The sequence below is a fragment of the Heteronotia binoei genome, chromosome 12 (genome assembly GCF_032191835.1).
Source record: "Heteronotia binoei isolate CCM8104 ecotype False Entrance Well chromosome 12, APGP_CSIRO_Hbin_v1, whole genome shotgun sequence".
In the NCBI taxonomy this organism is placed as follows: Eukaryota; Metazoa; Chordata; class Lepidosauria; order Squamata; family Gekkonidae; genus Heteronotia; species Heteronotia binoei.
Genome location: NC_083234.1, coordinates 24987184 through 25059272, shown reverse-complemented (window position 1 = coordinate 25059272; position 72089 = coordinate 24987184).

Below are 72089 nucleotides of genomic sequence, written 5' to 3'. Positions count from 1 at the left end.
CGCCGTTGACGCAGCAGGAATCCACCCCACGGAAGAAAAGACCCGAGCCATAGTGCAAGCCCCGGCTCCCACTTGTAAAGCGGAGCTCCAAAGCTTCTTGGGGGTGCTCAACTTTTACCACTCCTTCCTCCCCCACAAGGCAGCCCTGGCGGAGCCCCTCCACCGGCTGCTGGACAAAAAAGCCCCTTGGGTTTGGGGCAAACGACAGGCCGCGGCGTTTCAGGCGGTCAAGGACGTCCTGGTGTCCAATGCGGTGCTCCACCATTTTGACGAGGCCCTCCCCGTCATCCTGGCCTGCGATGCGTCGCCGTATGGGGTGGGAGCAGTCCTGGGGCACCAGCTTCCGGACGGGAGGGAGGTACCGGTCGCATATTACTCCCGCACGCTCACTTCAGCCGAGCGCAACTACGCGCAGATAGATAAAGAGGCCCTGGCAATCGTGGCAGGGGTCCGAAAGTTCCATGAGTATCTATATGGGAGAAGGTTCACCATTGCCACGGACCACAAGCCCCTCTTAGGTCTACTGGCCCCAGACCGACAAACCCCCCAAATACTCTCACAGCGCGTGTTGAGGTGGAACCAATTCCTCAACTCATACACGTACACACTGGTTCATAGGGCCGGCAAGGCTATGGGACACGCGGATGCGCTTAGCCGTTTGCCGCTTCCGGAGACGGGTCCGGACCCCGCACCCGCACACCAGGTCATGATGATAGAGAGCCTCCCAGAGCCGCCCCTCCACGCAACGGAGGTGGCCAAGGCCACCCAGAAACACAAGACACTGGCACGGGTGCTCGACTGGGTGGTGAGGGGGTGGCCAGAGGGAAACATGGGGGAAGAATTCAAGCCTTACAAGGCGAGGAGGGAGGAATTAGCCGCACACAAGGGCTGCATACTTTGGGGCAGTAGGGTAGTGATTCCACCCCCGCTCCAAAGGCGTGTTCTAGAATCCCTACACGAGACTCATCCCGGCATAGTGCGAATGAAGGCTCTGGCCAGGAGCTACGTCTGGTGGCCGGGAATGGACGGGGAGATCGAGGGCTGGGTCCGCGGGTGCCAGACCTGCCAGGAATCACGGCCCGAGCCGCCCAGCGCCCCCGTCACTAGGTGGGAGTCCACCCGGAAACCATGGTCGAGACTCCATATCGACTTTGCGGGCCCATTCCAGGGGCAAACCTTCATCATAATGGTGGACTCCTACACCAAATGGCTGGAGGTCATCCCCGTAGGGTCCACCTCGTCCACAGCCGCGATCAGAGCTCTGCGCAGGGTCCTATGCACACATGGCATCCCGGACACCATAGTCTCTGATAACGGGGCCGCCTTCACCTCAGCCGACTTCCAGGCGTTCCTGCAAAGATATCTGATCAGGCACATAAGGTCGGCTCCCTTCCATCCGGCCACCAACGGCCAGGCGGAGCGGATGGTCCGCACAACAAAGGAGGCCCTCGGCCGAATTGTACAGGGGGACTGGGACCACAGGCTGGCCGCGTTCCTCTTCGATAATCGGATCACCCCTAACCCGGTCACAGGAGTCAGCCCGGCTGAGCTCCTCATGGGACGCAAACTCATAACCCGGCTGGACCGGCTGCATCCCGACCGAGCTTCAGACACCCGCGGGAGCCCCAAAGTCCGAGACGCCGCCCGGGGCTTCTTCGCGGGCGACCCAGTTTTCGCCCGAAACTATGCAAGGGGCCCCGATTGGGTGGCGGGGCGGGTACTGAGGGTAACCGGGTCCCGCCACTACGACATATCAACGGAGGGGGGCCAGGTACTACGGCGGCACATTGACCAGTTGAGGCGCCGCACCCTTCCGGAGGCCCCCACAGACACGGACGAGGCTATATCCAGCGAGGAGCCTAACGGAGACCGCCTAGAGGACGCGATCCCAACATCCGTAATGCGGGCGCCGGAGGTACCGGAACTGACCGAGCCCGAGGGATCCGCTGAACCGGACGGGCCGCCCCCGTCCACTCCAGGACCTACCGAGGCACCATCCTCGGCGGCCGCGCCGCCGCCACCGGGACCCCCCAGACGGTCCACTCGGGAGCGCCGGCCCCCCGCATACTTACAGGACTTTGTACATTAACCAGGGGGGGAGGGGTGTAGTGTATCAAGAAATGTCATGCGACCCGACGGGGGGGGCAACTGGGCAGTCCCAGGAGCCCCAGCGCCGGGAGCCAGTCCCCGCCTATCTCCAGCTGTGGCGGGAAGTTCAACGGGGCTGGATTGGCCCGACCAACCCAGTAGGCTGTACCCGGGATTGTACATAAGCGGGACCCGGCCCGCGTGTTCGCTCTCTTGCAACGTGCTCCTAATAAACCATGTTGCCCTACTCTCGTCTCCGCTTCGAGTACGTTACAATTTCCATATAAAACAGCTCCATGTCATTGACATATGATTACTAAATAATGGCTTCAATGAACAGAGATTTCTTCAAACTGCTTAGTCCATTTTTGTTAGCAAATAAAGGTGGGAGAGAATTAGGCACAAAAGCCAACCTCTTCCTTTCTGTAAATATATATATATATATAAACTGCTGCAATAATGAAGGAAATTATATTGTAGATCTAATTCCACACTTAGTCCCAGAATGCGGAAGAAAAAATCCACGCAATGATCAAAACTTTGGATCTGGAAGCTCTTTCCCTGGGGAACCTCCAGGTCTGCAGAAAAATCAGAAACTTTATGAAAAATAGGCTGAAATCCTTCAAAACAATACTCAGACAACTATATATTTTGAATGTTTATTTAATTTGTTGTTGTAGTGCTGTTGTAACCACAGGATATATTATAATATCTCTGCAGCCATTTTGGGGGTTGCTAGGTAACCACAAACAACACTGCTGAGGATTCTATGGCTCGAGAAATATCAGCTACTGAGGAGCAGAAGAGAGACTGGGAGGGGAAAGGGAAGTGGGGAATGAGGTAAGAAGTAATGGGAGGAAACAGTAAAGATGAGGAGAGGGGAAAAGGGAAGCAGGGAGACAAGGAACCAGGGAAAAGAGATGTATGGGGACTGCCAAGGGGAGGGAGGAAGAGATGAGAGAGAGTGGGGAGGAGAAGCAGTAGGATGGAATGTGATCTTCTCCCGCCAGAAGTCCTCACCAGTCCCCCATTTGGTGGGTCTAATGGCTTGAATTTACAATTCCCATTGCTACCATTTACCTATTTAGAATTCCCATTGCTACCATATCATCTTAGAATTGTGCAGAAGCTATTATAAGTAAAGATCAAGCTGGATGTTTTCATTTGACATTTGGGGTCCAACTGCATATTGCAAAGTGTATGTAAACTTTAGAACATAAAGGCCAGGATGATCCACTTAAAGAAGTTTCAGCTGTTACAGTCATATGAGAAATGTCGCCAACCATTAGCTTCAAAGAAAGCGCTTCACTTATCACCCCAGTAAGGAATTGCTCTGGTTTCTTGGGATAGGAAGGGCTGTTGGGAGCTATTGAGAAATTCGGGCAGGGGAGTGAAGGGGGATTTGGGTTGCTGCCTTAGAGGCATCACAGGCCGGTACACCACTGTGACTCTGTGCCAGGACAGTTTACTGACAACTGTGGAGTTTCCATCCAGGGAAATCAAACAGAAGTCCTAGTTGTGATGACAGAGCCTCACAGAGGTCTAAGAGGCCCAAACCATTTCCCCCACAGCAATAATAACAATAAAAATGATGAGACATGAAAACAAAGTAAGGCATCAAAATCCCTATCGATGAGCAAAAAAAATAGGATTTTTTTGTTTTGTTTTATCAAACCTCATATTTTATTTGTTGAAATTTGCAGCTCTAAGCAGAGAGAGTAGGCCACTAGACTAGCCAGGTCTCCCACTTTGGCAGGAGACCTCTGGCTCCACATCCACTGTTCCTTGCCAGTGCATGGTAGGGAGGGAGAATGGTGAGTAATTGGTGTGGATGTGATGCAGTGAGATCACTTCCAGTGACAGGAAGTGACATTATCACCTTAGATGACACTCTAGGATCCCACTTAAACTAAAGCATAGATTTTCAGTGAAATACTTGAGCATTGCCCACCAGAAATGATGTCAGGGTGTCTTGAAGCCATGCCAATTTATATGCCCCATAGCGCAGAGTGGTAAAGCTGCAGTACTGCAGTCGGAGCCCTCTGCCCATGACCTAAGTTCAATCCCAGTGGAAGCTGGTTGACGTAGCCAGATCCAGGTTGGCTCAGCCTTCCATCCTTCCGAGGTTGGTAAAATGAGTACCCAGCTTGCTGGGGGGGAAAATGTAGATGACTGGGGAAGGCAATGGCAAACCACCCTGTAAAAAGTCTGCTGTGAAAACATTGTAAAAATGCTTGCACAGGGGACTACCTTTACCTTTACCCCCTCCAAAAGCCTCTATGGGTGCCAGCACTGGGCAGGCAAACCAGTGTGTCACATTTTGATCTGACTTGGCCTCAGATAAAAAAAAAAAAATTTGCAAAACTTATCAAATTACAAAACAATTTGGTGTTTAAATCTGAGCCCCCCCCATGAGCTTGAGGTCCAGGCCAAATGGTCTTCCTGCCTAGGGTTGCCACGTCCCCCACCCCACCCCACCCTTAGTTGGAAAACTCCTGGAGATTTGGGAATGAGGCCTGAGGAGGCCTGAGACCTCAATGGGGTGCAATACTGTAAAGCTCACTATCCAAAGAAGAAGAAGACCATAGATTTATACCCCACCCTTCTCTCTGAATCAGAGTCTCAGAGTGGTTTACAATCTCCTTTATCTTCTTCCCCCACCACAGACACCCTGGGTGGTGGGTGGGGCTGAAAGAGCTCTCATAGAAGCAGCCCTTTCAAGGATAGCTCTGCAAGAGCTCTGGCTGACCCATTCCAGCAACTGCAAGTGAAGGAGTGGGGAATCAAACCTGGTTCTCCCAGATAAGAGTGCATGCACTTAACCACTACACCAAACTGGCTCTCCAAGGATCCATTTTCTCCAGGCAAACTGATCTCTGTAATCTGGAGATGAGCTGTAATTTCAGGGGGATCCTCAGGTCCCACCTGGAGGATGACATCTCTAATCCTGCCCTGCCAGCCCTGCAATTTTTTTTTTCATTTTCTTTAATTTACTTTCTTGATGAATGTCATGTGCTAAAATCCCCTTAAACATCTTAAGATGCCATATGTTCTCTCTTCTCTCCCCTTCTCTTTCTGCTGCTTTCTGCCTTGGTTAATTCTCAGTTTCTCCAGCAATCTGGTGAGGCTTGACTCTGACAGCACAAATGGAAATGGCAAACTGTGGAGTGATTCAGATTAATCGACCTGTCTTGGATGCAGCTCACCCTTGGAATCGGTGATCTTATTTGGGGGCTTAGCAGTTCCCTTCCTCTGTGGACAGAGATGCTGTCAACGTGGACAGCTATTGGTTGCCCCAAATGTCATTCGTGCTGGAGAGGACCCTTTCTTGGGACTTATAGCTGTTTTCTAATTCTGAAAAAAAGAATGTATGGTGAGGAAAAACAAGTAAAATGCTGTAGGGGGGAAGATTGCTGGAGGAACCATTTTGGAAATATTAACAGAAACTATAAATTAATAGAGCCAGTGTGGTAAAGTGGTTAAGAGCGGCTGACTCTAATCAGGAGAACAGAGTTCGATTCCCCATTCCTCCTCCACATGAAGCCTGCTGGGTGACCTTGGGCCAGTCATGATTGTCCCAGAACTCTCTCAGCAGCACCTGCCTCACAAGGTGCCTTTTTGTGGGGAGGGGAGGGGAAGGCAATTGTAACCTGCTTTGTAAGCTTATTAGGTGGAATCCAAAGTAAAACTGGGGACACATACCACAGAGAGAAACCCAGGTCAAATGCAGCCATTTGGGGTTATGTTTGTGTATGTGTGTGAAAGGAAGAGAGAGAGAGAGAGAGAGAGAGAGAGTGCTGAGTCAAATCTCCTTAAGGTAGAGAAAAGTGAGATATAAAAACCTACTCTTCTTTTACCAGTTGGTGCTGATAATAACACCCATCACTCCCATTAGTAAGGGGCCACTGAACTTGTCTGGAGTACCTCATACTTGACAAACCTTCACTGTTTGTGATATCTGTATACATGAAGGAAAGGAAAGGTCCCCTGTGCAAGCACCAGTCGTTTCCGACTCTGGGGTGACGTTGCTTTCACAACATTGTCATGGCAGACTTTTTACGGGGTGGTTTGCCATTGCCTTCCCCAGTCGTCCACACTTTCCCCCCCAGCAAGCTGGATACTCATTTTACCGACCTGGGAAGGATGGAAGGCTGAGTCAACTACCTGAACCAGCTTTCGCTAGGATAGAACTCAGGTCGTGAGCAGAAAGTTCAGATCACAGTACTGCCGTACTACTGCTTTACCACTCTGCACCACGTGGCCATTTCCATCACTCTGTGATGAAAGAGGGCATCAAATCTGAATTATTCTATTACAAAGATGGATTTAGATGTAGAAAGTCCACATTAAATGAACTCATAGGATTGATGTAAAGCAAAAATAGCTCTTGGAAGGTCTTAAAAACAGTTTCAACTAAGATGGCCTTTATGCTTATTTTTAATCTTAGTGCTTAGCAAGAGTTGATGGCAAGGAAGCTGGGGAGGCCCAGATCCCCTTTCTGAAATTTATCAACCCTCCTTTTGCTTCCCTTCATGTGTTTCTCTCTCTCTCTCTCTCTTTTTTTTTTACCCATTCAGAAACCTCCAGTTTTGATCTGAAATATTGCTTCAGGCAGACTATGGTGCCAACTTTGCCCAGTACTAGACGGATATCTGGATGTGTGAAAAGTTCAGAACCGTTCCTCACAACTGTAACCAACACAGCATGAGGGCTGCCAACTGTAGGCCTGCACATAGCATCAAATCCACTCCAGGGCACTCCCAGTAGATCATTCCAGAGCATTTTTTGCCAAGTGCCCATGACCCACCCCGCATAGTATAAGAATTTCATCACACCCAAATGTTCATATCATCTTTGCCTTCCTAGTCCATGCATTTAATTTCCTAAATGTTCAGAAGGGATCTCAGAAAAGCCATACTTGAATTTCCCTGTCAATAACTCCCCTTGGGTTACTCTTTCCTGTTGATTCAGGCAGGAGTCTGCTGCTTGCATCCGTGGTGGTGCTTTGCAGTGAGCTGGCCATCTCTCACAGCAATCCCAGACAATTACACTGAAGCCCAAGGGAGCCCCCTGCAGGCTTGATCACTGCTTTGCAGTCTGGGGGGACCATTTCTTTCTGTGTGCCTCACAGAGTGATGGAAACTCCTGTCTCCCTGTCACCGCTAGAGACCCCGTTCCCTTCTCATTTGCTGTCTCCCTGTGTAGCTCCCTGTGGTGGAATTAGAAAACTGCTTGATTGCAAAACAAATCCTCCTCAACATCTGCCTTGTTTTCAGTGGAGCAGATAGATCTTAGGGGTTTCAAAAGTTACAAGCTTATTAGGTGGAATCCAAAGTAAAACTGAGGACACATACCGCAGAGAGAAACCCAGGTCAAATGCAGCCATTTGGGGTTATGTTTGTGTATGTGTGTGAAAGGAAGAGAGAGAGAGAGAGAGTGCTGAGTCAAATCTTCTTTCAGCCATGAAGCCCCCTGTATCACCGTGGGCCATTCACCCTCCCCCTCAGCCTGACCAGCCTCACAGAAATGTTGTGAAGATAAAATGGGGGTGGGGGTGCAAAGGAGAATCAAGTATACTTTCCTGAGTTCCTTGAATGAAGGGCAGAATCAAAACTCTCTCTCTCTCTGCAGTCACACACACAAAATAATCAACTTTCATTCCACTTTACAACTGGATTTTACTGTGTGAATTAGCAAAATCCAGTTGGAAAGTGCATGAAATTGATTATTTAGTATGTGTTATTACAGTCTCTCTCTGTCTCCTCTTTTTATACCAGTGTAGCCCAGCCCCTGCTGAAGCACCTCTATTCTCCATCAGCGCTCAAATAAGTAGCAGGAAAAAATTAGGGAAAGGATATTGTTGACTTGCCAATGTCCTTTCAGACTAAAACCAAGAAATGACATTGCTGACCTTCTAGGATTTTACAGACTTCTCTGTTTTTTATTATCAAGATTGGGGAAATCCTGACTTCTGGGGTTGGAAAATGCCGAACTGAATTGCTTCTCAGAAGGGGAGCAGGCTGGGGCTTCTGTTTGGGGTAATGGAGGGCAATTTAATGCCTACTGCCTACTTTTCTCAGTCAGAGATCAGTGCAAGATATGCACAGGAAACTCTGAAGAGATTTACCTTGACTAAAAGGGAGTCCCGGGGGGGGGGGGCTCCTTTGAGGGGTCTCTGGAGACGAGTTGCATATTCATCATCTGCAGCAGTTTCCAAAGTCATTTATTTGACATAAGCTTGACAGGATTCTAACTTTCTTTGAGACTGCTAAACATCTAAAGCTATACAAGACTGGTGTTGGATCTGGATAACTGCAGAAAAATGTACTGATGACTATCTTCATTCCGGGACTATTTAAAGTTAAACAAAATAAAATCAGAAGGTGGGAAATAGAGATTCAGAAAGCTTGGAAGAAGAAGGGGAGAAGGGGCAAAATTTGAACTTTGTAAATTTAAAGGACGGTGCTAAAAAGTGGAAAGGAATTTATTGTTTTGTCTACTTGCGGTTTTGGTGAAAAAGTCCGATCATCACAGATTTGCAGCTCTCACAGTCAACATAGGAAATATGTCAAACATCGCGAGATCTTTTTACCAGTGAAAACAGGATTTGGTGGCAAGAAAAGCAAGAAGTGTCAGATGAAAAAGAGAAATCATTGAAGCAGCTAGCCTACTCTAGGACTATAATATCATAGAAAAACATTGGCGGCCATTGCTAGGAGGTCAAAATTTAAACAAAGTTTTTAAAGTGTTTGGAACATTAAAAATTGGTGAAGCTGACAGAGGTGACAGTTATAAGGTAAATACTATTGTACATTATCGCTGATAATTATTTTAGAAGCCTTTTGAAGGCAATTTTTTTTCAAAGGGAAGCAGAAAGTTGCGGCCGCCATTTTGGAACAAATAAAAAAATTAAAAATTAATATCTGAGCCCAGGAGGCTCTGAGGATGGCGAAATTAGGCTTATTGAAAAGGGCAAGTCTTACTCTATCAAACCTGATAGTTTAAATTTATTTTGGAGAGGTCAAAATTTTTGGTGTTTTTTTAAATGTCAGAGCATAAGTTAACCCGTGCAAGGACTGCCTCAATGGAGAAAATGCAAGAGCAATTAGAAGCAATGGAAGCCAGGATGATGAAAGAAGTGAGAAATATAATAACTGCTTCTAAAAAAGAAATTAGAAAAGACATTGAAGAGCTAAGGAAAGACATAGAAGATCTCAGAAATGAGACTGTGGTAACATCAAAGAAAGTGCAAGAGGTGGACGAGAGAGTGAAAGTACATGATTCCACCATACTAAAAATGCAAGAAAAGGTGGCAATTCATGACTGCAAATTGATGGAAACCCAGATACATCTGAGAGGAGTACCTGAGGATGAAGAGACTGATTTAAAAGGATATATAATAAGAATAATTGCAGAATTTTTGGAGGAAGAACCTGAAGGAACTAGAAGCATGTATGACTATATGTATATGTATATGAACTCACTATATGCCAAGAAAAATAATCTACCAAGAGATGTGGTTATAAGATATATGACAAAAGAAATGGTGGGAAAAATCTTGAATAAAAATTTTGAAAAGACATTAATAGTGGGAGGCAGCAGAGTAAGAATCATGAAAGAATTACCAAGACAAGTGATAAATGACAGAAAAGCATATAAAAAATTGACAGAAAAACTACGTGACAATGAAATGAGGTATAGATGGATAATACCTGAAGGTCTGAGCTTTGAGCTGCAAGGAAAAAGGATTACAATTACAAGCACACAGGAATTGCGTAGGTTTTATGAAGAATATAAAGAATTTGCACCACGATGGATTACAAATTATTATCTTGTAATGTGAATGGACTAAATTTACCACAAAAAAGAAAGGCAATGTTTCATTGGATTAAAAAGCAAAATTGTAATATAGTTTGTTTACAAGAAGTGCATATCAAACAAAAGGATTACAAATTTTTATGGAATAAACAACTGGGACTAGAATTTTATTCATTGGCTGAACAGAAGAAAAGGGGAGTGATTTCTATATTAAACAAGAATTGGAGCCGAAATTAATGTTTAAAGATAAAGATGGAAGATTTGTAGCGGTAGAAATAATATTAAATGCAAAAAACCCGTTTTTATTGGGATTGTATGCACCAAATGGTGCAAAGGATGCTTTTTAAAAAGACATTATACACCAATTTGATTAACTGACTTACGACCAAGTTTTGATAATGGGGGACTTTAATGGAACAATTAAGAACACACTGGATAGGTCTGGGAGTAAAAAAAAATAATAAGGAAGGAAAATTGCCTAAGTCTTTTTTTGAATTGGTCAAACAAGAAAATTTAGAGGATATATGGAGGAAATTTAATCCTGAAGTGCGGGACTATACCTTTTTTTCAGCAAGACATAAAACTTTTTCCAGAATTGACATGTTGTGGGGCTGACCATAACCCAAGAAAATAGAGATTTTACCTAAAATTGGGGCTGACCATAACCCAATAATGTGGATTACAAAATTGTCTAAGAAGTTGAGAAGATGGAGATTGAATGAAGATTTACTACAGAATAAAGAAATATTGACATCTCTAGAAAATGATACTAAAGCTTTCTTCCAAATAAACGATAAAGAGGATATAGAATTTCAGATGATCTGGGATGCTTATAAAGCAGTGTTGAAAGAAATATTGATTACATTGAATAATAAAGATAAGAGGGCAAAAGAGAAATAGATGTTGGACATTCAAAATGAAAAAAAGAAGGGGAACTGAGAAAAAGGCCAGGGAAAAAGAAAATTATAAGGGAGATTACAATATTACAAATGCAAATGAGACATTTGTTAAATAAAGAACTGGAATGGAATCTGAAAAGATTGCAGCAGAAATCTTTCAAGGGAGCAAACAAACCCGGAAAATATTTGGCCTGGCAACTGAAGAAAAAGAGAGGAAGTAAAATTATTAATAAAATTGTGGTGGAGGGAAGAGAGGTGATAGATCAAGAAGGAATAAAAAGAGAATTCTTTAAGTATTGTGCCAAGTTATTTAAAGGTGTTAAAATAAGGAAAGAAAAGATGGATGAGTACTTACAAAAGATAAAAATAGCACCCTTAGCAGAAAATATGCAAAAAGTTTTGAACGATCCAATTGAAAAAATAGAAATTGAAGCAGCAATTAATGCAATGAAAAATGGAAAAGCACCTGGGCCAGATGGATATACAGCTAAATTTTTTTAAACCCTCAAAGAGGAGTTAATCCTGAAACTTCAGCAATTGACGAATATGATAAGAACAAAAGGGAAAATACCAAATACGTGGAAGGAAGCTGTTATTTCGTTGATTCCAAAGGAAGTGGCAAAATAGAATTGAAAACTGCTAAAGAGCTGAATAATAAATATGATTGGTTTCAAAGGCAACAAATAAACAGCTTGGTGGAGAATGACATTAAAACTGAAGGAATAAGAAAAGAGCAAGCAGAAATGGAAAAAGTTCTGCTTGGAGACAATGAAAAATTAATATCAAAATTATATAAATTACTTTTAAGGTGAAGTAGTGAAATCTCAAATGATTAAGTGGGCAATTAATGTAAATAAAGAAATACAGATGGAAACTTGGGAATATTTGTGGAAGAACTCTATGAAGCTTTCGATGTGTCATAGTATTAAAGAGAACTGTTTTAAAATGATGTATAGATGGTATATGACTCCTAAGAAATTGGCAAAGATGAATAATAAGATGCCAGACAGATGTTGGAAATGTAAAAAACATGAAGGTTCTTTCTACCATATGCGGTGGACTTGTGAAAGAGCAAAAAAGTATTGGCAGATGATTCAACAAGAAATTTCTAGGATCTTGGGATATGAATTTAAGAAAGTTGCAGAGACTTTTCTGTTGGGATTACAAATGGAAAACATTCCAAAAGAAGATAGAACTATAATTTGGTACTTGCTTTCAGCTGCTAGGACATTCTATGCGCAGTTGTGGAAGCAAGAAAAAATACCAGAGAAATGGGATTGGATTGTAAAAGTTATGACATGGAGTGAAATGGACAAATTAACAAGAATTTTAAGAGACTATGATTTAGAAGTTTTTAAGATGGAGTGGAAAAAGTTCAGAAGATATGTAGAAAAAGAGTGGAAAATAAAAGGACATTGGACAATTTTTGATAATAATTAAGTCTTAGAAAAAAAAAAGAATATTAATTTTTGTTTTTATTAGTTAAGGGTACCTTTAAACATTAGTACTTTAAGTAAATAACACCGGAGGGGGTCAAGTAACGGGGGGAGGGGTGGGTAGAAAGTAATATATGGGATAGATAAAAGAAGTTATTAATGATGCAAGAAATATAATTTGTTACCATATGTTACCAAATAAAATTGTTTTAATCACAAGATTGGGGAAATCCTAGAGGGTCAGCAGTATCATTTCTGGGTTTTAGCTGGAAGTGCCATTGACACATTAATGATGTCTTTTCCCCAATGACCCACCTTTGAAGTGTCCCCAGAGGTTCCAGGTCATGTGCTGCCAACTTCAGTGTACACTTATACTTCATATGCATTCTTTGAGAAATCTTTACAAAGGACCCTGTACAGCAGGCTGGTATTATCACTGTATCTCCTAGGAATGTGGTTGGTTTGGATCAAGTATGAAAGCAGAGAATCTGAACTACTCACAGACAAGGTAGGGGTTACTATTTCCTAGGTAAGTAGAACAATATGATTCTGAAAGTTGATCGTAAGGAAAAAGGAAAAGGCAAATCATTTAAAAATGCTTTAAAGCTGGCCTGATGAGGACTCAATATGTCCTAGAAAGGATGGTATGCTGAGAGCGGATGAAATTTAAAGGAGAAAAAAAGAGGGCATGAGGGAGGAGAAATCACCCTGTTCAAGCCCTGGAGAGCTTAGGTTTTCAGTGACAGGGTGGGATTTCTGAATTTCCCTTCTCACCATTCCTTACAATCCCCCAGTTTTGTTATCTCTGTCCTGCAGCTGGGAAACTATGGCTAGGAGCTGCATCAGTTGCCTATGGAGTTTGGGGCTGAGGAGAGATTTGAGTTAGGGAATTTCTGGCACACAGTTTTTGCTTTTTTTTTTCTTGACACTAACACGATGCCAGCTCTCAGCTTTTATCTCAGCTTGAAAACATGTAAACACAAACAATGCATCATGTGACGCAGATTCTCCGAATTCAGATTCAGAAGTTAACCTCATGGTACCAGTGAAGTGCATCCAGAAGGGTTCAATTATTTTAAAACATTTTACACACATGAAGCTGCCTAATAATGAATCTAATCCATGGTCTATCAAGGGCAGTATTGTTTACTCAGACTAGGCTTGCCAATCCCCAGATCCCAGCAGGGGTTCTTCTGCTTTCCCAGTCTCCTTCCCGCCCCCAGTCAGCTGGCTGGTGGGGGGAAGCTCCGCCCCCAAAGCCACCATGTGATTTTTTTCCCCTCCGGAGGCTCCAGTCTCCGATTGGAAAGGCTTCCTCTTGAGATGGGGTGTCTGTGTTACTTGGAAGAAGTTGGCTGGAACTTGTGAGTAGAGAGGCCAAGCCCTCACTTCAGAGTCGCCAGAAAGCAGGGGGAGGGGGGGAACGTCTGCTGAGCACTTCATTATTCCCTATGTGGAGATCGATTCTCATAGGATATAATGGAAAATTGATCTGGAGGTTTAGGCGGCTCTGGGGGAGCTGTTTTTTGAGGTAGAGGCACCAAATTTTCAGTATAGTATCTAGTGCCTCTCCGCAAAGTACCCCCCAAGTTTCAAAACGATTGGACCAGGGGGTCCAATTCTATGAGCCCCAGAATAAGGTGCCCCTATCCTTTATTACTTCCTATGGAACGAAGACATTTAAAAAGGTGTGCTGTCCCTTTAAATGTGATGGACAGAACTCCCTTGGAGTTCAATTATGCTTATTCCTGGCTTCACCCTTGTTCCTGGCTTCACCCCCAATGTCTCCTGGCTCCACCCCCAAAGTCCCCAGATATTTCTTGAATTGGACTTGGCAACCCTAACTCATACTGACAGTGGCTCTCCAGGAAGCAGAGCTCTTTCATATCACATACTGCCTGGTCCTGTTGGTTGGAGATGCTGGAGATTGAACCTGGGACCTTCTGAATACCAAGCAGATGCTCTACCCCACAGCCACAGCTCCTCCCTGTTGTAGATTGCATTATATGTACAGTGATCAGCTTAAAATTCCCTGCCACTTTTCTTTGTACCCCACAAAGTTTTGAAGAAGAAATCGTCAGTCTTTGGTGTATTGGAGCTCTTGTTTTCCTAAACTGAATTAACTCTGGGATACTTTTCTTTTACAGTTCCTTTCAAAAGGAGTGATGGGAGCTGGAAGTGTGACATTTTGATCCTGAATTTACCCTCCCCTCATGCAGGTCCAGAAGATTGTCATTGTGCAGGGAAAGATGTCCGTTTGAAAATGTGCCAAAGTTATTTGGAATGAACAAGGAGACAAAGGAAGTGATTACAAGACAGAAGACAAAAAAACACACACCACAGAATGAGGAAATGGTAAAAGGAATAAATAGAAACACAATGTCCTACAGGCCAGGTTCTCTGAAACCTTGAAATTCTGAAATGAAATGAGAGCCAACGTGCTGTAGGCATTAAACTAGTACTGGGAGAGTGGCACAGAGTGGTTAGCTGCAGTAGTGCAGTCCAAGCTCTGCTCACAACCTGAGTTCGATCCTGGTGGAAGCTGGGTTCAGGCAGCCAGCTCCAGGTTGACCCATCCTTCCATCCTTCTGAGGTCAGTAAAATGAATACCCAGCTTGCTGGGGGCAATGTGTCAGTGACTGGGGAAGGCAATGACAAATCACCCCGTAAAAAGTCTGCCAAAAAAAGTCCTGATGTGATGTCACCCCATGGGGTGCTTGCACAGGGGACTACCTTTACCTTTTTTAGTACTGGGAAGGCTTGGGTTCAAAATCCTTGTGACCTGGAACTATCTCTGGGTGACCTTTGACTAGTTATACTCCCTCAGCCTAACATTCCTTACAAGGTTGTTGTGAGGATAAAATGGAGGAGAGGAGAGGCTGCTTTGGGTCCCTGTTGGGGAGAAAGGTGGGGTACAAATGAGGTGTGTGTGTATATATATATATACACAAACGAGACCTTTCAGCTGTAATCTTAATGGGCTACATTTGAATGCCCTTTGGGGCAGCTGGCTCTAATACCTTTGGGGCAGCTGGCTCTAATAGCCTAGAGCAGGGCTGGCCAAACTTGCTTAATGTAAGAGTCACATAGAATAAACACAGAGGTTTGAGAGCCACAAGACAGGAAGGAAGGAAGGAAGGAAGGAAGGAAGGAAGGAAGGAAGGAAGGAAGGAAGGAAGGAAGGAAGAAAGGAAGATGGGGAGGGAGAAGTGGAAAGAAAGCAGCTTTAATTTTTAAATGCATTTTCCAAGCTGCTGGGTGACTTGGCTTGCAGAAGTGAATTTAAGAAACAAATGCCTTTTCTAAGCCAGCCAATGAGGAGGTGGGGGCTTCGAGAGCCACACAAAAGAGCCACACATGGTTCCTGAGTCACAGTTTGGCCACCCTGCCCTAGAGTCTCAGTTTGATCTTGAACCTAGTTACAACTTCCACAAGGCTTTATCTGTCCTGGTCAGCATCCACCCATAGATGTCTATTCTGCACCCAACCTCTGCCTCATTTCCCCAGCAAAAAGGAGCGGGTCTGTCATTTAGTAGTGGCTCTTCTGGATAATTTCACCTTCAGTCCTTAGCATCTCCACTTCAAATGATCAGGCCAAAGATGATGTGAAAAACCTCTTCCTAAGACATGGAGAGCCACTGCCAATCTGAATAGATAAGACTGACCCTGAGAGACCAAGAATCTGACATTGTATAAGGCAACTTCACACCAGTCTCAAAACAATCTTTGGCTCCGGGCAGCATTCATTCAGTGCTCTCTCTCCCTTGCTGGTCATAACACACTCAGGAGTGCCATTTCAACCCAAGTTTCTATAAGCGTGTGTTTGTTTGTCAGAGACAGAATCGACTTCTGCGAGGGTATAATATTCATAAAAGGATTCAAAGCCCTGCTCTTGGAGACGTTTCAGATGAAATTGCCTTAAAGCAATGCATTTTAAGAGCACGTTGTATGGTTACTTTTTTATGTTCTTAGAGATGCATCTCAGGAATTTATTATTTCTTCTTTTGTAAAGTGGATGCCCTGTGTGAAGGCACTTTATGTCCAAACAAGGGAAGGGATAAGGTTGGAGGGAATCCCCGCACAGTCACTTTATACAATGATTCTTCAAAGGACACTTATTCGGCAAAGTCAACACAAAAGATCAGATGAGCAGAAAAAGCTAGATTGACTCATGGCGTGAGTCCTTTTCATTCCAATCAGCTTTTCAAATCTCCTTTTCCTGGATCAGAAGCATAGAGGACGAGAGCGGGAGGCTGGATGGAATGAAAAGGGCTCCAACCACGTGCTATGTCCTGTTTTTCTGCCCTCTCTAAACGATGCTCGAACCTGCTGCGTTTCCTTGGACAGGTCTAAGAACCACCTACTGTTCCTTCCCGTAGTCTGCCACGTTAAAGATACTTTCAACCTTTTATGAACAGCAGCCTTCAAGCAATATTGGTCTTGAGGCCGCCCAGGAAAGCGGGAAGACTCCGTCAAGTCAGGGGAAAGGTTGGTGGGTTGAAGCAAACATATTTCAATGATGACATGCCACCCAGTCACAGTAGCTGTAAGAAGATGCCAGTCACAGAGTTATTCTCTTGTACGATCTGGTGCAAAAACACCCCCTACAGCCATTTAGCAATTTATATGTCAAGCTAACGAACTGAGATCTTTCAGAAAGGTTAGGAGCACAGGTGTTTTTAAACTCAAATTGTCACCATGTTCCTTAATCATGCTCACTGCAATATACCTTTCAGATGATTCTGTCTGCAAGTGAAATCAGACAACACGCATGTGGTACTCCATAAGCACTTCTAATGGTCAGAATTCCATGGAGCCAATCGGTGCTGCAGACGTCATTGGCCTGATAGTTTGATCAGGCTCACCGTAACCGCCAGCTTATTCTTGCAGCATATTGTATGAGGGGTCTAGTCAGAAAAGGAACTGCTTGCACTGAATTCCCATCTCTCTTCGACCACCAAGGTCATGAGTCCTAAACACATACTCCAATTCTCACTTATTTCCAACATTTCCCATATATATTTCCTATTGTGGCATCCCACCAATTTTTGTTTCAAGGCGCAATAGGAGGGCTCTAATTTTGTTTCAAGATACCTATGCAAAGTAAGTTAGATGGACTTGCCAAAGTCCATCCCGTAAACACTGCAGTGAAGAAAGGCGGTAGACCAGGCTCTCCCCTACTAACTCTCCCAAACTGGCTTATATTTAGGGGCAGACTTAATGAATGGGCAACTGTGGCAACTCCCTGGGCCTCTCGCTGTGGGGACAACTGCCCATGGACCCATTGCTGATGGGAGGAGGCAGATGGCTTGGTGGCAGTGGCCACTTATACCCAGGTCTTTTTTTTTGTAGCAGAAACTCCTTTGCATCTTAGGCCACACACCCCTGATGTAGCCAATCCTTAAAGCGCTTACAGGGATCTTAGTACAAGGCCTACTGTATGCTCCAGGAGGATTGGCTACTTCAGGGGTGTGTGGCCTAATATGCAAAGGAGTTCCTGCTACAAAAAAAGCCCCATCTTGGATTGTTGCCCAGTGTTCTACTAAAATCACCCCTGTTTAGACTTAGCACTTTACCTTAGCCCTCGAGCACACAAACATAAATGCTGATAGCCCCCACCCAGGCACCAGATTTTTCACCACCTCACCTTTTCATGGGCAATAGTCTCCAGCTCTCTACTGAGGAAAGTGTGGCCAACTTTTAAACTGGTTCCTTTAGCTGTCCCTTCAATATTCGTTTGATAGGCAGCAGTTACCAGGTTAATTTATTTAGCTCCATTCTATGAAAAGTGTCAGCTGTCCATTTCAGCATATTAACAGGACAGGGCTTTTTTTACCTGGCCAGCTGGATAGCTTTTTCATAGAATAATAAAGTTGGAAGGGCCCTCTAGGATCATCTAGTCCAACCCCCTGCACAATGCAGGAAACTCACACCTCCCCCTAAATTCACAGGATCTTCATTGCTGTCAGATGGCCATCTAGCCTCTGTTTAAAAACCTCCAAGGAAGTAGAGCTCACCACCTCCTGAGGAAGCCTGTTCCACTGAGGAATAGCTCTAACGGTCAGGATGTTCTTCCTAATGTTGAGCGTGAAACTCTTTTGATTTAATTTCAACCCATTGGTTCTGGTCCTACCTTCCGGGGCCACAGAAAACAATTCCACACCATCCTCTAGATGACAGCCCTTCAAGTACTTGAAGATGGTGATTATATCACCTCTCAGCCGCCGCTTCTCCAGCTTTTTGGTTGATCTATACAGGGGCTCTCAAGTCTTTACAATTGTCAGGTGAGGCCAAGCCTTGATGAGGATGACCCAGATTAGGTCAAACTTGACAGACTTCAGAAGCTAAGCAGAGTTGGCTTTGGTTGCTACTAGCAGCCACTGAGGGATGTTCAAGGAGTGCATACCCACACTAAGAGAGGGAAGTGTTAATAACAATTGTGCAGATCCTCTATCAATAAAACTAGCTTTGTCCATATTTGATTATCTTGTTTCTTTATTCTGGAGGCACTAGAACAAAACCTGTTCGAACTCATAGGCTGCATCCACACATAGCTAGAAGTTTTTGGACTGTTTTTTTGGTCAATGTGTGACATAGAATGTTGGACTGGATAGGTCATTGGCCTGATCCAACACGGCTTCTCTTATGTTTTTATGTTGTACTGTAGCAATCATTCATAGCTCTGTTGTCATGGAGGAAGGGAAGCTTCTTTCTAGTGTCAAAAAAGGTGGAGCATAACTTCTCTCCCCCCATGAAGACTTTCTCTTTTCTCTTCCCACTCCCTTCATTTGCTAAAAAGAAACTCGTTTGCTAACATTGGCACAACGTTGTAGACCTTTAATTATGCAAATATGTCAAGACAGCCATGTCATAATAATCTTTTAAATGGAAATAACACACGAGGCCCTGCAGCCAAAAAAGCTATCTGCTTCTCTGCATCTCTGTCTTGCAGCCGGGTTTGGGATCAAGCGTGATGAACCCAAACCGAGGATGAAAGGACACGGCACTGAGAAATTAGCAGATGGAACCAAAACATCACAGGCACCGAGGCACGCGGGAGAAATGCAAAGGGGCAACATCAAACAAAGCAGCTAAAAATAAATAAATAAAAGAAATGCAGCCACCATCTCAGTATGCTCAAGCTTATCTTATTTATTTAGCGGGGAAGAGGGGAGTTGTGTCCTGCCTTTTTGCAAAGGCAGAGATCAGACAAGAAAAGCCAACTTTGTGAAAATAAAGGGAGAATGGTGACTTCTCAAAGAGAAGCAAAGCTCAATAGAGCATCCAATACTTGCCTTGCTAGATCAGACTAGTTTTGCCAGCTCTGGGTTGGGAAATATCTGGAGATTTTTGGGAGGATGAAGCTTGGGGATGGCAGGGTTTGGGAAGGGGAGGGATCTCAGCAGAGTATAATGCCATAAGAGTCCGCCCTCCAAAGCAGCCATTTTCTCCAGGGGAACTGAACTTGGTCATCAATTGTAATACGGGAAATCTCTGGGTCCTACCTGGAAGCTGGCAACTCTACCAACCTCCATCAAGTCCAACATTCTGTGTCCAGCATCAGACCCTCTTGATCTCTTTGTACCGATAGCAAGAGTGGGGCCCTGATCTAGATGGCCGAGGCTGGCCAATCTTATGAGATCTCAGAAGCTAAGCAGGGTGGGCCTTGGTTAGTACTTGGATGGGAGACCTCCAAGGAACGACATAGAGGCAGGCACTGACACACTGACGGAGTTTATATCTCTCTGTGAGGTGGTGGGCCTGTGTGGGAAGCAATTGCCTATGCTTTGCTGAAGATCAGCCCGGAAGTAAACACCCCAAGGGTAGAAGTGCCATGATGCCCTTATCACCACTGATAGACATAAAGAATTCACAGGGAGAGCAAAGATTGGAGAGCAGAAGCCTTGCTCTGCCTACCTTACTGAGACGTATCTCTTTGCTCACCGTGTAGAGAGTACATCTTCAGTTCAACCACCAGGACTTAAAAGTCCCAGAGAGATAAGAAAAGTGGAATGGTAAGAGGAGCTCTGAGAAGGGCAAAATAAGCAGTCTTGATCCTGCCTGAACATGAGTCAGCAGAAATGTGGATTTGTTTGTTTGCTTTCCTCTTCTCAAAAGGCATTTGCATTTCAGAGCGCCGGTGCTCTCCTCTCAGACTGGCTAGTGCCTGGCTTTTACTACAATTGGGACTCTAGTTCTAGATTGCGGAGAAGAAAAGCTTTTTTCCTCTTTCCTTTCATGTTTTCATTTGGTATTCTCGTGTGCTATCAGTGGGATCGCGCACTTCAGAAACCAGTACTTGCATGAAAAAGGTTAAAAAGAGAACAGACTTGCAAAGAAATGATATCAACCACCCACGACTTGAACGTGTGAGCTGATGGCAAAATGCAGCCTTTCTCGTTATATGCATATATATAATGGAGTCCCCTTCTTAACTTCCTTCGGAGACCCTCTGACCTCATGTCAACCATCTGTTGGGTGGGTGTATGGAGATACTTTTAAGCATAGCAGTTTGCATTTTAAAGGCTGCAGGGAGAATTGATGGAACAGAGCAAATGGATTTAAATTATTATAATAGCAGATATGCTCTGGTTTGAACACACAGCCTCTGCAATCTCACTATGATGAATATATGTAGCCAGGATGCTTGGGTTGAACCAGTTTACAATATACCGTATGTGTTTAGTGTACACACACACTGAAGAAGTGTAGGTTACAGACGGAGACGCTGTCTTTTGTCGTCACCCAGGACAAGGGGATTTGAAACCAAAGTTACCTTTTAAAAATTCCTGTTTTATTTATTTATTTATTAAAATGTATATCAATTTTCAGTTTTCAAAAGTAGACTTCATTTCATTCAAATCCTATTTAGGAAGAATCAGCCCAGAAAATAAATAAATACAAACTGAGTTGTAACTTTTTACATTTCAGTCATCATAAATAATATTTGTTTTCTGTACTCACATCAAAGGCTGCTTTTAACTGGTAGGGCTATGAAAGAGAGTAACAAAGGATGATACAGTTAAGAAAGATTTAATGGTTGGAAAAGAAATCATCTGCCTCCTGGCTATGACTGGGAAGAAGCTAGGTTGGTGTCGTTAAGACAATTGCAGGAGCTGTTGCAGTAACTGTATTAGAGTTCCCTCTTTTTGTTGTTCAGTCGCACAGTCGAGTCTGACTCTGCTACCCCATGGACCAAGACACGCCAGACTCCAAAGTCCACTCAAATTCATGTTAGTTACATCAGTAACACTGTCCAGCCATCTCATCTTTTGCCATCCCCTTCTTCTTTTGCCTTCTGTCTTTCCCAGCATCAGGATCTTCTCTGGGGAGTGCTCCCTTCTCATTTGGTGGCCAAAGTATTTCAGCTTCACCTTCAGCATCTGACCTTCCAGGGAACAGTCTGGGTTGATTTCCCTTAGGACTGACTGATTTGATCTTCTTGCAGTCCAAGGGACTCTCAAGAGTCTTCTCCAGCACCACATCTCAAAAGCATCTATCCTTCTGCACTTGGTCTTCCTTATGGTCCAACTCTCACAGCTTTACATTACTACTGATAACACCATCGCTTTGACTATACGGACTTTTGTTGGCAGGGTGATGTCTCTACTTTTTATTATACTGCGTAGGTTTGCCATAACTGTCCTCCCAAGGAGCAAATGTCTTTTCTCAGCAAATGCTGGGCAATTTTGGGGGTGATGCCTGTAGAGGATGTGATGTAACTTCCAGGTGACTCTCTAGGCTGTCCAGAACACTATGTCAAGGCCATTTCTGCCCCGCCCCCCCTTTCCTTGGTGGTGGGAAATTGGTGTGTGGTAATATTCCCGAACCATGGTGAGCAAATGGAAGAGATTGTATATATGTAAATAAAATCTGCTGAGGTCCTTCAAAAACAGCTTGATCCATTATTTTGGAATTTGGAGCATCTTTCTGAGGTCCCATTTTTAAAAAAGACCAATAGCTATTAAGACAATGTGACTTTTATTCTTGAATAGCCTATCTGCAAGCCAAATCCAAACATCAATGGTATATAAACAGGTGATCCCAATAGCTACACACTCTTGGATATCCTTGCTCTAGAATATGTCTGAGTCCAAGCTGGAATACCATTCAGATGGTGGTGGCAAAAAAAAAAAAAGATGCTATCAAATGACAGCCAATTCATGGTGATTTTGTAGGGTTTTCTGAGTAGACAATACTGACTTTGATGGACCAAAGGTCTGATTCAGTATAAGACAGCTTCATATGTTCAATTTTGTTCACTTCCCACACTTTTTAGGATTAAGTTGGTATGGTGTAACTTTAACTCATCCCAAGCCCATGGGAAGACTCAAGACAGAAACACAGCTGCATTAAATAATTAAGTTCATGTACTGTATCAAAGATAGGTAGATCTGCTCATTTTGCCAGCTCCACTTTTCTCTGCCAAACACCCCCATTTTTCCAGTTCTTTCATTATTCATGTTTTTATTCCTAAATCAGTTCATTAATTAGCAGTTCCATCTTTGTCTAAAAGTGATTAGTAAACTTCTCTGTTTTCCATGTGAACCTGCCTGGATCTCAATTGTTTCAGTGATCAACCATTCCATTGTAGACCTCCCCCTCCAGGGCCACATGCCCTACAGAGAATCTGTTCATTCATTCATTTGGATGTATGTATAAAATCTCATCAAATTGTAGCTGATTTATGGTGACTTCAATAAGGGGTTTTGAAGACAACTGAGAAGCAGATGTAGTCTGCCATCACCGTCCTCTGCAGAGTCTTCCTTGGTGGTCTCCCTTCCAGGTACTAAGATCTGAACTTCTGAGATCTGAATTACCTTCTCTTCCATATTCATTCAATGTGGGTTACCACTTTTTAGATGACATGTCCCTTTTTTTTGGTATCCATCCTCTTTTAGGCTCTTTAAAAAAAACTGATGAAAATGTCCTCTTTTGGGATTGGAAGGCTAGGGATATTCCTAGTGAGTAGCAATTATCACAGCTTAAATAGTGGGGGGTATTTAAAATGAGATTTGTCATAGTAATCACTTGTTTGAAGTGGTCAGTTGGGAACTATGGGTTCTTTTTTATTTTGTTAACCCTAATCATATTCAAGATTGGATAAAAAATAGCCACAAGATTTACAACCATCAAGAAGAAGATGAAGATATTGGATTTATATCCCGCCCTCCACTCCAAAGAGTCTCAGAGCGGCTCACAATCTCCTTTACCTTCCTCCCCCACAACAGACACCCTGTGAGGTGGGTGGGGCTGGAGAGGGCTCTCACAGCAGTTGCCCTTTCAAGGACAACCTCTGCCAGAGCTATGGCTGACCCAAGCCCATTCCAGCAGGTGCAAGTGGAGGAGTGGGGAATCAAACCTGGTTCTTCCAGATAAGAGTCTGCACAGTTAACCACTACACCAAACTGGCACAAAGTTGAAGCAAGAAGGCAAGACATTACGGTTTTTCATCATCTTTCTGATCTTGATTAGACAGCCTCAGGACTTTTTTTTTAGCAAGACTGCACAGGAACGCAGTTCCAGCTGGCTTGGCATAGGGGGTGTGGCCTGATAAACAAATGAGTTCCTGTTGAGCTTTTTCTACAAAAAAGCCATGTGTGAAACAATGATGATGTCAGGGTGTGTGGCTGTATTTATTTATTTAATTTATATCCCACCCTCCCCACCAAAGGCAGGCTCAGGGCGGCTCACAGGTCACACCATCACATTAGCGTGACCAACAGGATAAAACAACAATTAAAAACATAAAACAAAAACGATTACTAAAACATCTACATGTGCTAATATCATGATTTCAGACAGCGCTTGAATTCTAATTGTGGTAAGTAGCTAAATTAGCTGTTCTAAGAGGTCCCAGGATCACCATAGCATGGTGAGGTAGAACCATTGGTAGTGTTTTATGGGCCAATCCCGTTGCTGCAGGTGTTGCCATCATGAAAATGCAAATAAGTTCCTGCTGGGCTTTTTCTACAAAAAAAGCCCTGGACAGCCCCATACTTGCTTCTTATTTGTCATTAAGATTTTTGTGGGCATCTTATGACAAAGTTTCATTCTCCCCTTAAATGTTTTGATTTATAGTTCTTGTGGCAAGGCTTCTCTGAATTCGTCATCTTTCATGAAGACATGGCGTTGCCCAAGTTCAGCTCCGCAATAGGAACATTCTCTCTGCCATTAGGATGTAATCACTTCGTGGCTGTTATTATTTCCCATTTGAGAGATACACAAGGGACATTGAGTGACATTTTTCAACCTCCTACATCCCTCCAAGCCTCTCTCCCAATCTACCCCTCTGAACAGAAAAATGGGGTTACCTGGGAGGGGTCCAATTTTCCTTTGCTTTTAGGGCCAAAATGGTTTTTCTTGTAAACATTTTAAACATAGTAAAAGTTCATGCAAATCATAGGTCCTGATGAAGTGACACCAGAATCTTGACCGCAAAGCTTTCAGTGGTGCTCTTTGGAGGGCTCTTACGCAGTCCAAATGGCTTGGAAATAATAACGTCGGTTTTGTTGATGGTTCAATTATTTTACACATGGCAAAAGTCGCAGTCCTCGCTGGGATAAAGTGGTGTAAATTTCTGCCACAGAAGTTCACACTGCTAGACAGCAGGCCCCCAAACAATGTCAGGGGATTTTAATCACGGGTGACCCACTGGACTTATTCTGCCAAGAATTGTCCTTCAATCTCCATGCATTTGTTCAAGGACAGACTTTTGGGGGTGATTTGTGCCCTTGGTGTTTGACATTTAGGAATGAACCAGACTACTCTATGGTTTCAAGAATGTTTTCAGCAGTAAGAAAACAAAATACCTTTTTTATTGTTTTGTGAAGTCGTAAAAAAGTTTTCTGTCTTGCTTTTTCTCTTTTTTGACTTGATTTGGTCTCAACACAGTCATCACATAGTTAAATCTGATTGGCTAGCTAGCACAGTGACGTCATCCCGTTGATCCACGTTTGGTGATCGTCTATGCAATTAAGACCAGAAGCATTGCTCACAGCTGAACCGATTGTTTCCTCAGGGATGTGAGCAAATAGCAATAGCAGATTGACCACATAATCTCATGTACTATGTTAATCCTGATTGGCTGGGATCACTTAACCAATTAATACAGAAAGCAGAGTCAGCAACCAAAGATGGAATGATGTCAAGGCAGGTTCAGGTTGAAGAAACAGAGGTAATGGTGGTTTATTAACACAACCAAGTATTTTTCACAAGACATTTCCCCATCATACCATAGTGATTGCTACTTTGGGCTCAAACATATTCTAAGACTCCAATAAACATTTCATTAATTATTTTAGACTGCAGCTGGAATATCTATTTTAGTGTTGAAGGAAGTCTGATGAAGGTATTTTTGTCAGCACTCATCCCACTATTCCCTTTAGTAAATGGATCCTGCAGAATATTGGAGTGTTTGAGGTGGGGGGAACAACGTGATCTGACCAGAGATGACAGTGCACAGCAAGAAAGTAAATGCCTCAACCATGCAACCTTTTCCTCTTTTAAAAATGATTCTTGAAACCAGCCTTTATTAGTTATAGAAACATGAGCATTGCAGAAATCTGCAGATACTTTGAAAAGAGCTTTGTTTGTTAGAATGCCATGATCATATCATTATTTTTCCCTGTGCCTAGAAAACTTCTAAAGAATTCTTAGGCATAGTACCAGATTGATGAGGCCCGTTCTAGTTTCTCAAGACCTTTTCTGAAACCTGGAAGGCCAATGAAGCAGTATTTCACAGATGTCCATTTAGAACAGGAATATAAAAAAACTTGAACTTTGAAGAGTTACTGAGACTGAATTCACTTCCTTCCAAGATCACTGAGACAGTAAGACTCTGCTGTATATGGACCCTGGATTCTTGGAGATCAATACACTAATCGCATCTGCAATTATGAATATGGAATGTAGGTAATGGAAGAAACACACAGCCAGCCTCTGCATGTTTGCACTAGGTTATATCTTGCAGAGTTCAATGGGACTGATAGTTAAGTAAGACCTCATTTCCACAAACAGCTAATGAGGGTTGCCTGCTATTCTAGTTCTACTAGATCTTTAAGGGAAGGACTCCTCTGCTTTGAACAGTGTAATGGAGAGAAAATTCAGCTGTTGAAACTTTCTTCTGCTACGGAGATAACAGAGATATGAAAGGCTTCACCTGCTGAATTCTTGCCATGCCATGGATTTGTTGATATTATTTAAAATGTTTATCCCATCTTCCAATTCAAAGTTTCTAAGGTGTCTAAAAAATACTAATTGCAAGTAGCAACATATTCATAACATCCAAATGGTAATGAAACCAACTCAATAAACAGCAGCAAAAGAAGAGAAGCAATATGGTTGCCAGGTCTGGGTGGGGAAACACCTGGAGATTTTAGGGGGGGGCTAGAAATAGTGGGGTTTGGGGAGGGGGAGCTTCAGCAGGGTATAACGTCATACAGCCCATCCTCCAAAGCAACCATTTCTCAAGGGAAACTGCTTTTGGTTGCCTGGAGGTCACTTATAATAGCAGGTGAACTCCTGGTGTTACCTGGAGGTTAGCAATTCCATGAAGTTATATGAAATGGAAAGAGGAAGTAGACAAATTGACCATTAGATGCTCAAAAGAATAAAAAAAATCTTTTCACCTTGTGTGGAAATGGAAAGATCAATAAAATAAGCACCAGGTCAGTCTCTTTGGAGAAGGCATTCCAAAATCCATATGCCTTTCTCCAGCTGTACCTATTATGGAACACTTGGAAGGCAGGGATTTTAGGAATATGTCCTCAAACTATAGAACATCAAGGCTGAGCTAATAATTCATTTCCTATTACAGGTATTATATGCAAATAATGGACATGGCTGGAAGCTCATCCCTAAGAGCCGCTGCCAAAGGGAGCTCTTGTTCATTGGTTCTTAGCCGATGGCTTAGAGCTTGCAGCTTTAAGCAAACTGGCCCATTGGGTTCCTTGACCAGCCCTGGAGTTGGGCAGGGTTCTCTTTTATCACTGTTTGTATGGATAAATATATTTACACTATACTATACTATACTATACTATACTATACTATACTATACTATACTATACTATACTATACTATACTATACTATACTATACTATACTATACTAATCTTCAGGTGACAAGTTCAGTGGAAAGCAGCTTACAGTATATATATAACATATTCTATTCTATTCTATTCTATTCTATTCTATTCTATTCTATTCTATTCTATTCTATTCTATTCTATTCTATTCTATTCTATTCTATTCTATTCTATTCTATTCTATTCTATTCTTTTCTTTTCTATTCTATTCTATTCTATTCTATTCTATTCTATTCTATTCTATTCTATTCTATTCTATTCTATTCTATTCTATTCTATTCTTCTAGCCCAGAGGTGGCCAACGGTAGCTCTCCAGATGTTTTTGCCTGCAACTCCCATCAGCCCCAGCCATTGGCCATGCTGGCTGGGGCTGATGGGAGTTGTAGGCAAAAACATCTGGAGAGCTACCATTGGCCACCCCGTATCTATTCTATTCTATTCTATTCTATTCTATTCTATTCTATTCTATTCTATCCCACCCTCCCATACAACGATTTAAAACAGTCAAAACAGTTAAAACAAATTTGAAATACTCATAAAACCATTTCTGTACATGACATAAACAACATGCTCCCAGTTTAGGACTATGCCACAGTAGCTAATTCAATCCCCAGACTGAGGAAGTGGGAGGGGGGAGGCCAAATGAAAACAGCCGTTGCCTCCTCTACTATGTATATAGTAAGCTGCTTCCAACCTGAAGATCTGAAATTATGGTCAGGCTCATATAGGAGAAGGTAGTCTTTCAAGTCAATGCTCGAAAGCACTACCACCAGTAAAAGCTGGCAGTCATACCCTAGAAAGCAATCAGGCACGTATTGACTGTCTCTTCCTTATATTCTCTGCTCAATATAAATTTACGGACAGATTTGAACTGTGTCAGATGTAAGATGAAAAAACCTGCTCAAACCTTCCCCCCATGAGTTACCACATAGCTGGCAGGAGGGGATCTTGACTTGGTAGTCTGTGAGGCTGCCAGCTCAAATCTTACTTCAGCTATCAAATTCTCTTTCTGCTTTCTCCTAGGGCCCTCACTACAGCTATGCGTTGAGTTTTTATCACTTTTTAAAGAGATGGTGCAACACCCCACTGCCTTGCCTTTCCCAATCTTTCCATGTTTGCCTTCTCTGTCTTAGGGAGGCTCCTCTGGCATTGATCAGAGCCTGAGCCTTTCCCATCACGGCTCTGTGGAATGGGCTTTCTGAAGAGGTGAGAGAGGACTCCTTCTTATAGATCTTCAGGCAGCACTGTAAAGTCTGTTCACTATGGCTTTGGAGGGGATTTGAGTAGCAGGTCACTTTTATGGGGGCAGGTCTCTTTTATCTGGGACCTGTTATTTCATCTTTGGTTTTGGTGGGGAGATATTAACTATTATTAGAAAAGAGACAAGAATCCAGTAGCATCTTAAAGACTGGCAAGAATTGCGGCAGAATAGCTCATCCCCTGCCACAAATGTTTGCCTTTAATAGCATTCCCCAGGATTTTTTTGTAGAAAAGGCCCAGCAGGAACTCATTTGCCTATTAGGCCACCCACCCTGACACCAAGCCAGCCAGAACTGTGTTCCTGTGTGTTCCTGCTCAAAAAAAGCCCTGGGGTTCCCAAGTTCCTTCCAGGGGCAGTGGTTCACCTGATTTCTGAGCCTCCAACCTGCTGCCCCATAGTGGGCCGGCAGGAGCCCTGCTCCCAAAAAGCTCTGGCATATCACAACATGCTTGGTGTGATGACATCACCTAGAAGTGACAATATCATGCCAGGCATGTTGCATGTGCAACACTCTAGAATTTGGGTAAATAACTCTATGGTGCCCATGGGGCTCTTTTCTCCCCCCTTCCCCTCCTGTCCTCACCCTTTGAAGCTCTGAGACTGCTGAAGTTCTAGCTCCTTCTTTGTCTTTGCAAGCTGAAGCTGGAAGCAATTCTGAGCTTGTAAGGCTGCAAAGAAAATGTGGAATGTATTTTCCATTAAGGTCTCTGGGAGTAGTCTATCTGGGCACAGAGACCTTAATGGAAAATCCATTCCATGTTTCCCTTTCAGCTTTGTCTTCCTGCAATGTATTTTAATGGAGCAGACCTCAGTTTCACTTTCCAGCATTTATATGGCCAGTTAGAAACTGTTCCTTGCTAGAGTTGTGTGACTGTGCAAATAATGGGTTGATGCTTTGAGCCAGCATTTCTCTGCTGAATGGACCTTAGAACTGGTGCCTAGTGAGTACTCTAACCTGAAAATCCACAGCCAAAGAGGGAGATTTCATTGAAGAGCCATTGCCAATCTGAGTAGACCTGGGGGCAGGGGGAGAAGTTTTCAATGCCCATCTGTTCCATGTTTTCCTAAGCCCAGAACATTTTATATTTTTTGTTCATATTTTTAGTTTCTGCTGTGATCCTTGTGCTTTTTCATGATGTTTTATATTTAAAGTTGCATTGCCAAATCCCACTATTCCCCCACCTTTCCATTTTAAACAAAACATTGCAAGAGTTTTAAGCATGTTTGTATTTTAAGTAAAAAATGATATTGTTGTGTTTCTCTGTAACCTTTATAAGTTGATATCTCTAATACCTGGTATTACATTTTATGACATGCATGGCTTGGCCCCACAAAGTCCCATTTATGTCAGACCTGGGCCTTCTAACAAATTAGTTAATTTGTAGATGGTCCATTGAGGGAAGTGCCCCACTTTCAGAAGGTCTGGGATATCCCTCAGATTATTATGTCTAACCCCCCCGGAAAAAAAAAAAAACACACCTCTCTATAAAATGCTCATAAAGGAAACTCTTGCAAAGTTTCATGAAGCTGCTCAGAAGCAGATCTTGAAGTATATTCCCCTACTAAGCTTCCTGATTGCCATTGCCTGGTGGCAAATAGTTTGGCCCCAGCCTCAAACCCCCACCCCCTCAATAAATTGCAGAGTGGGAGAAAAAAAATGTCCCCCACACTGACACTTTGGGAGTTTCCCCAAAACTCTATGGCACCATCCCCCACTGGGAGTCAGGTAAGGCCTGGAACACCTAAGTTAGAATTGGCAACCCTACTTCTATTTCTCCCTTTCCCGTAAGAAAGATTTTTTATATATATTCTGATTTGTTTCTGAGTTTGGTAAATTGAAACTCAAGCTGTTCTCTCCCCACCAACATTTCTTTTCACAGGGCCTTTTAATTTATGGTATTTTGGAAAATGAAAAGTGCTCTTTAAAAGTAAAATAAAATAAATCTTTTACAAGTTTACTGAGTCACTTTAGGGTCTTTGGTTAAAGAGTGGAGTAATAAATACAACAGGCAAATAAGTAAATGGAGAAGAAGGTTATGGAGTGGGGGGGAGATGGCAGAGTACATGGCCTGGAGCAGAGCTGCACAGGGTAGATTCTGTGAGAACGGCCTCCATCCCCCACCTTCTGAAGGAAATCTGAAAGAATGAGGCCTGCATCCATTTGCATCACATCGATGGCGAGGCACTGTGAGCTGGTGGGTTGGCAGTTTGCCTCCTGCCCATTTAAGGCACACAAAAGGCAGAAAACTGTATATCTCTTGGCAACTGTCAGTTCCTCCTTGGTAAGCCTACCTCATACATGAGAAACCTATTGAACTTGAGTACTGCAGCAAAAGATAACCCTCCCCCAACCAAATTTTGTTTGTTTGATTTTCCCCTGCAATGGGATACGTAAATAACTGCCTGGTGTGATCCATCATTTTAATTGCTGTGGTAGAAACAGAGGCCTGCTCACCACAACCAACACACAGCTGAAATGGTAAAGGGCAGTGTGCCACTCGGCTCTGTCCCACTCACCTCTTAAGCCCCCTCAAGCCACTTCACTACTCCAGAGATTTATCAGCCCCAAAGTGTCTGCTGCTTGAGGAACTGATGTCACTTTGAGGGCCAAACTAGATGTGATGGCACTAGAGCTGCCATGCCCCTGGTCCGGGAAGGGATTCCCCCACCCGGGAGGTTCCCAATCCGCCGGCCAACATTGGGCCAGCAGGGGGAACCTCCCCCTATGCCACCAGCATGATGATGTCACCCAGAAGTGACATCATCATGATGACGCGCAGCGGCCACTCTAGTCATTTTTGGGAAAACCCTATGGTTTTCCCAGATGCTCTAGCCATTTGGGAGGGGAAACTCTATGGTATAACAGGGATATAGGGGACTTGGCAACCCTAGATGGCACCCGTGTGGCCAACACAAGGTTGTCACCGCCATTTTAAAGTGATTTAAAAATGCTGCAAGGGCCAAATCCTGATTGGGCCTGCAGTGTTGTGTACTTGTGTTCTCCTCCCATATCAAGCGAAATCACTTTAAAATGGCAGCTGTGTCCTTGCTAGCATTGCCAATCCCCAGTTGGGGGTGGGGGATCACCTAGTTTGGAGTCCCTCCCATGCTTCAGAACTATCAGAAAACAGGAGGAAATGGCCATGGGGCAATCCTCTCCACAGCAGGAATTCCCCTAACAAGCAAGAAGCAGGTAGGGCTGGGGTGGGGAATCCCCCACCCTGGAGGGCCCCAACCCGCTGGCAGTGAGCAGGCTGCTGGGGAATCCCCCGCGAAGATCCCCATTGGTGCACGCTGTCCCCACAAATGACATCGTTGTGCCAGGGATGTCATGTTGGGGATGCTCTAGGACTTGCACTAAAAACTCCATGGTATCATAGAGTTTTACCATGAATCCTAGAGCATTTCCAATGTGCGTTTCTGGCAGCAGTGGAAGGACATGACAACCCTAGAAGCAGGAAATAAACATGATGTGCCTACATAACCAGGAAGTGACATCAGGGGTGACATTCTGGTTTTGGGGCAAAACTATGGTAGAATTAGCTTCAAACCATAGAGTTTCCCCCAAAACCAGAGCATACCCAGCACATCACTGATGTAAGTGGTGACATAAACATGTAGCATTTATTTCCTGCTTCTCCCTCTTTCCTCCCAGTAAGATAAGCCCCATCCCCTGCCCACTGATCCAACTGACCTGGAAACCCTAGTCCTCACCACAAGGATTCTGTCATGTTTAAAATTTTGCCCTCAGATCCAGATGGATGAACTCCTCTGTGGAGCAGCTGAGACAGGCATGGGTAGAATCATTGAGCGGATTTTGCACTCCCACAACTGAGTGCTGTCAAAGAGGGAATGGGATGTGGTACCCTGGAGGATACCAAGACGGGGCGATTGTGATGGTGTGGCTTCAGCACAGTACCCACAGATGTTATGGCTGCAGCACAGTATGGAAGGTGGTGGGCTCTCCATTCATGGCTAGATGGCCGTCTGACAGCAATGTGTATTTAGTGGGAGGTATTTGTAAATTTCCTGCGTTGTGTAGGGGGTTGAACTGGGTGGCCCTTGGGGTCCTTTCCAACTCTATGATTCTACCCTGCAGAACTTCTGAATCAATAGCAGAACCCAGTGTGGTGCTGGTGATGCTGCCTCTGTGGAGGATCCATTTCAAGATGCGACCCAAAGCAGAAATATCTTTGTTCGCCTCCTTAGTATCTTTTTATAGTAGCATTTGGTGAGAGAAGTGAACCCAAAATTAAAGTAACTCATTGTTTCTTTGCCCTTTATGTAGATATGAAAATAGACCCAAAATTGCTAATGTGATATGTTTACGAATCAGCACAAAAAAAGAAAAGAAAAGAAAATCTTGCAAATGCAGCGGCAACATGTTGCTATTATCTCTAAAGTAAGAAAGGATCAGGAGAAATAGGATACGAAAAGATTTGTTAATGTAAGTGGCATTTCCCCAAAAAGAAAAAAAAAATTAAAATCATTTTTTCTGTTGTAATTGTCAAGTCCTGTCCCACCAGTTAAATATTTCCAGATGGATGCAAGGAATCTCTGAGAAATTTTCCCAGTTTAATTGAACTTTCATTCTTTTACCTCAGCATTCTAGAATTTTTTCTGGGGCATTCTTGTAGAAATGTCACTTCTTGTGAAATCTGGTGGCAACAGTACGTACCTTATCTTTTGCATTTCTATACCCTGATCTGCAAAGCGGGGGCACTGCCTATTATTGGGGTGGGTGGGTGCTCCCATTCCTAGGGTTGCCAACTCCAGGTTAAGAACATAAAGGAAGCCGTGTTAGATCAGGCCAGTGGCTCATACAGTTCAACACACTGTCATACAGTGGCCAAAGAAAACCCAGGTGCCATCAAGAGGTCCACCAGTGGGACCAGGACACAAGAACCCCTCCCACTGTTCCACCCCAGTTACCAAGAATACAGAGCATCACTTCCCCCAGACAGAGAGTATCATCTATACCTTGTGGCTAATAGCCACTGATGGACCTCTGCTCCATATATTTATCCAATCCCCTTTTGAAGCCATCTATGCTTGTAGCTGTCACCACCTCCTGGTTGTGAAATTCCTGGATTTTTTTTTTTTGGGGGGGGGCAAAATCTGGGAAGAGAGGGGTTTAGGACAGGGAGGGACATCATTGGAGCATAATGCCATGTAGACCACCTTCTGAAATAGCCATTTTCTCCAGGAGAAATGGTCTCTGTTGTCTGGAGTTCAGATGTAATTCAGACTCCACCTGTTGATTAGCATTCCTCTCTCCTGAACAGTTTGCTGCTTAGTACAAAGCTTTGTCTATGTCCTCATCCAGAATGTATAGGCATGTTGTCTTTTTTGGTGGGAGGATAAGACCCTTGTCTTCATTGCCATTGGGATGAATGATTATGGTATTATGCTAGGTCCAGAGAAACCTGAGTTCAGATATTCCTAGGCCATGAAGATCACTGGGTGACTTGTGGCCAGTTGTACTCCCAGGCTAATCTAGTGTTGCCAACCTCCAGATGAGGCCTGGAGATCTGAAATTGCACCTCATCTCCAGGAACAGAGACTAGTTCCTCCGGAGGGTGACCTTTATGGAGTAAAAGGACAGGTCTTCTTGTGGATCAAAAACTGGCTTAGTAATAGGAAGCAGAGAGTCAGTATAAATGGGCAGTCTTCGCAGTGGAGGACGGTAAGCAGTGGAGGACGGTAAGCAGTGGGGTGCCGCAGGGCTCGGTACTGGGTCCCATGCTCTTTAACTTGTTCATAAATGATTTAGAGTTGGGAGTGAGCAGTGAAGTGGCCAAGTTTGCGGATGACACTAAATTGTTCAGGGTGGTGAGAACCAGAGAGGATTGTGAGGAACTGCAAAGGGATCTGTTGAGGCTGGGTGAGTGGGCGTCAACGTGGCAGATGCGGTTCAATGTGGCCAAGTGCAAAGTAATGCACATTGGGGCCAAGAATCCCAGCTACAAATACAAGTTGATGGGGTGTGAACTGGCAGAGAGTGACCAAGAGAGAGATCTTGGGGTCGTGGTAGATAAGTCACTGAAAATGTCAAGACAGTGTGCGTTTGCAATAAAAAAGGCCAACGCCATGCTGGGAATTATTAGGAAGGGAATTGAAAACAAATCAGCCAGTATCATAATGCCCCTGTATAAATCGATGGTGCGGTCTCATTTGGAGTACTGTGTGCAGTTCTGGTCGCCGCACCTCAAAAAGGATATTATAGCATTGGAGAAAGTCCAGAGAAGGGCAACTAGAATGATTAAAGGGCTGGAGCACTTTCCCTATGAAGAAAGGTTGAAACGCTTGGGACTCTTTAGCTTGGAGAAACGTCGACTGCGGGGTGACATGATAGAGGTTTACAAGATAATGCATGGGATGGAGAAAGTAGAGAAAGAAGTACTTTTCTCCCTTTCTCACAATACAAGAACTCGTGGGCATTCGATGAAATTGCTGAGCAGAAAGGTTAAAACGGATAAAAGGAAGTACTTCTTCACCCAAAGGGTGATTAACATGTGGAATTCACTGCCACAGGAGGTGGTGGCGGCCACAAGTATAGCCACCTTCAAGAGGGGTTTAGATAAAAATATGGAGCACAGGTCCATTAGTGGCTATTAGCCACAGTGTATGTGTGTATATAAAATTTTTTGCCACTGTGTGACACAGAGTGTTGGACTTGATGGGCCGTTGGCCTGATCCAACATGGCTTCTCTTATGTTCTTATACCCTGCTGAGATCCCTCTCCAAACTCCATCTTTCTCAGGTAGGGATATCAGCCTCTAGGTGGGACCTGGGGACACTTAGGCTGAATCCAGATGGCCAATTTGAACCAACATAGGCAACCCCCCCACCATGTCCAGATTAAAAAGGTGGATTCAAAATGTGCACATCTGGGTCCTGCCTCACTTCCGTCCTTACCTCATCCTCTGCCATTTTTCTCCCACTTTAAAAAGCCACCAGTCTGTAACTAGTGGCAAATTACTGAAGTGCTTCCGGGGCACCTTTCCCAGCTGTGTGAACAGCCAGGAAGCACCAAGGAAATCCCTCCCATCTGCTTGAGCACTGTGATCACTCCTCTGGGGCATGTGCAGTCCGTCCCTGTTCTGGCAGTGGGCCACATACTATCTTACTACCCCGGGGCACTTTCCACTATGCCAGCTTTCTTCTGAGATGGTAGGCTGCTGCCCCAAGCTGCCTGTCTGTACCCAGCCCTAGAATTACAGCTCATCTCCAGACTACACCTGGTGTAAATGGATGCTTTGGAGGTTGACTCTATGGCATTGTGCCCCACTGAGGTCCCTGTCCTCCCTAAGCTCTAACCCCAAACTTACAGGAGTTTCTCAACCCTACCTTCCCATCCCCCTGCTGGTGGCCACCCTATTCTCAGGCTCCACCTCCAAATCTTTAGGAATTTCTCAACCCCGAGTGGAAACTTTAGCCTAACCTACTTCACAAGGGTGTTGTGCAGATCCAGTGGAGAACCATATATACTGCCCAGAGCTACTTGGATAGATAGATCCTCCCTTGAATCTGAATCTCTCTCGGTTCAAGATGGCGTTTCACCATATCAGTGCTTTGGGTGGCTTTGTGTTTTTGTGCTCCCTGCTGTTATAAAGCAGGCTTCATCTTTTAAGGAAAAGAGAACTGAAAATTCTAACACTCAGGCTTAGCTACTAATCAAGACCCCCTTAAACCATGTGTATAAACCAATTTCAGCTTTCTAGGTGCTGTAGAAGTACTTCAATAATTTTGACACTCCTGTTAATAAGTGACTGAAACTCAAGCTTTTGAACGTATATCATTATGTTCTCTTCGTTTTAAGCAACCCAGATTGTGCCAATAACTTGGGGGGAAGATGCAAATGGAAACGAAGCCGTACGGCTTTTCTAGCAGGGGGATTTTAACCCAGAGGATATAATGATAGATGAAAAATAAAATTGGAACTTGATTAGACCACTTCCAGAAGAACTATGATTTGTGCTGAAATCCTTCAAACTTTGAGAGCTGTGAGACTTTTTTCGTGATACAGTTGCCGGGTGTACACATATTCCTCAACAACAAATAATATGACCTTAAGATTAAGATCCTGAACTTGCTGTGTTTGTTCATGGAGCCTACCTTTCTAGTTTCAGGCAACCAGGCCTAGTCGTGCCGGTGTTATTTCATTTCCTTCTCTGTCACCAGAGTTCATGCTGGATATTTTTTAATAAGTAGGTTTTGTTTCAAGGAATGTCTGTAACTTGTCACTGGCCTTTCTCACTTCAAAGTGGAATAGAAAGGCAAGGCAACAGCACAAAGCAATAGAGAAATTAGTCTTTTCCTACGAATTGTAGCAAATTTGGTATGCCTCAATCCAGCAATATTACAGCGTATTAGCTTAATGGAAAATTGTATGCACAAATGGATGCTGTGTGTGCAGTTCCCCAGCTAAGGTTGCCAACTTCAGGTTAGGAAATAGCTTTAGATTTTTGGGATGGAGCCTGAAGTGGGTGGAACTTATGGAGGGGATAGGCTTGGCAGTCTCCAGGTCCCAATGGGGGATCCTCTGGTTTTGCAGGTTCCTCCCTACCACCAGCCAGGTGGCTGGAGGGGGGAAGCCCCACCCCAACATGTTCCTTTAAATCTGTGCAGTCTTAAAAGAAGCCTGCAAACTGCCTGTGTTTTGGACTGTGTGTGTGTCTTTAAAACTGAGCAAGAGGAAAGCTGAATGGGTGGGAGAGTAGGCAGAGCCAAGTGGATCTTCCCAGTGAGTTTGTGAAGCATGTGAGAAAGGGAGAAGTGAGCAGAGTCCCTCTGTCGTTTGGAGGAAAACTCCACCCCCTATTGCTGCTCTGCTTTCAATTTTCTGTTAGTCTGAAAAAGTTGGTTGAAATACAGCAACTCCCATGAGTAAATCACCCCAGTGAGATCACAACAGTGTGTGCATGCTGTGTTTATTTTGGTTGCTTTGTGAGTGTGTGTGTATGCGTGTTCACTTTCATTTACTGGAACTGCAGCTGCTGGGGGACAAGGAAATGAAGACTGTATTCAGAGGAACTGCTCTGCTGTTTTTGTATTTATTTGTTTTAGGGAATGGGAAAGTCTCCTGGCTCCACCCCCCAAGTCCTAGATTTCTGAGTTGGGCCTGACAACCCTAGGAGGGAAGGGGTTTCAATAGATACAATGCCACAGAGTCCACCTTCCAAAGCAGCCATTTTCTCCAAGTGACTTGATCTCTGTTGTCCAGAGATGAGCTGTAATCTCAGGCAACCCTATCCCCAGCCTAATCTATCAGCTGAGGTTCTATGTATGTAACATGAGTTGTTCAGGATGGAGAAAGACAGGGGCTAGAATTCAGAGCACCATTCTCCAGCTGTGGTACAGCTAGCAACCAGAAGTGGTTGGCTTGTGCTGGAAGTGATGTCATCATACCACAGGAAATGCATGAACTTTAGATCAAGGCATCAATTTAAAGGAGCATTTGGGGCCAGGGATAGATTAGCCATTTAAATTTCAGGGATATTTCCAGTGGGCTGCTCCCTTGGAAGGTCACTAGTGGCCAAGTGTGAAGAGAGTCAGACCTAGAAGATAAGGACATAAGAGAAGCCATGTTCAATCACACCAATGGCCCATCCAGTCCAACACTCCATCACACAGTGGCCAAAAACCAGGTGCCATCAGGAGCTCCATCGGTGGGGCCAGGACACTAGAAGCCTTCCCACTGTTGCCCTCCTCCAAGCACCAAGAATACAGAACATCACTTGCCCCAGACAGAGTTCCATCTATACCTTGTGGCTAATAGACACTTGGACCTTCTGCTTACCTTCTGTTCCATATATTTATCCAATCCCCCCTTGAAGCTGTTTATGCTTGCAGCCACCACAACCTCCTGTAGCAGTGAATTCCACGTGTTAGTCACTCTTTTGGGTGAAGAAGTGCTGCCTTTTATCTGTTCTAACCCGACTGCTCAGCAATTTCAATGAGTGCTCACTACCTAGGGATGCCAAGTCAGTCAGAAATGCAGGTAGGAGGATGTAGTGGGGCCATTCCAGGAGCCAGAAGCATTGTCATGTGATGTGCTGATGTTACCCAGAAGTGACATAGGCATGCTGGTGAAGTCAGGGGTGACGCTCTGGTTTTTGGGCAAATCAGCCTCAAATGATGGGGTTTTGTCCAAAAACAAGAGCATTGCTCCTTGACATCACCAACATGCCTATGTCATTGCCAGGTAATGTAGACACATTGTATTTATTTCCGGCAATATCACCCTTGGGGGAATTACCTCCCGCTGGCTAGCTGACCGGCAGCAGGCAGGAGCCTGCAAAAGTGGGGGATCCCCGCTCCCAACTGTGGAATGGCAACCCTAGTAGACCCTGTTAGCTCAACCAGTGCCACAGGATCCACTTGCCTTGACCCTTTGGGGAGCAGTATTTATCAATGTCAGCTCCTCAGTTGCCTCCTCCTACACTGCTGCCAGTCTGTTGGATGAAGCAATGGGTGAAACAATGCTCAGCTTTGGTGCAGCAGGAGTCGAATGTCTTGGTTTGCTCCTGAGCAATTTTAATTACCCCTTTTGCTCCTGTTTGGGGCAGTCAAGCTGATGGTGAATCAGGGATCATGCTGGATGCAGGACAGGGCTGTCAGCCTCCAAGTGGAACATGGGGATCCTCCGCAATAACAGCTTATCTCCAGACTACAGAGATCAACCCCCCTGGAAGAAATGGATGGTTTGAAAGCTGGACTCCAAGGCACTGTGCCCCACTGAGATCCCTGTCCTCCCCAGGCTCCATCTCCAAATCTCTAGGAGTTTCCCAACCCTACCCCCCCATCCCTACTAGTGGCCAGGGGGGAGCTGGCAACCCTCCAGCAGGGGAGAGGGGAAGTATAACTTCCTGTTGCCAGCCCTTCCAGGACTCATGGACTTAGCACTGTACTGGTCTACAATGGGAGGGGAAATTGTAAGAAATCATCCCCCACCCCAAATATAACCTCAGCGCCCTTCTTGGGACTGTGGTCGGCTATGGACAATGATGCTATCAAATGATCTCAGGATGGTCTTGGGGGAGGGGGGGGCAGGAAGCAAGCATGGCTTTTTCCTAGTTCCTAGTGAGAACCTGTGTCAAAAATGGGGATCTTTCAGCACTCATCAAAGTGCTTGCAAAATTGAACATATGAAGCTGCCTTATACTGAATCAGACCCTCGATCCATCAAAGTCAGTATTGTCTTCTCAGACTGCCAGTGGCTTTCCAGGGTCTCAAGCTAAGGTTTTTCATGCCTGTTTGCCTGGACCCTTTTTAGTCGGAGATGTCGGAGATTGAACCTGGGACCTTCTGCTTACCAAGCAGATTCTCTACCACTGAGCCACTGTGCCTCCCCTAATACGTTCCAGTAATATGCTTTCTTAGCCTGCTTGTCTTCCTCCCAGTGTAAACCTTTAATTGCAGAACAATGGCTTCATGATAGTTCTGCTCAATTCTGGCTGGAGGAACTGTATGGTGTCTTTGCCAAACTGGGTGGTAGATCTGAAGTTCTGGGGAAAAAGATAACAGGAAAGAGAGACCCAAAAACATTGGCATTAAACGCCTAATAGCTGAGTCGTAGTAATAATAATAATACATTATGTCAACAGCAGTGACAAAGGAAACAACACTCTGGGTATTTATAGAGCTTGGTGAAACGACAGATCCAGGTGCCACATTTTGACTCCACACCACCTTCTCGGTTGGGTTTTTCTTCTGCCTGAGGATTATTTTGGAAAGAGCTATTATTATCCATGATTTATCACTCTGCACTAGGGGGAACTCTTACTTTCCACCGAGACAATTACAGAATCCGTGCTGAGAGCCACTTAAAGGAGCAGCGGCCTATTTTCAGACTCCGATTGGAGGGAGGCAATTTAACTTCTCTTGTTTGTCTCTGACTGTAAGTTTCCGTACGCTTTCCTTCAAAGGCCAGCCTGGAAAATAAAAAACACCCCAAAGGAAACGTTGTGCTCCTCTCCCTTTAACAGAGCTTTGCTATGCAGATATATGCAAAAATGTTTCATAGCCTGGTGCTAAACTTATTGATTGCCTGCTAAGACAGCTACGGCGTCTGGTTCAACAGTTGGCCAGCCTATCATCAGGCATGCTGCTTAAATCCTAATTATTAAATGTGTTGTCTTTATTTATGTTTTCAAATATCCTTTGCCTTCCCACACTGTACCTCTGGAGTGCTGTTTGTACATATTCTTGTGCGTTATCAGAGCAAGGTCTTTATAATCTGGTCGTCCCAGCTGGGTTAGGATGAAAAGACACTGCTGCTTTAGACATTGCAGGCTTTTTAACACTTCCCTTCCTTCCAGGTATTTCCTGAGTTGAACCTGGCAATCCTAAGTGAAACAGTCTGAGGACTGTGTTATCTCCCCAAATATATCTGCTCTAAGCTTACTCTCCTCCAAAGACTAGAAGAGACCGGGCAACCAGAAAGGCAGTAAAACAGGGGCCGACAACAGACCGCCGGCTTGGGGCACCATGAAGCCACCCAAAGAGAGCTGGCTAGAAATGGAGCAATTAGGAGCCTCCAGATGGCATGCGGCCCATCCCCAGAACAGAAACAGGCTGCATATGCACCGGAAGAGCTTCCAGAGCACTCATGCATCTCCCAGCCACTCCTCAGGTGCTTCCTGGCTGTCCAGTTAGCCAGGAAGAGCCTCAAAGCCACCTTGGAATTTAGTCACCACTTTGTAAGTGGTGCCTTTCTGAGGCAGCTTCGATCCGGCCCTGGGCAGGCTGCGGGCGGGATGGGGATGGGAGGCAGATGTGTACGTGTGGATGTGCTTTTTTGGTCCTCCTGCCTCCTGTCCCCAGGGCAGCTTAAACTGCCTGTCTGTTATCACCCCAGGTCTCACATCTAACAATAGACTGTCAAAGGCAGGCAATATGGAGTAACAGACCCAGGAGAAAATGAACCAAAGGGAGTACTGAGAGCAAGTATGTACCCAGGATCCCATGACTGATACAATCCACAGTGACAGCCATTCTTGTCTCCCTACTAATCCCATCTCCTCTAACTCTGGCACAGCTGCATTTTCTCCTTTGAAGCAACTTTGAGGGTCTAGTGCCTTTCCCCCCCCAACATTGAGCCACTGACGCATAGAAACACAAACATTGGCAAACTTTCCAGATCTCAGAAGCTTAAACCAAACATTCTACACATAGCCAGTTTTAATCTGGCTATTTATTACACCTTTGGCCAGCCTGACCCTGGATCCCAAAAAACATATGTAAATTGGCACTCTGCACCCTAGTTTTGTACATCTCTTGGCCCCCCTTAAGAGTGTACCCTCAGACTCTGTCTGAGCCTTTGACATGAACTGCTGGCCATCTGTGTCTCCCCCGTCCTCTTCTCCATGTGGATTCTGGACTTCAGGATCAGGTGAATATCACCCTAACCTTAAACCAACCCCTTTTATATCACTATCGGTCAACTCTGTTTCTTAGCTCTGTGTGTGTTGATCTGTGATTATTATTCGGCATGAGTGAGTAGTGTGAATATTTGCATTTATTTACAATAAAATGCCACTCATGCAATCAACTGTCTCTTTCTTCCACTGGTATCTCTCACAATTTCCCTTGCATACACAGAGTATTAAAGAACCCTTGTACACATGTACTGCCCTGGATGTCTATAATCAGACCCAGACAATCCATGTAACAATTGTGCCAGGCCTGGAGGCAGCTGGAAGAGAGGCTGGGGACCATGCTGGGCCCAGTGTTGGCAAAGAAACAGCTTGGATCGGTGGTTGCAGAGCTCAGGAGCCCCACTGGGCCTGGCAGCCACAGCACAACCCACTGGCGGCAGTGCAGACACTGAGTTGCACTAGGTCCAACAAGAAAGTGAGAAGATTCCTTCACCTGCAAGTATCAGGATCCCACACTTGTTATCATTTGCATGCCAGAGCAGAACAACAACAAAAGGTTGTTTGAAAAGGTTGATTATACCATCAGGGCTTTTTTTTTTGAGCAGGAGCGCATAGAAATGCAGTTCCAGCTGGCTTGGCCAGGGCTCTAGATAAAAAAAAAAGGTCTCCAGAAGAAGGAGGGCACTAGGCAGCCACGTGCTCCCAGACCACATGCAATGTCCTATCTGCCACCTCCAGGCTCCGGTGAACTTGCAAAAAGAGTGAGAGATGTGGAGCTGCCCATGAGTGTCTCCTCCTGGGAGAAGCTGGGCCTGCTGCTGCCTGCTCCACCCCACATGCTTTCTCTCTCTGGCCATGTTTGGGGAGGGGGTCTGTCATTGGCTTGTGTGAGAACACACATCCATGAAATTAAGCTGATGGCACTGCATTGTTCTGTGTCAATATGTGGAAAGTAACCCACTGAATGTGTGATGTCACTTCTGGTGACATCAGGGCGTGTGACCTAATATGCAAATAAGTTCCTGCTGGCCTTTTTCTACCAAAAAAACAAGCCCTAGACACCATTGATTGAAAAAGCTTGATAATACCATTGCTCAATTATCAGAGTCTTCTTGAGAACTTCCCAGTGAGGTTGCCATCTCTGGGCTGAGAAATTTCTACAGATTTGGGGGTGGAACTGGGCAAGGAGAGGGACTTCAGAAGGTTATAATGCCATGGAGTCCACCCTCTGAAGCAGCCAATTCCTTCCAGGGGAATTGATCTCCATAGTCTGAAGATTAATTGCAATTCCAGGAAATCTGATCGGTTGCAACCTTCCTTCCCAGTAAGTATGTGAAACCAGAATTTGAGCTGTGTGGTCCACAGTTTTCTATCTGTTATCTTCCTCTAGGTTTGTCTTTTAGTCCTGACGGGCATCTTCTTGCTTACCTTTGAGATTCCAGCCATGCTCATTTTACTTTCAAATCCTGCCTCCAGACTGTCCTACTGTTCAGGGCTTGTTGTCTCTGCTCCTTTCTTGAGTGCAGAGTGAACAGATGAGATGGCTTTTTGACTAAGCTCATCTCCCCTTTTCTCATAATCTCCTTACTTGTAATAAATTCGGATTCTTGTTGGAAGAACTCAAGTCACAGCCAACTTATGGCCAACTCATCAAGGGTAGGGTTACCAGATGTCCTGATTTTAGAGGACACATCCTCTTTTTAAAGGTGTCTCTGTCCTCGTTTTGGCCCTTAAAACTGATGAAAATGTCTTCTTTGGGGGTTGGAAGGTTAGGAATATTCCTACTTAGAAGCAGGTATTTAAAATGAGATTTGTCATACTGACCACATGTTTGAAGTAGTCAGTTGGGAAATACGTCCTCTTTTTTTTTCTTTTCAAAATATGGCAACCCCAGCAAGAGGCTTTCAAGACAAGTGAGAAGCAGAGGTGTTGGCCACTGCATTCCTCTGTAGAGTCTTTCTTAGAGGTCTCCCTTCTATGTACTGACCCTGCTTAGCTTCTGAGATCTGAGAGGACTGGGCTATACCAGACTGTCTTCCCTCCAGAATAATCCTTTAAAAGGTAAAGGTAGTCCCCTGTGCAAGCACTGAGTTGTTACTGATCCATGGGGTGGTGTCACATCACGACATTTTCTTGGCAGACTTTTTGTTATGGGGTAATTTGCCATTGCCTTCCTCAGTCATCTACACTTTCCCCCCAGCAAGCTAGGTACTCATTTTACTGACCTCGGAAGTATGGAAGGCTGAGTCAACCTTGAGATGGCTACCTGAACCCAGCATCTGCCAGGATTAAACTCAGGTCATGAGCAGAGCTTGGACTGCAGTATTGCAGTTTACCACTCTGCACCACGGGACTCCTAGAATAATCCTTAAATCATCCTTAAAACAAATAACTGTTGAGTGAACAATGAGATGAGAATAGGTTTATCATTTGCCCAAAATTCCACCTCCATCTTCAATTCTCCATGCTTGATGGATGGAGCAAGAATAATGGGTGGATGGCAGTTTGCAAATGCCAAGATGTAGGGTTGCCAGTCGCACGGGGCCTGGAGATCTCCTGGTATTACAACTGATCTCCAAGAAACAGAAATCAGTTGTCCTGGCGAAAATGTCTGCTTTGGATGGTGGACTCTATGGTACATTATACCCTATTGTGATCCTTCCCCTCTCCAAACACCAACCTTCTTTAGGCTCCACCCAAAACCTTCAGGAATATCCCAGTCTGGAGTTAGCAACCCTATAAAGACTGGGGGGAAATTCCAAAGTAACACTGTGATGTCACTTCTGGGTGATCACCTAGGAGTGATGTCATTACATCTACAATGTTTTCCCCTCCTCATGATCCACACACACATACAGGGTTCTGGGTTTAGCAACCTGAGGGGTACATGAGAAACAAGATATCTGAGATTAGATTTCCCAAGAATTTTAGTCTACCTTCATAACAGGAGCAAGTTGGATCTAGATTGTGGTGGTGAGGGTGTTCTTCCTTCACCAAAGCCAGACTCCAGCTAAACAGGGACCACATTGCAAAAATTATGATATCACTAAGGGCTTGTAGAACCAATCAGGGCAGTGTTTTCTGACAAAATTGCATTCATTTCACAGCAGTCCCTGAAAACTCACCAAGGGTGCTTTGGGTAGATCTTGCAATGGTGACTAATAACATTCAGGAAAATCAGTATTCTTTCACCATAGCCCTATATTATATGCATATGCATATTTAAAAATGGCTCCCACCTCACACCTGAATCTGAAGCATTTCCAAATAAAAATGCATTAGAGGAATGGTGAGTCAACAGATCTATTAAAGCTGCTAGCCAATTCTGCCCAAAGCAAAGATAATTTTTAATATATTGTGTAACATTTCTCAAGGGTCTTTGCACATCTCTCCTTCCACTTAGGTGCAAGAAGAATTGCTTTCAATTTTGCCTAAAGTAAAATCTGAGGCAGAATTGGAAGGTTCAGCTGAGGCAACCCATCCAAACGGTTTCAGGGAAAATCAAAGAAATTTCGATAAGATTCAGGAATTTTCTTAAGGCTTCCCCCCCCCCCCCCCCTGCACATCACCAACTTTTATCTCCATCCATTGTTGTGACACAGGGTTCCAGGACAGAGATGACTGGGCTGTGAGGAAAGTGGAGGGTAAAATTAGATGAAAACCTGTAAAATCTGGGATGAGATATTCTCAGCATTTTTAAAATGTAAAAGGCAACTGTGCTCCTGCATTTAGATTGTGTCCTTAATGAGGGGAAAGAAGATGTTGAACCCCCTTCCGCCATGTGCAACCCACATCCAGGACTAATAATTGTGGAAGGGCACAGTTTCCATTAGTAAAATCATGTGGAATGGAGACGGCTAATAGTGCAATCCTAAACAGAGTCACTCCAGTCAAAACCCACAGTAATTGGTGGGCTTGGACTGGAATAAGTCTGCTGGTAGGATTGCACTGTCAGTCCTGTTCTTCTTTCACTTTGGTATGAATCCAAAGATGTCCCTCCCCTCCCCCAGCTCTTCTCCATTGCAATTTCCATTAAAAAAAGACACTGGGAAGATGCTTTTGCAGATTTCCTGGTATCACATTTAACTTGGCTGAAAGTTAAAACAGCGGACACATCAGAGACACTTTTGCTCCCAGAAAACTTTTCACCAAGTATGGACTCCTGGAATCTCTGTAGGGTTTGAATTAAGACCAACAAAGAATGCACCGAAAGCGCGGACTTGCCGAAACAGTATTAGTTCCAGACCCATAACAAAAAATAATATAGCTGCTCCCCTGCCTCTGGAACAAAGATGGCCAGACTTGTTTAATGCAATGTAAGGGCCACAAAGGATAAATGTCAGATGCTTGAGAGCCGCAATGCATGAACAAATACATGCACATTTTTATTAAAACTCTTAATATTGCACTCAGTGGCACAGCTGGCAGCTTCTTCCCCAATGTGCTTGTTTTTCTCCTAGGGCTCTTATGCTGTCTTTTGCCACTCACTGCGTCTGGGTGACCTCTGTGGTGGAGGAGAAGAGCTTGCAAGCCTGCCTATTTCCCTCTCCTTCCCTGCTTCACACATGGTAGAAATAGTTGCCTGCCTATGGGTCAGTGCTCAGAGGCTGACTGAGGTCCCGATGCTATGTGCAGCTACTCATGAGTAAGCCTCAACCTCCAGGAGCTGCACAATATGTGTGAAAGAGCCACATGTGGCTCCCGAGCCACGGTTTGGCCACCCCTGCTCTGAAAGTTCCCAGCGTAACTTCCCTTTGAGTTAAATCAAGATGGGTAGCTGTGTTTGTCTGTCTGTAGTAGCAGAAAAGAGCAAGAGTCCAGGAGCACCTGAAAGACTAACACGATTTGTGGCAAGGGAGGAGCTTTCGTGAGTTGCTGCTCACTTCTTCAGATACCTGATGGAAGAAGAGAGCAGTGACTCATGAAAGCTCCTCCTCTGCCGCAAATTTTGTTAGTCTTTCAGGTGCAACTGGACTCTCGCTCTTTTCTTCTTTGAACGGAGAACAACAGTGACAGGTATTGAGCAGAAGGTAACTTTTTGAGTGGAAGTTATGCTGGAGGTCTTGGGGGCATGGTGAGAGAGGGAGCTATCTAAAATCAGGGTAGGAAGCAAAGCTTTGGGCTTCATGAGAGAGCTGGTTTGGTGCAGGGCTAGTATCTAAGGACTAAAGAATTGATTCAGCTCTGTGCCCTGTTATGACGCTTGGGGGGTAATTTTGAGTCAGACTCATTTTCAGCCTCACCTACAAAGAGAGATGCTCCAGGAGTGCAGTTCAAAAGGTAGCAGCTATATCCCTAAGCACTGTGCTGCCTAAGTTAGGAAAGAAGGCTCCTGTCTCCTTCTGGCTCAAGGCCAGAGTGTGATAAACCTAGGCTGACTTCCATTCCAACATCATGCAGGGCTTTTTTTTGTAGCAAAAACTCCTTTGCATATTAGGCTACCCACCCCTGATGTAGCCAATCCTCCAAGAACTTCCAGGGCTCTTCTTACAGGGCCTACTGTAAGCTCTTGGAGGATTGGCTACATCAGGGATGGATGGCCTAATATGCAAAGGAGTTCCTGCTACAAAAAAAGCCCTGAACATGCCAACATTTGCAGGTTGCCTTTGCTTTTGGAGAACTCTGCTCTCAACTTCTTGGAGGAAAGGTGGAATGAGAGGGAGATCAAAATGTGCTAGAGTATAACTGGCTACAACCAGTCCATTCACTACATGTAAAGTTCTCCTTTCTTCCATCCTGGGACTCAAGGGGTGAGGTCAGACATTCAGAAAATCCCGCTACGGGCATGAGTGGAGTCCGGAAGCATGTCGAATTTTAAGCAGTTGTCCAAACATCAGCATCTGCGAATGGTGGTTAGCTCGTTCGAGTCCCACGTTGAGACGACTGGGGCGCGGACTAATTTGATACTGCTTTAAATCCGGAACAAAATTCTTCTGATGGTTCCTGAGTGGAATTTCTCTGTTTGAACGCTCCATCGTTGGCGACTCGTCGGAAGCGCACCACCGCTTCCCGCCCAAAGCCCCCTGCAAGTGATATCACTGCGCCAGTGAATGAGCGAGCAAATGTTGGCTCAATAAATCGTTTACCTGCCCCTATGTTCGGAAACAAAACTCACTTTTGAAACTAGATGTGAACTAGATGTGAACTGATTTGAATTCCTGGTTTTTTTTCTGCACGCGTAGTGCTCGTGCTGGAAAAGTAGTGCCAACGGACTAGCAAAACTGTTAGTGATCCAACCCATTTAAAAGCGACGTGCATCCCCGCCCTCAAGAACGAGGTCATGGTGGGTGTGCGAGGTCTCTCGTGGAGAAGGGAGGAGATGCTGGATCTGCTCGATGGTGCAGATAGCAGGCATCACTGTGCCTGTGCTAATGCAGATTGATGTTTCAGGAAATGAGGTCCAGTAGAGCACTCTGATCGACCAGTGACGGGACCCACATGGGATAGAACGGGATCCTGGCTGTTGTCTGATCGGGAAATTGGTTTTGCGGATTATAATAGAGGCGTGTTGCAGATGGATTTAATGGTGAGTGTGACCGCACCCATGGATGTATATGTAAATTTCCCAGATGGGGTGGTCTTAGTGATTCTGAAATCTTGGCCAAAACTTGAGTATGGGCCCCCAGAATCACAGCAGAAGACCTCACCCACTAGAGTGCAGGTGATCGCTTCCAGGGTGCCAACATGACTCCAGCGTAGGGTTGTCAACTCTGAGTTGGGAATTTCCTGGAGATCTGGGAATGGACCCTGGAGAGGGTGGAGTTTGTGGAGGGGAGGGAGCACTAAAGGGATGTGATGCCATACAATCTACCCTCCAAATCAGCCATTTTCTCCAGGGCAACTCATCTCAGTAGACAGGAAGTCAGCTATAATTCCAAGAGCTCTCCAGGCCCTACCAGGTGGTTGGCAACCCAACTCCAGGGTTGGTCCCTACACCATCTGAGACTGAGGCAGCTCAGGGGATCAGTGGTAGGGTGGTCACTCCCTGAAAGGAGGAAGAAAGAGGCAGCCAGGTTGCCTGTACAGATAGCACACGTGGCCTGAATGGGCTGAGTGCCCTCCTCTCCATGGGGCCAGGCAGGTGCCCACCTTCATGGCCATGCTGAATGGGTGTCTACTTTTCTAGGGCCTCATAGGGCTGCTGGGGCTCCTAGGGCACTTCCCTACTGCCCTTCAGCTGATCATCTTGGGCAGACCAGTCAAGCCAGCTGAGTGAAGCTGTTGACACTGCCATGAAGAACCTGGGATGGGATGTCAATGGATCACCCTAGAATAGAACCTAGGGCAGCTGCCCTGGATTCCATATGGTTAAATAAAGCCATCTCTGGTTGTTTATTTACTTCTTTCCATCCAGGCACTCACCAGATGCCGATCTTCTTAGCTTTCCTGTCCTACACCGAACACTGTTTGGTTTGCTAGACCATGCTCAACTGCAGTGGAAAGAGAAGTAGGACAAACACCACCAAGGCTGACTTCAAAACTTGCAGAGGTCTAAATTAATTGTCTCCTCCCTCCATTCTCAAGGGGAAGCCAAGTGTCTCCGTCTCATCATACAGCACCTACTTAACCTCTCAGGGGGAAAGAGTCACCCTCTCCTGGACCTTTGTCGAGAAGTGGTACAGTTATCCAATTTCCTTCTAATTGCACTAACAAGGATGAATTAGGACTTTCATCAACGGGCGCGAGTGATCAGTTTGGAGTCAGCCATGGGCGACGGAGCTGCAGATTAAACAAAACTACCATGTTAACGTCTAATAATACAACAGCGAGTGGAAATTAACTGCAAGACAAATATGCCGTGCCAGCGACATTGGAGAGTTTGTTCTTTAAACACCAAGCTCCTTTTAAAAGCCTAGGCTATTATTAGGGCCATATAACTTAATTTCAAAGACATAATAGAAAAGTAAATGTGCTCCAGTTGTGCTTGAAAAAAAAAATGGCAAAGAGGGCTACGTGTTTTTTAAAATAACCATCCTTGCTGAATAATTATTTGATATACGCTAATTACCCCCCAAATGGAACAAAAGCAATGCATTCAAAGCCCAAAGTGCAGAATTCTTCTTAGCAAGGAAACGTATAAATTTTGTGCGATGGAATTTAAGTCAGCCAGTGTTCATATTTTGCCCTTGACCTAATGGAAGAAATGGGTTTCCTTTTCAAACTCAGCAGTTTGCAGAATTCAATGGGATATAGTTGCTGCCTATTAAAGGACACCTCTAGAGCATCTATGGGCATATTTTCAGTAAAACTTAATTCCCCTAAGAATATATGAAGACCCATTCCAGATCAGACCAATGGTCCATCTAATCCAGCAGTTGCCCTGGAGGCCCAACAAATGGGGCAGAGAGGCCAAGACCTTCCTCTTGATGTTGCCTACTAACACTGGGTAGCAGAGGTTTACTGCCTCTGCCTGAATATGGTGATCCCCATACGAGATACTAGAACCTGGGGGCGCCCCATGAAATTGATGGAAAATAGGTATAGGACAGAGAACAGGAAACACTTTTTTACTTATTGAAAAGTTAAATGATGGAACTCTTGTCATTGGACATAGTGATAGCTATGAGAATATAAAACTTTAAAGTGGTTAGACAGATTCATGGAGGACAGATCCACCATCATGTAGCTCCAGGTTGAGAAATCCCTGGAAAATTGGGGGTGGAGTCTGAAGCGGGTAGTGGGAGGGGCCTCAACAGTGTATAATGCCATAGACTCCATCCTCCAAAACAGCCATTTTCTCCAGGAGAACTGATCTCTGTTGTCTGGAGATCAGTTGTAATTTTGGGAGATATCCAGATCCGACCTGCAGGTTGGCAACTCCAATCATCAGTGACCAGCTACAGTGAGTAAATGGAACTCCCGCATCGAGAGGTATCGAACCTCTGCCTATCAGAACTAGAAGGCAGCATCAAGGGAAGGCTTTGGCTTCTGTGACCAGTGTTCCCTCTAAGCCGATTTAGCGTGAACTAGCTCACAGATTTTTAGCCTCCAGTTCACACATTTTTGTCTTAGCTCAGGAAGGATGACCCCAGAGCACACTAATTAATGCAGTAACTCACAACTTTAATGCCAGTAGCTCACAACTTTAATACCAGTAGCTCACAAAGTAGAATTTTTGTTCACAAGACTCTGCAGCTTAGAGGAAACATTGTCTGTGATCTGTTGGTTGATACTCCAGGGCAGCTTTTGACTGAAGAAGAAGAACAATTGTAGATTTATATCCCACTTTTCTTCCTGAATCAGAGACTCAGAGCGGCTTACAATCCCCTATGTCTTCTTCCCCCACAACAGACACCCTATGAGGTGGGTGGGGCTGAGAAGGTTCTCACAGCAGCTGCCCTTTCAAGGACAACTTCTGCCAAAGCTATGGCTGACCCAAGGCCATTCCAGCAGGCGCAAGTGGAGGAGTGGGGAATCAAACCTGGTTCTCCCAGATAAGAGTCCGCACACTTAACCACTACACCAAACTGGCTCTCAGTTTGCTGTGTGGAACAGGATGCTGGACTAGATGCACCACTGGACCGATCCAACAGGGCTCTTCTCATTTTCTTATTTACTTCAAATTGTCGGTAGAGGTGGCTGCAAGAACAGGCAGTATACTGCTGGGCAAGGGCTTTTCCCTCCTGTTTCCATACAAAGCTTGGAACAAAGTCTCACATTCCATTTGGCGGAAAGGAGAGCTGCCCAGAGAAGAATCTTGACTTCCCTTTGTTGGGGCATTCCTCAGAGCCAAGGCAATGGCACAGCTGACTCCTGCTGGCAATTTAAAAGAGAACAAGATAACATAGTCCCTTCTGCTTTAAAACGCTTCATAAAGAGGTACCCTTCTGCACAGCCAGATCATTATAACAGGCCATCTAGCCCACTATTGTCTGCCTTGCTTGAGAGCATCTCTCCAGGTGTTTTGGCAGAGGCCTTTCCCAGCTCTGCTACCTGAGAGCTTTTCACTAGAGATGCCAGGGATTAAACCTGGGACCTTTGACTAAATGCATAGTGAGTGTTTTGCCATTGAGCTGAGACTCCTCCACAGCGTGCTGAACTCCGATGCTCTTCAAATGATTCAATTGCATTTGAAGCTCCAGAGTGTTTCCAAAGCTATTTTTTCTGCTTTTTCCTCATCTATAACTGTAGGTTGCAAATTGTTCTTTTCTGCCTTTAGCAATTGCAAGGTAGACTTCATAATATAAGCCAAGCATATGACTCGGGTTTTTGGCTGATATGATTCAGAAGACATTAAATGGTGTTGATATGGATGCCTGCATTTAGGCACTGCTTGGGTATTTACGTTTTCCTAAATGAAGCACAGAAGAGGGCAACCAAGTGGGTTGGAGCACCTTCCCTATGAGGAAAGGCTGAAAAGTCTGGGATTTTTTCAGGTTAGAAAAGAGTCGCCTAAGGGAGGAGAAGTCAGGTTTATAAAAATGATGTGTGGGGTGGGGAAAGCTGACAAAGAGAGCTTTTTCTCCCTCTCCCAAATACTAGAACTTGAGGGCATCCAATGAAGCTGATGAGCAGTAGTTTCAGGACAGACACAAGGAAATACTTCTCTACACAGAGAGTGATTAAAATGTGCCATTTGCTGCCAGAGGGTGTAGTGATGGCCACTGGCATAGACAGCTTTAAAAGCGAATTAGATTCATGGAAGAGAGTCTGTCAGTGGCTGGTAGCCATGGTAATTGAGGGGAAGCTCCATGTTCATTGGCAACATCAGGGGAAGGTCCTGTCATTGGCCCTCCAGAAGAAGTGGTTGGCAACTGTGATGGATCAGATGGACCACTGATCTGATCCAGTAGGGCTGCTCTTATGTTCTTATGATTGAACACAGGATGCTGGATTCTGCTGAGTTAGGGAAAAGAGGAGGGGAACAAAAAGCTTAACCCAAAAAGACTGAATTAAGAATCAGAAAGGTTAAATGGATACAAATTATGGGGCCCCATGTTGGCATCAATAAATATACAAATCAGGTATATTATGGCACTATAAGCTATTTCATTACACTTGCTCTATATTGCTTTTGGAGTTGAATCTCCTAGACCAAAACTGGAGCATATACAATTGAAATACCATTTTGGTTATATGTACCTGATTTGGACACAAGGTGATGTCATATGAGGCCTATGTAGTACATCTTTGACTTGAGTTACTGATATTTATCAGAACATAATTTTCACTTGGTCCTGTATTGATTAATGTTAGTATTGCAGTCATTGAGCCTATGTGCAGCATTTATGCATGACCACTGAAGAAGGCCAGTAGGCTGAAATGCTTAAGAGCCTAACTGTGCATATTGTAGAATTTGAATTTATTTATTTATTTTTATAGCCTGTCCTTTCCCAAATGGGCTATATTTGGGCCTATAACATTTTTAAAACTAATTTGTAATAAATATAATTTGTAATGTTTACATTGCATATTTATTGATTCTAACATTGGGCCCCCTAATTTGTATTCATTATGCTGAATTGGACCACTGGTCTATGAAGGTCAGTTGTACTGTACAGTTGCCAAGTCTAACTCAGATAATATCTGGGAACTTTGGGGGTGGGTCCAGGAGACTTTGGGGGTGGAGCCAGGAGACTTTCCCAAAAATAAATAAATAAAAACACAGCAGTGCAGTTCCTCTGAATACAGTCTTCATTTCTTCACCCAAGCAGCTGCAAATCATATCTCCCTCCCTCTCTCCCTCCCTCTCTCTCTCTCTCTCTCTCACACACACACACAGAAGCAAAAATAAAACAGTTTGCAATCTCACACTCGTGTGGTCTCACTGGGGCAATTTACTCACAAGTTGCTGAACTTTCCAATAACACAGGGAAACGGCTTTTGAAAAGCTTGTACAACAAACAGAGGGTCTAGGCTGCTTTCACAGCTACTGGGAGCAGCCACGTTGTTCTGCCTGCTCACCCCACCCCCATTCAGCCTTAAAGGCACAATCATCCAAAAAGGAAGCCTTTGCAAGCTTTCTCCTAGTATTCTGAAGGGGAAAGGCATGTGGTAGCTGTGGGGGCGGAGCTTCCCCCCTTGCTGGCCAGCTGACTGGGGGTGGGAAGGAGCCTGGGAAAGCAGGAGAACCCCTGCTGGGGCCTGGGGATTGGCAGTAGTCAGTTGTCTACTCAGACTGGCAGTGGTTTTCCAGGGTCTCAGGACAATGTCTTTCACATCACCTGCTTTTAGCCAGATATGCTGGGCACTGAGTCTGAGACCTTCTGAATGCAGAGCAGATGCTCTTCCTCTGAGTCATAGCTACTCTCCAACATGTGGTTGTCAAAGTGAATCTGTAGAGGAAGGCTAGGGGAGGCTGCTGTAGTCAAAGTGGATTTGGATAAATAGCCCCCCTCCCCATGAGAGATACCTGTGGGAGTCATTGGGAAGCCCAACGAAATGAGAAACTTTCCCGTTTATTTTTTGCAAAGATTTCTGCCCTCCTGAAAATTGACTTAGAAAAATTTAAATACTCAATGGAGACACACTCCCCCCCCCCCCCGGTAGTGATTTAATGGTCACAATTTCTGCATTGTTATTATGCATTGTCATTGTACATTGCAGGTGTAATTTGACTTAATGGTGCATTGTTCTGGATTCAAAAGCACAGTTGCAGTTGAATGGTGCATTGTTACCCAATTCAAAAGCCTGGACCAGGTTTTATTGCACATTGTTCCCCATCTCAAAACACAGCCGTTAGCTGCACATCGTCCTCCGCTGAAGTGCAAAGGTCTAATGCTGGTATCAGTCTCTGTTGCTCAATTAAGTTGCTGACAAGTTTTTGTTTGATGGGTCCACAGTTATTATTTGCATACTGGCTGCTTGTTTGGGTCACATTAGCAGCGTCAGTTATGTGATTTTCACTTAAGGAGTGGAAAACTATGGCTATTGATTCCACCTTTGATTGGAACCCATTTCTCTGGGTTGTCAGATGGGTTAAATGGTTACTGAACCACAAACAGTTTTCCCAGGTCCATTTTAATAAATAAATGAGTGAATGGATGGATGAATACACAAACAAAACCCTCTTCATTAATTTCTGTTGGCTTCAATGAGAAGCACATCTCTCTTTTAAACACTTTTAAAACTTGGGATGAATTCCATCAGGGTTGTACGTCTTGCATAAGGAATCCTCCTGGCTGCTGATTTGGAAATCCCAGGCAAGCCTGGTCTCATCGGATCTTGGAAGCTAAGCAGGGTCGACTCTGGCAAGTACTTGGATAGGAGACCTCCTTGGAATACCAAAGCAGGAGGCAGGCTTCATTCAGCCACCTCTCTGAATATCCTCCAGGACCCCAGTAGGAGTTCATCACCAGAGGTTGCCATGCCTTCCAGGTGCAGACACACAAATGTGCACACAAACATAACATATAAAAATAAAAAGGAGGAAATCCTGCTTGCCAAGGTTCAAGCAGATAAAACATCCTCATTTTGGAAATGATTAAAATCCTTGCTAGCAGGGCTTTTTCTTGTAGCAGAAACTCCTTTGCATATTAGGCCACACATCCTAATGTAGCCAATCCTCCTGGAGCTTACAGGGCTCTTAGTACAGGGTTAACTGTAAGCTCCAGGAGGATTGCCTACATCAGGGGGTATGACCTAATATGTAAAGGAGTTCCTGCTACCAAAAAAAAAAAAAAGCCCTGCTTGCTAGTATAACAAGACACGCATTTTCTTCTTTCTTTCCTGGAATCTTCAGGCATAGGGTATTGGAGGCCTATTGGAAACACAATTGGTATGCATAGGCGAGGAGTACTTAGCTCCCTCTCTTCCTACTCCATTCTGCAATATTCACAGTATGCCCATCCCCAGTCTGGGTGACTTTTGGCATTGCAACCTGGTCAGAAAAGGAATGCTTTAAGTCTTGAAGTGAGATGCTCCAGGGAACAAATTAGCTTCTCTCACTCACGTGCTCCAGGTTGGTCTTAAAATAGACTCTCCATGCCCCTTACATTACATATGGCAGAGCTATGCACACATGGGTCACCCAGTCTGGCCCTGAATCAAAAGTGTTCCTCTCTTCCAAGGCTGATTTTCAATACAATGAAAGAAGAAAGCTGTCAAGGGTCCCAAGAGCCTCAGCCGGTAGTTTGCTCTCAGACAGAGATCTGATCCTATCTCATCATAGAACTTTTTGAGATAGATCAAGATGGGTAGCTGTGTTAACTTGTATGTAGCAATAGAAAAGAGAAAGTCCAGTAGCGCCTTAAAGACTAACAGAAATTTGTGGCAGCGTATGAACTTTTGTGAGTCACTGGAAAACTGAGCAGTGACTCATGAAAGCTCAAACCCTGCCACAAATTTTGTCATATACTCTTGTTCTTTTTTACTGCTATAGATCTTTTGATCTCACCTACAGTTGTCAGGTCCCCCCTGGCCACCAGCAGAGGATGAGGGTAGGGTTGCCAGATTCAGATTGGGAAACTTCTGGAGACTTGGGGGTGTAGGCTCAGCAAAACAGGGCAGGACTTTTTTTGCATCAGGAACTCCTTTGCATATTAGGCCACCCACCCTTGATGTAGCCAGTCCTCCAAGAGCTTACAGGGCTCTTATTACAGGAAAGGGAGAAAGGAAGGAAGAGGGGAGGAGAGAGAGGTGGAAAGAAAGCAACTTTAACTTTAAATACATTCTCCAAGCCACCACCTGGCTTGGCTTGGAGAAGTGATTTAATGAGAGAAATGCCTTCTCCAAGAAGGCCGACAAGGTGGTGGGGGCTTCAAGAACCACACAATATGTGTGAAAGAGCCACAGTTTGGCCACCCCTGATCTGCATGTATTCATTTAAAATATTTATCCACCTTCCTCCTGAACAAGTCAGCCCCCCCCCCCCTCCACTCACAGTTTTTATACTAAAGATAGATTTCTGAGCCCATAGATTCAGAATGGGGCTTTTTTTCTGATACAGCTGATGTTTTGATTGCATGTATGAAATTCAATCTGCAATCGATACACTGAGTGTTAGGATCAAATTTCACTGTGCAGAGAATTATTCTCTACAATAGTAATCCCCCCCATTTGTTAAGCTGCATAGGAGATGCCAGTAGTGTGCTAGCCTTTCAGCGAACCCTCGAGGGAGCACTTTCAATGAGCAGTAGAAATGCAAACTTCCTGTTAGTAGTTTCATTGTTGATGTTTTATATTGTTGGATTTAAATGTTTTTATAATATCACTGTATGTTTTGTAATACGCTGTTAGCCGCCCTGAGCCCGCTAAGGTGGGGAGGGCGGGATAGAAATAAAATTTATTATTATTATTATTATTATTCCTTTCAGTAGGACTTCCCAACTGCACGTTGATCTCCTCCACCCAGTGCCTACTGTCTGCAAGAAGTCTATGTGACGCAGATTTACAGTGGATTTGATTAGCCATCTGAAGAGATAAGGAAGGTATGGAGAGAGACTGACCCTTTCCCTTGCCTTTGGTCACACAGTTGAGACACAATGGCTGGGTCCACACCACCAGCTCAGGGTGGCAGCAAGTCAGCCCAGAAGTGAGCTACGATGATGACATTGGATTTATATTCCACCCTCTACTCAGAGTGGCTCACAATCTCCAGTTTGGTGTAATGGTTAAGTGTGCGGGCGCTTATCAAAGAAAACTGGGTTTGATTCCCCATTCCTCCACTTGCACCTGCTAGCATGGGCTTGGGTCAGCCATAGTTCTGGTAGGAGTTGTCCTTGAAAGGGCAGCTGCTGTGAGAGCCCTCTCCAGCCCCACCCACCTCACAGGGTGTCTGTTGTGGGGGAGGAAGGTAAAGGAGATTGTGAGCCGCTCTGAGACTCTTCGGAGTGGAGGGCGGGATATAAATCCAATATCTTCTTCTTCTTTTTCCTCCACTTGCAGCTGCTGGAATGGCCTTAGCTATCACAGGATTTGTCCTTGAAAGTGCAGATGTTGTGAGAGCCCTCTCAGCCCCACCCACCTCACAGGGTGTCTGTTGTGGGGGAGAAGATATAGGAGATTGTAAGCCACTCTGAGTCTCTGATTCAGAGTGAAGGGCAGGGTATAAATCTGCAGTCATCTTGGTCTTCTTTATTGTCCTGCACCACAACAAACACCTTGTGAGGTAGGTGGGGCTGAGAGAGCCAGTTTGGTGTAGTGGTTAAGTGTGTGGTCTCCCAGATAAGTGTCCATGCACCTAACCACTACATCAAACTGGCCTTGTTTCCAAAGTATGGGCTATGGGGAGCCCCAGAAACAGAGCAAAGAGCCCTGGCAATGCCATGCTAGGTCTGTGCAACAGTGGGCTGGCAGGATGGGCTTGGTGCTCAGGGGCAGGGGCTGTGGTATGGAGGGGATGACGTCCCCCCCCCCCATGACAAGCACACTGTGTTCCCACTTTCACCCTTATGGCACAGTGGGATTCACAATCAGGAGGAGTTGGGAGGGTATAAAATGCTGCCAGTCCCTCTGCTTGGCATGCGCAGAGAGGTGGAGTGGGTCAGAGCCCTGTGACCACCTAATGCCTCCAAAACCCCAGGAGGGGAGAGACATTCACATTCCAAATGTGGGTCCTCAGCCAAGGAACCCATTAGCTAAGCCCCTCTGCTGGGCATGAAGAGAGAATGAGGTGGCTCTGAGTCCACTAACACCCAAACCCCAGTGGGGAAGGGGAATCACAGTCAGTAGGGAATGGGCTCTGCTAGTCTGCTTTTAACAAGTTCCCTGTCTCTCTATGTAACTATGAACAGCTGACAGAGAGGAGGGTGCAGAGCTGAGCTGTGTTATATATAACACTCTAATCCCATAAAGCAGAATGGAAACTCTGTTATTGGTAGCCAGCAGTGCCTGTTAAGCTTTGGAGGGCTCCTATTGGTGTTTCAAAGGCTGGGGAATTCCACCTCCCTGTTGCCTTGGAGTCTTCTAAACAGTTTGTGTGTAGACAGTCTACCAGGAATTGTAATAATTCACAAACTGTCCGAAACCACCATGAACCACACCAAAGGTTGTGAAATGTTCATGCTGGGCGTCCTTCCCTGAACATTGCTTTACAAACCGGCCAAAAATCAATGATGGACTTTGATTCGTGAGCCAGTTTGTGCCCATCCGTATTCTGGAATTGCGATTTCTTCTCAGTCTTTCTTGTGGGCTACTTTACAGCTACAAATCTCACGCATGCAGATTCTGCCCGAGGCAAGCTTCTTGCCATCTGTCTTTCCTGCCTATGAACAAATTTGCGAGCCAACAGCTGGTATAAACGTAGGAAGGGGATCATTTCCACCTGTGGCAGGACATGTGGGAAGAACTTGGTTAGTGTTCCATTCACTGTCAACCCTCAGGGACTGCTTGGCTTTAATGGCATCACCCCTAGCTCCTCATTACAGGAGAAATAACAGAAAGCTCCTGAAGGAAACTTAAAAAAAAAAAAATCTACCACTTCCAAGAAGCCCTGAATATAGTAACCCTCACCTAGGGACAAAACACATTTCGGGGTAACATTTTCAAATGCCTCTCACCACTCTGAAAGTCAGATTTTAATAATAGACTTTGAGGTTCACATTTGACATCGGCTGGCAGCCTGGAAGCTTTGTACTTGGCAAGGGAAATTCTCTTCTGTGATGGTTTGTTGCTGCCGATCTCAGGGGATATTTTTTTCAAATTGATTTTATTGCACAAGAATTTAGACTTTTCCTGCCTTAACTGTTCAAGGCAGATCCACACATGAACGTTCTTCAGGTGATGACAGCTACAAAGGGTAGCCACTGAAACATCGCGTTCGACTTGGTATGGAGTGGTACAAAAGTCCTAGCCTTTATTCTTGATTCACACATCCCTCTCATTATTAGAGGCCAAGACATGATGAGCACTTTCAGGACCAACCACCAGGCTTAAGGGGGCTCTGAGCAAAATGATCATAGAATTGTCAAGGAGGAAGGGGCCATACAGGCCATCCACCCCCAATCCCCTGCTCAATGCAGGATCAGCCTAGAAAGCATCCCTGACAGGTATTTGTCCAGCCTCTGCTTAAAGACTGCCAGTGAGGGAGAGCTCACACCTCCTTAGGTAGCTGATTCCACTGTTGAACAACTCTTACTGTAAAAAAGATTTTCCTAATATGCAGCCGGTACCTTCCTGTCCTTGATTTAAACCCATTATTGTGAGTCCCCTCTGCTGCCAACAGAAACAGTTCCCTGGCCCCTTTTAAGCAACAGCCTTTCGAATACTTAAAAGAGAGCAATCATGTTCCCCTCAATCTCCTCTTCCCCAGACTGAACATTCCCACATTGCTCAGCCTTTCCTCATAGGACTTGGTCTCCAGGCCCTGATCATCTGATCACTCTCTTCTTTTTTTTTAAATGAAATTTTATTGAAATATAAATTTATAAAAACAACAAACACAAACATCTGTCAGCAGCAGTGATACCAATGTAAATGAAAAACGTAACAATGAGATCCAATACTTACTGGATTACAAAGTTAAATTATTTTAAAGTAATGTAAAAGTTATTAAAGTGTATAAATGATCGTCAAAATAGCATACCTTACCTAAAATTAATAACATCGTATAGTCGAGATGGTATATAGGATCTAGCAGCAGGTGTTTGAGAAAAAGATGACTCAAGGAAAGGTAGCCATTTGAGCAATAAGTTTTTAGGAGTATTAGATCTATCTAAAGGGGTTATAGAGTCTAGGATTTTGTCCATGGAATAAAATTCCCATATTGGTGAGTACCAATTCTGTCCACATCCTTTTTGAAGTGAGGCCTCCAGAGCTATATACACTACAGAACTATATATAGTGTGGCTTGACTGATGCAGTGTGCGGCAGGACCATGACATCTTGCAACATGGATGTTTTGCCTCTGTTGATACACCCCAAGACTACATTAGCCTTTTTTGCCTCTGCATTACACTGTCTGCTCTTATTTAGCTGACCGTTGCTTACATACAGTGCTGCCCAGAAGTGCATCCCCCATCCAGTATGTGCGTTTCGTTGCTCCTACACTTATCCTGCCATGGGTTCCCCTGAGAAATACATGCACACTCCCATGCATGCACACACCTTCCCTCCCACCTGGAAGAGTGAGCAGGGTGGAACTGGCCAGTGGCAACTCCTTCAAGCTTCACCAAGCCCCAGCAATGTCGAGGAAGTGTGAATGAACATGGAACATTATAAGAGCCCTGCTGGAACAGATCAGTGATTCATCCAGTCCAGCATCCTGTCTCACACAGTAACCAACCAGCTCCTCTGGAGGGCCAATAACAGGGCCAGCCCTGCCACAAGGCAAACTAGGTGATTGCCTAGGGTACTGGCCTTCTGGGGGCACAAAATTGGGCACCCCCATGTGTCTCAGTGATGTTATCAGTGTGTGTGTGGGGAGGGGTGTGTGTGTGTGCCAGAAGTTAGCCTTGCCTAGGGTGCCAGACAGTCTAGGTCTGGCCCTGGCCAACAATAGGGTATAGAGGCTGAAGTCTTTGCCCAAAGTTGCCTCCTGTCTCTGAGATTCAGAGTTTACTGCCTCTTCATGTGGAGGTTCCCCTCAGTCCCCATAGCTAGTAGCCACTGATAGGCCTATCCTCTGTGAACCTGCCTAACCCCCTTTTAAAGCTGCTTATGCCTGTGACCATCACTACACCCCAGCAAATTGGGGTACCTCTATCAGTTGTGGAGGCCTCTGGGCATATGAAGCTGCCTTATACTGAATCAGACCCTTGGTCCATCAAAGTCAGTATTGTCTTCTCAGACTGGCAGCGGCTCTCCAGGGTCTCAAGCTGAGGTTTTTCACACCTATTTGCCTGGACCCTTTTTTGGAGATGCCAGGGATTGAACCTGGGACCTTCTGCTTCCCAAGCAGATGCTCTACCACTGAGCCACCGTCCCTCCCCGATGGGCAATTTCCCATTTCCAGACTAATCAGGGGAAGACCACACTCCTTCAAATCCTCCTGTTGGTCAGGAACCAGTATCAGGACTCTGTACCTCTGGAGTGAGCCCTGCTGGCACCATGATATCCTGTTAAGCCCAGCTGCTTAATTAAAAATCTGCTTAGTTTTGTGAAGTAACTGTCTGTCTGTCAGCGCATTAATGCTTCCATACAATAACCACGTGCTGTCTTTCTTGAAAGGTTTCAGGTGGCGCTTGAAAAGAAAAGGCAGACGAATATCAAAGTAGTCCCCCAACCTCATCCCTTTCTGTCTCATTGACAGTAAAATGCATTCTTTCCTCTTTGCTACATGTATAGTGCATATTAAATGGAATATAAAATTCCTCTCCGAAAACCCCAGAGAGAGCTCTATTGACTGTCCTTTAAATAGAATTAAAATTGACTCAAGACACATCTGCGGATCTATTGAATTATACAGTCCACAGCGTAGCTACGGTTGGCGTTTCGGAAGGACAAAAAGCATCTCAGAGCAGAAAGAGAATCGGACATGCTGGTTCTATAGGCTTGAAATGTGGGCTTGGGAAATGGGTCTGTTCAGCTTTCACAATCCAGAGACAAGCCTATGCTGGAAGGAACGTTGAGGGGAGGAGGTGTATTTATTTGATTTGTTTAAGTGCATTACATTCAAGGCAGTTCATAATGGAGAATACCATTTACAATATGATATGCATAACATCAAAAGGAGAAAGTTATAGGAAGCAAAGGGGAAAATGAGGAAACCCACTCCTCAGCTCTTAAGATAATGTATGAAACTGTTCTACAATGACCAAATTGAGTGGCTAGTAAAAGGTCTGTGAGGATGTGAAGTCAAGTGGCAGTTGGCTACTAACTGGGCAATGATGAGGACCTCTTTCTCACCTTTCCCTTGGATGTAGCAGGTAGAATATGGATGGACCACAGGTCAGTGGAAGGGCACATCCTTTGTATGGACAAGGTCCCACACTCCGTCTCTCCAGTCAAAGATCTCTTAGGCACTGGGAGAGATTTTGTCCTCCCTGAGACTTTAGAAAATGTTTGTTAGGTTTGCCAACCCCCAGGTGGGGGCAGAGGATCCCCTGGTTTGGAGGCCCTCCCCCTGCTTCAGGGTCATTGGAAAGCTGGAGGGGGAGGGGCTGCTGGGCACTCCATTGTTCTCTATGGAAACCAATTCCCATAGGGTATAATGGAGAATTGATTGATGAGTATCAGGGGCTCTGGGATGTGGGGGGGTTTTGAGGTAGAGGCATCAAATTTTCAGCATTGCATCCAGTGCCTCGCCTCAAAACAACCCCCAAGGTTTCAAAAAGACTGGACTGATGAGTCCAGTTCTATGAGCCCAAAAAGAAGGTGCGCCTATCCTTCATTATTTCCAATGGAGGGAAGGCATTTAAAAGGTGTGTGGTCCTTTAAATGTGAAAGCCAGAGCTCCCTTTGGAGTTCAATTATGCTTGTCACAACCTTGCTCCTGGCTCCACCCCCAATGTCTTCTTGCTCCACCCCCAAAGTCCCCAGATATTTCTTGAATAGGACCTGACAACCCTAATGTGTGTGCACATAGTAGGCTCCATCGCAGCTGCTGTTTGTGCATGTTTTAGAGCCCCTTTTGTATGAGATACACAGTGTTTGAGGTCCTCTATAGTCAAGATTAATAATGTTACAGGTCTGGGTTATTTCTGATCTGACCTTGGTGATGGGACAGTATCTTAGTTATTACTGGCTTTGGTTGCTGTTGGATGAATAGTTGTTTTATTGATTGGGATTGGAAGCCACCTTGGGATCTGCTGTGCTAATGGCATGGGATATCCACATTGCAAGCAAATATAATCAATTGCATGGTTGAGAAAACAGATCAGCCAAGGTGTGTTGCCAGGCTTGTGGGTTTCCTCACTGGCTCAGCAGGGGGCACCCAAAGCAGGCTGCAGCTTTGCATTGGAAGTATACATTATCTTCTAGGGGAAGGGGAATGCATCCATTTAGTCCAGAATCTAAAATTAGATGCATGCACCACTTTGCTTGAATTATGTTTTTCTCAAGGCCATACACTGTTTTAAAAGTAGTGATTAGAATGTTTGACTAGGATCTGAGAGACCCAGGTTTAAATCCCCCACTCTGCCATGAAAGGAAGATTGCTTTCCTCCAGATAGAGCTTTGCGATCTCCTAAGAATGTTACTGATCTGCAGACAAGAGAGACCAGTTTCCCTGGAGAAAATGCCTGCTTTGGAGGATGGACTCTATGGCATTATACTCCATTGAGGTCTCTCCGCATCCCAAATCCCACCCTCCCAAGGCTTCACTCCCATATCTTCAAGAATTTCTCAATCTACAGAGAGCAGCCCTACATGGAAGCTCACAGGGTCAGTCACACACTCTCAGCCTCATCTGCCTCAGTTTGGTGTAGTGGTTAAGTGCACAGACTCTTATCTGGGAGATCCAGGCTTGACTCCCCACTCCTCCACTTGCAGCTGCTGGAATGGTCTTGGGTCAGCTCTAGCTCTTGCAAGAGTTGTCCTTGAAAGGGCAGCTTCTGTGAGAGCTCTCTCAGCCCCACCCACCTCACAGGGTGTTTGTTGTAGGGGAGGTAGGGAAAGGAGAATCTCTGAGGCTCTGAGATTCAGAGTGAAGGGCAGGGCATAAATCCAATAGCATCTCCTCCTCCTCCCAGAGTTGTTGCGAGGATAAAATGAAGGAGAGGTGAATGATGTAAGTAAGCTACTTTGCGCTCCACTGGGTAGAAAGGTAGGGTACAATGGCTGTAATTGCTCTGGTGCATGATCCGATAGTTGGATCAAGCCAAAGTTCTCAGGCTGCAATGCAATAATGCCTCATTCCAAAATGCAAATGAATGCAAACACACATAGGTTTGGTAGCCAGGGAAGGGCAGCAAAATGGACAGGACTTGGTGATTGGAAAGGCAAGCTAGGCAGCTTCTCTTGCTGCATCCCCTTGTCATTGAGACAACCAGGAAAACCGCTTTTATTGTAAACAGAGACTGCTTCCTGCCCCATGCATTAGGTGAATGGCTGGAGAAGGGAGTCAGCCATAGCCAAGTATTTGCAATCCAGATACAGTGAATGACTCAGCCACACAAAAATGGCAATGCAAGACCAGAGATCATACAAGACTCTCAACCCCCTGGGGGGCAGGATTTAAATACTTGATTTTCATACATGTAGTAAAGATCAGAAATGAGAGATGGAGAATGCAGAACACATATGCAAATTTTTGCTCCTGTTTGGAATGTCCAAAAAAGCAATCAAACTTGTCTCATGAGATCTGAGGTTCTCATGAGGTTCAGCTTGAAATTTGCAAACAAATTGTGAGCCAAACAGGCGGATGATGGAGCATCTCTGGCATAAAATGTCTTCTGTATAGCACTTGGTTTCTAAAGTGGAAAAGTGAGGAGACCCAAGCTTACCCAGATCCAAAAGAAGTAGGGTCCAATTTGTTTTTAAAGCGGTTAGTTTGTGTCTTTCATCATCATGATTTATTTCTGTTTTACCGATTAAAATATTTATGCATTGCCTTTCCCTTGCGGCTGAAGGCAGCTTACAATTCCAAGATTAAAAATGTCCAAAGTACAATAAAGCCCCATTAACCCTTGCTTCCCAAGAAAATGCCTACAGCTTAAATTCCAATGAAGAACTTCGCAAATAAACAGCCTCGCAGTGTCTCTTGAAAACTTCTAAAGATGGAGACCACATTACATCCACAGTGAGCCTGATCCACAAAGCAGAGCTACAATGGAAAGGTAGAGGCTCTTGTCGATTCCAGGTAGGTTGTCCTAAAGCATGGGATCAACCAGTAGGTGGCAACCTGAGAACTATAGTTGGCAAGTGGGGACATATGGGAAGAGCCTAAGGTTGCAAGACCCCCTGGTGGGGGTGGGGATTCCCCACTACCAGGTCCTGCCCCCCCAGCCATCAATCAGCTGGCCAGAGGGGGGATTTACTATAGAATGAGAAAAGCCTAGGCCACATTGCAGGAGTCACACAGGAAGTGACATCATCACACCAGTGACTGCTGGGTGATACTCTAATATTTCAGGAAAAAAACTCTATAGTAGAAGCCAATTTTACCATAGAGGTTTTGCCCAATACCAAAATGCCACCCAGGATTCACTGGTATGATGATGTCACTTCCTGTGCAATGCTGGCAACATGGCCTGGGCTCTTTTCTTTCTCCTAGTAAGTACCCCCCTCCTTAACTGGTTGCCAATAGGGACCTGGCATATCTAAGCTCTTCTAAGGTTGCCACGAGGGACTTGACAACCCTAGAAGAGCCAGTCCCTTAGATATATTGGTTCTAAGCCTTGAACAAAAATGGAATCCTCTTGACACTCCCTTCAATTTGATTTCCTCCTAGTAATTCTCTTTGATGCCTGCTGGTGCTTCAGGCACAGTGGGAAGAATTGAGTGGGGGGAGTCCTAGTGCCAGCACTCCCGCATCGTTTCTAGTTCAAAGTGGCAGTGACATAGCTTGCTCTAGCATTCTGCACAAACTCTATGGTAAAACCATGTTGTTGTTGTTGTTTTGTGAATGGCTCGTATGTTCACCTGTGCCACTTCCACATTCAATGGCAAGTGACAAAAGCTTGTTACGTAGGTGTGCCAGGCCTTGCCTACCCGCTGCTCCCTGGAGCTGCAGGCTGAGGCCTGGCAACCCTTGCCATGTAGGATTGCCAATCCCCAGGTGGGGGCAGGGGATCCCCTGGTTTGGAAACCCTCCCCCTGCTTCAAGGTCGTCAGAAAGCGGGGGGAGGGGCGGGAAATGTCTGCTGGGAACTATTATTCCCTGTGGAAAATCATGGAGAATTGATCCACGGGTATCTGGGGCTCTGGGGGGGCTGTTTTTTGAAATAGAGGCCCCAAATTGGCAGTGTAGCATCTAGTGCCTCTCCCCAAAATACCCCCCAAGTTTCAAAAAGATTGGACCAGGGGGTCCAATTCTATGAGCCCCCAAAGAAGGTGCCCTTATCCTTCGTTATTTCCTATGGAAGGAAGGCATTGAAAAGGTGTACTGTCCCTTTAAATGTGATGGCCAGAACTCCCTTTGAAGTTCAATTATGCTTGTCACAGCCTTGATCTTGGCTCCACCCCTAATGTCTCCTGGCTCCACCCCCAAAGTCTCCTGACTCCACCCCCAAAGTCCCCAGATATTTCTTGAATTGGATTTGGCAACCCTATTGCCATGACAGGCGTTGAACTGAACTTGGAAACAAAGTGGCAGCCAATATGGCTGCTTTAAAATAGGCAAGATTGGTTCTTGTCAGCTAGCCCTGAGAATAGTCTGACTGTCACACTCTGACCCAGTTGTAGTTTTGGGGTTGTTTTCGTGGGAAGCCTAGCATAGTGTTACTAGGGTTGCTGGATCCCATCTTTGTTATGGTGGAGGGATTTGGGGGGCTTCCAGGGATGGGCAGGATGTTGTATATGATGTTCCCAATACAATGATGTCACTTGGAAGTGACATCATCACTTGGAAGTGACATCATCACATCATTGATGTTGAAGGCAATGCTCTAGTTTTGGGGCAAAACTCTATGTTTTGCGGGGCTTCATAACCACAGAGTTTGCCCCAAAACCAAAGCTTCACTGTGCAACATCCCCAGTATGATGACGTCACCTGAAAAAGACATAATCACTTTGGGGGCATCACATAATTTCCTCTACTAGCCTAATGGACAGCAGCAGGCCAAAGCCTCCAAAAGCAGCAGAACCCCTGCTGGGAGCTGGCAACCCTAGGTGTTATAGCTGTGATGGCCATTAGCTTAGATGCTTATGTAAGATTCTCAGGCATGGTGAAGGAGGAGAGGTCTGCCAACATTATGGAATGTTAGCAGAAGCCCCATATTCAGCTGCTATCTACCTCTGAGTGTAGGGCTGCCAAGTCCAATTCAAGAAATATCTGGGGGCTTTGGGGGTGGAGCCAGGAGACTTTGGGGGTGGAGCCAGGAGCAAGGTTGTGACAAGCATAATTGAACTCCAAAGGGAGTTCCAGCCATCACATTTAAAGGGACCGCACACCTTTTAAATGCCTTCCCTCCACTGGAAATAATGAGGGATAGGGGCACCTCCTTTTTGGGCTCATAGAACTGGACCCCTTGGTCCAATCTTTTTGAAACTTGGAGGGTCTTTTGAGGAGAAGCACTGAATGCTATGCTGCCAATTTGGTGCATCTATCTCAAAAAACAGCTCCTCCCCTAGAGCCCCAGATTCCCGCAGATCAATTCACCATTATACCCTATGGAAATTGGTCTCCATAATGGAGTGCCCAGCAGCCATTTCCCTCTTCCTCCCTCCCCCTGTTTTCTGATGACCCTGAAGCAGGGGGAGGGTCTCCAAACTGGGGGATCCCCTGCTCCCACCTGGGGATTGGCAACCTTATCTGAGTGTTAGATGCTGACAGGGGACAGTGATGCTGGTGGGTTCATGCTTGTGCATAGTTAACAGATCTCTTCTGGTCTAGATGAACTTTTTGTTGTTTCAGCAAAACAATTATTGGGGTTTTTTTTTACATTACTAATGAAGAACTAAAAAAAAAAAAAGTAAATGTAGTCCCCTGTGCAAGCACCAGTCGTTTTCAACTCTGGGGTGACGTTGCTTTCACATTTTTACGGCAGACTTTTTACATAGTGGTTTGTCATTGCCTTCTCCAGTCATCTACACTTTCCCCCCAGCAAGCTGGGTACTCATTTTACTGACCTCGGAAGGGTGGAAGGCTGAATCAACCTGGAGCTGGCTACCTGAACCAGCTTCCGCTGGGATCAAACTCAGGTTGTGAGCAGAGGGCTCCGACTGCAGTTCTGCAGCTTTACCACTCTGTGCCACTCTGCAGTTCTTCTTGATATGAAGAACTCTACACATGTTCAAATGCATTCCGTGTTGCAGAATAGATTCCAGATACATACATAGTAATTTCCTTTATTGCTATTATAAAACTGTTCATATAGAAAAGGGTAGGATAAAAGAAAATGCCAAAATAAAACATACACATGTATAGAAACATATTTCATCTTTCAATTCCATTCTCAAAAAGTTATGAATTAAATCATTATAAAATAGCTTAGTTTTCCATAGTACTACGTATAAGTAGAGCTGCCTGGAGGAACTTTGCCACAATTTCAGTAACATCATCAGCAGTATTGTTTAGCAGAAAAAAGCAATTTGTGTGAGTCAGGTAAATCTAAAATACTACCAAGAATTGGTGATAAAATGCTATGCCTTACATTGATGTAGTAACAGCATTCTAATAGCACGTGGGATACTGTCTTGATGGCACTGCTTGCACAGGGTCATAATCTATGAAGGAAAGAAGAAGAAGATATTGGATTTATATCCCGCCCTCCACTCTGAAGAGTCTCAGAGTGGCTCACAATCTCCTTTACCTTCCTTCCCCACAACAGACACCCTGTGAGGTGGGTGGGGCTGGAGAGGGCTCTCACAGCAGCTGCCCTTTCAAGGACAACCTCTGCCAGAGCTATGGCTGACCCAAGGCCATTCCAGCAGGTGCAAGTGGAGGAGTGGGGAAGCAAACCCAGTTCTCCCAGATAAGAGTCCGCACACTTAACCACTACACCAAACTGGCTCTGAAAGGTGTGCTGTTCACTCTTCCTGTATGAAGGGTCATAATCTATGAAGGAAAGGTGTGTCATTCACTCTTCCTGTTAGGATCGCTGAGGGGAGGACATGAAGCCTAGCAAGTGAAAAGGTTCTACATAGTGTTGAATTCTGAAGTTGGTAAAGGTAGCTGGGAGGATGACCCAAAATAGGTAATATTCCATGGTTGAGGGGAGAGCAAATCTTATTGGCTGTGCTGTACAGTTCTACTAGTTCTGACTCTAACAGTCTATCCCTTATTATTCACAGTGCCTCCGTTTCTGAAAGAGGAAGGAGAGATTAAAGAAAAATGCTCAGTGTCTCCAGTTTCCTTCCTATGTTAGCCAGCCAGAATGAATCATTAGATTCAGTTAATAGTTGGAAGCAGTAGCTGGAAGGGTCAGAGTTATAATGCAAACGCAGCCAATATTTGAACGTCATGAGCCACGCCCTTGTGAGTTTAAAATTCTGGTCACATTCTAGGCATAAAGCCACATATGGGACACAAAATGGGACGCCTAAGATCTTCCGTAAGATGCCAGATTGTACCTGCTCAACTGCCTTCCTTATTGAGTCAATCCAGATGGGGGCACCATATAATAATTGGGGGCCCATTTTCAGATTGAACACTTTTAGATTCCAGATACTGGGCAGGGGCCTGATCTTCCTGAGGCTGTGCTTGACCATAGCCTCAGGTGGAACAATCCCCTGCCCAGTATCTGGAATCCAAACATATGCTTTTCAGGCACTGCTTATATATGTGTGTCAGTTTGCGTGGCACATCCTTGCAAACCACCAGATGTACCTTCCTCTGCCTTCTGCTTCAAGCCAGTTTTGCGCTTTTGTTGGTTTCCTTTAATGTGCTACGACAAGGTGCTGGAAATAGCCCCTCAGTTAACCTTGTTGTCAGGGAAAAGGAGGGGGGGGGGGATGCATGTAATTGCCTAGTAATTCTTTGAAACTTTTGAATGGCAGATCTGCATATTGTGCCTGCGTCCGCAACTGTCTATCTATAGGCCGTCTAATAAGCTCCAGTGGGATCACGTTCTGCATTCCAAAAACCAGGAAGCCTGAAAACTCATCAGCGCTTGGGGCATGAGTGGCATTTAAAAAAATAATAATAATAAAAGACCTTTATCATGAGTGGAGTTAACTGGCGATGTCCCATTGGAACCTGTTAGCTATTCTATTCAGACCTCGATGGACAAAAAATAATATGCCTTCCGTTTTACTGATTTTTTTTAAAAAATGCCTCGAGGGCATTTTGTACTATTCAAGGTTCCAGGATGCCAAGGGACAAAGAGCAGCATTTTAGCTGGCAGAGGCCAAAGATGGGGAGGCTAGTCCTGCTACTTTGAAAATTGAACTATAATAACCCATTTCTTCACTGGTGTGCAGAGGCCTACCCTATTATATTGCAAATACCTGCTGTTGTAAATCAGCAGATGTTGTTAGCATTTTTTTAAAAGTTATTTCTTTCCTTTGCATACCCAGGGATCAGGAGTAGGCAGTCAAATTTACAAATCTGCGTCAAATGTCATATAATCTGCTCAGCAGCAGGTTTACTCATTCAAATGCACCTTATTTAAATGTGAGGCGGGGAGGGCAGAGGAATGTAGCCATTGCATGTTGCATTCAACCACTGTAACACGTGAGACTTTCCCTTTAGGAGAGTAGTTTATTTATTTGTTTATTTTTAAAGAAAGCTTGATACTTGGAAACCTAGACCAATTTCCCACTCGCCTTACGCCTATCTCACATTCCTCTTCTCAGCAGGGGCTTCCTTCCAGTTTCACACTATCTGCCCCAGGGCTGCAAGTAACATCGGTGTTTTTGCACGGCAAACAGAAACTGGTTTTTAGAGGTTTCTGTTTGCTGCACAGAAACGCCAATGTTACTTGCAGCTCTGGGGCAGATAGTGTGAAATTGGAAGGCAGCCCTGCTGAGAAGAGGAAAGTGAGAGTAGTGTAAGGTGAGTGGGAAATCGAACCTAATGTCTCCACTGACCTGGCTGGGAAAGGAGGGGTGGAAACATGGTGTGTGTGTGTGTGGGGGGGGTAGCCATTGGCCAACAGCATGATGCCACTTCTGGGAAAACCCAGAAGTAATGCTATGCCTCTCTAGGAAGCTGAAACTCTATGGTAAAATCATAGCATTTGGGGTGATTCCTAGAGAGGACTGATGTCACTTCTAGGGAAAAATCAGGTACAGCATGGAAGAGGAGTGTATAACATAAGCCTTTCAACTGGCAGGCAGTATGAAACTTTTGCCCTCTTAGTGCATTCTGGCAGCTCCACTGTAGCCTCCAGCTTTGCCAAATCCAATTCAATCCCCAGTCTCCAACAGCTGGCTTTAGGGACTGAGCAGGTTGAACACACCCTCCTAGCCTATGATTGGGTATAGTCATCTATGCCTCCGGTCTGTCCCTAACTGAACTAACTATATTGAAAAGCCATGCTTTTGATGTGAGGTGGTTTTCCAGTTGTGAAGGCTCATTCACATAATACAGGCAATCATCACTTGATCACGTGACGCTGCCATTACCAGTCCATTGATTATTCATAACTGAATACCTGAATTTACACTCCTGAAAACACATTGCATTGGCTGGGGCTTGTTGAGTGCTGCTGTTATTTTGCTTTGGCTGCTGTGTGAAATACATAATTAGGAGTTGTGCAA